At 41.1% G+C, this 72,089-nt stretch overlaps 2 protein-coding genes across 3 annotated transcripts; both read right to left on the bottom strand.

The window, feature by feature from the left end:
- Positions 1-41,470: 41,470 nt before the first annotated feature.
- s100a1 (S100 calcium binding protein A1) lies at positions 41,471-52,433 on the bottom strand. 2 transcript variants are annotated; one of them, XM_070834966.1, is made up of 3 exons: positions 52,306-52,433; positions 43,627-43,788; positions 41,471-41,828 (listed from the first exon to the last, which is right to left on the bottom strand). In XM_070834966.1, the coding sequence occupies exons 2-3, from the start codon at positions 43,765-43,767 to the stop codon at positions 41,637-41,639; spliced, it is 333 nt and encodes a 110-aa protein (XP_070691067.1). In that variant the 5' UTR covers positions 43,768-43,788; positions 52,306-52,433; the 3' UTR covers positions 41,471-41,636. The 2 variants fall into 2 exon arrangements, with proteins under 2 accessions (XP_070691067.1, XP_070691066.1); XM_070834965.1 differs by lacking the exon at positions 52,306-52,433 and having other exon boundaries at positions 43,627-43,797.
- A 3,249-nt stretch (positions 52,434-55,682) lies between these two features.
- On the bottom strand, positions 55,683-59,789 carry tlr18 (toll-like receptor 18). The gene is made up of 3 exons (XM_070834914.1): positions 58,807-59,789; positions 56,905-58,087; positions 55,683-56,156 (listed from the first exon to the last, which is right to left on the bottom strand). Exons 1-3 carry the CDS (start codon positions 59,787-59,789, stop codon positions 55,683-55,685), a joined length of 2,640 nt encoding a protein of 879 aa, XP_070691015.1.
- Between the last annotated feature and the right edge of the window lie 12,300 nt (positions 59,790-72,089).

The raw sequence follows: 72,089 nt of genomic DNA, 5'->3' as shown, positions 1-72,089 counted from the left end.
TCTCTCTCTCTCTCCGTCTCTCTCTCTCATTAAGGGAGCGCTTGTTTCAGGTTGTCTCTAATTTTGGTTAAGATTTTACTTAGCAGCTCCGATCTAACCAGCACGTTTTCTCCTGTTTCCTCAACAATTTGCGATAAATGTCTGAAGCCTTAACTACTCCTAATTAGCTAAAGAAAGGCAGTGAAAATCATGCAGAATAAACAATGTCTACACTGAGTGAACATAAAATGGTACACTGTCAGACATATTTGATAAGATTCTACTCACACTGCATAAAGCATAAAAAGAAAGTCAGCTAAATAGAAGTTGTCAGTGTCCAGCCAAAGACAAGATGAGACAACGACATGCTGGCTCTTTTATTCCAGAAGGCGGGAAGCCGACATAGCGGCAGAGCGCTTGGCGTGTTTTTGATCTGATGCGCACTGAGAAATTGATCCTCCGCTCAATCGTCAGCTGTGATACCAAACAGATATAATTAATGAGGACATGTAGAGTGACGAGGAATGCCTCTGATCCTGACGGACAGACAGCATGTTTGTGTTTATAAGAGGAGAGAGATGTACACGTCACTATCACGCGGCTCTTTGCTGTGATTACTGGAAATGAACTCGTGTTTTGTTGTGTCTTAAACCAGGGAGAACAGACTGTTTAAAGAAATAGTACTGGCATCCTGTGAGGCGCTCTAATGTGATGAACTCTTGCTCTTCTTGGGTATGTTTTCCCCCACAGCTCCTGTTGGAGTTATTGCCATACTAGGTGATGGCATCTCTTTATCTTCTTCACGGCTGAGCTTAGTCGATCCTGAGGTTCAAGTATCAGCTTTTTTAGTGCTTTGTTTACGGCTTGTCTTTTGCCTTAAGATGATCTCCACTTGATGGTTTTTATTTTGTTATGTAATGTTAACCTTTGCAAAGAATTTCAAAAAAGAAAAAAAAATCCAAAAAAGATTGAGTGCACAAGGTTTCTATGTGTAATAACTGTTCTGGAATGGGGTGTATGCTTTGCTCTACTCTTTTTCTGAGCCAGTAATCTACTTTTTACTTTGCAAAGTTTTCCATTCATACCTTTGTCCCAACTAGTTTGCACCTCTGTTGCCAAGTTTCCAGCTACCTGGGAGAAACATAAGCGACAACACCCAATTTGTCCATGATGTGACGATGGTGATGTAGCAAAACCAGAACAAGAGGCAGCTTCCAGCAACAACCCCTGGCCTTATGAGGCCGCCATTTTTGTTCCAAAATCTAACAGAGACAACAATTGTGTGCGTGCTGTGCCTTCTGAAAAGCACTCAAGTTCCGACTTTTAAAAGCTCAGCTCCTAACCTTCGAAAGGACATTGAAGTAAGTTGCACATACTGTAGCTGAAAACGTCGTTAGCTTAGCTAACGTCAGCTCCATTCACTTTTCGTGTTAATCTTTGATGTTCAGTTTGGCTTCAGAGAGCCGTTACATGTGATTAGCCTGTTCATTAAGAGAAGGAGCAAGTGGTGTATTTTCATTATTTGACCTGAGCACTCAAAATATTAAAATGAAAAGTACCATGTCCTACTTTTAGTAATCTATCAATCATGGACTTACTTCTACTTGAGCAGGTTTCTCATTCTAATTCTTTCTGTACTCTATAGAACTCTATAGAACTCTATACTCTCTGTACTCTATAGAACTCTACAGAACTCTATAGAACTCTATACTCTCTGTGCTCTATAGAACTCTACAGAACTCTATAGAACTCTATACTCTCTGTACTCTATAGAACTCTACAGAACTCTATAGAACTCTATACTCTCTGTACTCTATAGAACTCTACAGAACTCTATAGAACTCTATACTCTCTGTACTCTATAGAACTCTATAGAACTCTATACTCTCTGTACTCTATAGAACTCTACAGAACTCTATAGAACTCTATACTCTCTGTGCTCTATAGAACTCTATAGAACTCTACACTCTCTGTACTCTATAGAACTCTACAGAACTCTATAGAACACTATACTTTCTGTACTCTGTAGAACTCTATAAAACTCTATACTCTCTGTGCTCTATAGAACTCTATACTCTGTACTCTATAGAACTCTACAGAACTCTATAGAACACTATACTTTCTGTACTCTATAGAACTCTATAGAACTCTATACTCTCTGTACTCTATAGAACACTATACTCTCTGTGCTCTATAGAACTCTATAGAACACTATATTCTCTGTGCTCTATAGAACTCTATAGAACACTATACTCTCTGTGCTCTATAGAACTCTATAGAACACTATACTCTCTGTACTCTATAGAACTCTATAGAACTCTATACTCTCTGTACTCTATAGAACTCTATAGAACTCTATACTCTCTGTACTCTATAGAACTCTATAGAACTCTATACTCTCTGTGCTCTATAGAACTCTACAGAACTCTATAGAACACTATACTCTCTGTGCTCTATAGAACGCTATACTCTCTGTACTCTATAAAACTCTATAGAACTCTATACTCTCTGTACTCTATAGAACTCTATAGAACTCTATAGAACACTATACTTTCTGTACTCTATAGAACTCTATACTCTCTGTACTCTATAGAACTCTATCTACCTCTGGCTGTCATGGTCGTGTTCTCTTAATAAGTCAGCTGGGGCTTCCTCCCTGTCTGAGTTTCACAGAAAGCAGTCAGTCCCTCACTTGGCTCAGTCTGAAGCATCGGGGACTCCTACCTGCACAGTGTGTGGTATGTTTGTGTCTGCCTTTCTTTTCCTGTGTGTCCATCAGCCTGTCTGTATCTGTTTTTCTCTCCTTTCATTGCAAGACACACCCACTCAGGGTGTGTTAATGTGTGTTCTGGTGTGTGTGTGTTTATCACTAAGTGTGTGTGGAGGCTGGAGAGCAGGTTATTAGTGCCAAAATCCCTCTTGCTTTCGATTGTGTCTGTCTGAGCGTGACTCATCTTGCGGCTCTGTACGTGGTTAATCGCTGTGGCATTAACTGTGATTAGTCCAATTGTTGTTCAGGTTGGGTAACAGACATGGTTTTGATAGGGAAAGGAGAGGCAGAGAGCCAGACAGTCACTGAGGTCACAGCAAAATAAGATTTTTAACCTTGTCTGACTCGCATCTTAACGTTTCCCAATAAGACTGTAGACTGACACTAAAGCCACAACCATACCTAAGTGATGGATGTCGTCACGACAGCCACTGCAAGAGAAAAACTCGATCTAATGAACCAAATGGAGAAACCTATTAAACAGCTACAGATAGTCTTCATTGTTTTCTCAATCTTTCAAGTGTATCCTTCCTGTGCTTATGTTTGGTAGAAATATATCAGGCTTTATGTTCCACAGAGATTGGCTACTTGCCAATCAGATAAGCTAAGTTTTCTGACGCAGCCTTCCCCTGCTGTATGGTATCTATATTTCATACTTAGAAATACCCGTTTGTGTCTTTCACGTGTACGCTGCTGTACAAAGTCTGTTGTATTTTTAGCCACTCTGTTCAGGTTTGGCCTGTTTGGTAAAGAAACCATTCAGTGAACCTTTTCGGTGACTTCGTTAAGGTGATCCAAATGTGAAATTTCTCCTGGTATTCTGTTGTACATCTAACTGAACTTTGCCCTGAGAGGATGGGCAGGAATTTAACACATGGTTTTTCAGAGAAGCTAAAAAGGATTACAGGCTCTGGGATGAAGGTGAACAGCAACGCATGGATTGTTTGTGGAAGTTTGTCTGTGTTCTCGGATGGATGCTGTTTAGAATCTTAGAGCAACAGCAGGGATTTCATTTGGTTGGTGATGAGGGGGGAATCCACCTGAGCTGAAATTGTGTGGAAAACCCATAATGTAATCCAGAGGATAATCTCGACCTTAATACTCCTTCCACACCCAAACGCGGAGCAGGGTTCACCTCAACTTCGCTCAGGATTGTCTGGGGGTGTGTTTCTGTGTCTGGTCTGTCTTTTTAAAATGTTGGTTGCTAATCTTAAAAGTTATATAACTTAAGAAGTTAATTGTGAGCTATGCCCACACATCCAGTTTTGTTTACGTGTTACACCTCCAGCCAAAAGACCCTAAAATGGATTTTATTAAAAATTCATTAAAAGTCTAGGCTACATACAGCAGTAGATATATTATGCTCATTTTCAGGCTCATACTTTATTTGGGGTCCTACTAGAGTATGCATGCTTGCTGCAATGTTCCAAAAACACTATTTTCTCATACTGTGCACAGTGCATACTGCTCTTTTCTTCCTTATTTCTCTGATCTTTTTAAGCCCCAGAAAGCCCTGTCTGCTCTGATTGGTCAGGCACCGTCCAACAACTCCTGCATCAGCCTTGCCGTTTCAGAAGGGGAAACATATCAGTTGAGCAACGTGGTAATGCTGAAGAAGGTCATATGGTCAAAAGATCTCTGTGACATCACAAGACAGAGTGTTAAACACAGCATTTTCACACACTTACTGAGAGATGGAGCTGGTGGAAAAGAGAGATCATGGTCTTTTGTCATAGTTTGAAGGTTTGCAGACACACCAAGAACACATACTTATTTTGAAAATACATGAAAATGTATTGAAATGTACATGAAATGTAATGCATTTTGCACAATATGTCTCCTTTAAAGGTTCAAATAAGTTTACAATCACCGTTCTTTAAAACTGAGGTTTAAAGGCAACATGAGAAGCCTGCCGTCATACCGAAAATGACATCAGTGGATGTTCTTTAAGGGGAGTTAAAATGACTGTTTACCGAGGCAACCTCTGGTGGCCACGGCAACTATGACAGGAGCAAAGGAGGAAGTCAGGTGACGAAGTCTGAAGAGCTACAAAGGCCGCAAAGGGAGGGGCTGCAAAAACTGATTTACAACCCCACAGTGAATTTAACACAGTGACTCATAATTGCACTTGGACTTTAACCTTTTGATTTGGAATCACTTTTCTGTCACATTTTCTTCTCAAGCTCTAAGTTAAGCTATTCTATATATATAAACTCCTTTTTTCCCGAACGAAGGATACTCTGATTGTTCTCATTCCCAGGAAATCATATAAAGTCTAATCAAAGACCAAATATTATGAACATCATTACATGGATAGATTTTTATCAATTTGTCCATCCCCTGTCGTTGTCGGTAATAGTAATAGAGTAACAGAGTGTAACTGAATGAATTTGGAGGACTGTTTCTGTTTAGTTTGCTTGTTAGATTGTTTTTAACCTCCACAAAAATCTTAAAACTCTTAATTGACTGCAGTGACGCACTTTGTTGTTAAGTCTGGTTGGACATGAACACTATAAACTTCTCTTTGTGACGCTTGACAATGACAATTGAGATATCACTGTTGATTATAGTTTACTGCTTCATGGGAGAATTGAGCAACACAGGCACTATAAATAGCTACAGCCTTACCTGACACAAATATTGTGCTTCTTCTTTCTTCGCCACAAAGATTGAGATTTATATGACAGACCCATGCAGGCCAGAAAAAGATGGCGGAGGTCATTTGCATGGGTTCAGCTAAGGTCCTGTGTTCACAGGGTTCTATGTTTGACAGCTCTATAATACATAAGACACACTTTACGTCTGCCTTCCAAGGGATTACTAAGATGTATTAATATAATAAAATTGTGCGGTTGTTCTATGTATCTTATTTAAAATGTAATTCAATCTGTTTTTGTCTCCAGTGAGCGTGTGCTATTCATTCCTTTGCATTGTATCTAAAGTTACTGTTGGACCCCTCGTGATACTCAGTGCATTTAAAAGTGTATACATATTCTAGCTTGGTGGACAATTAGGCCATTTGAAGTAAACTCTTAGTTCTCTGACTGAGCTTTCATTAATATAAACAATTATAACAATGTAGAAAATAATAGAAATAAAGAAAAAGAAAAGAAATAAAGACAAATCATAGAATGAAAAGGTATGTCCAAACTTTTGACTGGTGCTGTAGATGCACCCCCCTATCTTTGAATATGTCTTATGTCATGTCCCATCATACATGACCACCTGTTATGACATCACTGACTAGCCGCACTAACCATAGCTGATGATTTGCTAATAAAAACCAGGAATCATGGTTGAAAACTCATGAAAAACTAGTTATGTGAACCATGAGTCATTTTATCACATGCAAAATTAACATTTTCACTTGTTATTCTTTCTTTTATTTGTTTGATTATTTATCATTTTATTTGTATTTCATTCATTTCTCATTGAGTTATTTCTACCCACCATCCCTTTCTCTATCCTACTGCTCCCTTCTTTTCTTTCTTAAGCCCTTACTTCATCATCTCTTCCCTCCCTGTCTTGTTGCTTTCAACCCTACTCCCCCAACCCTGATCCACTTCCCTCTCTCTCTCTGTCTGTGTTGTGTCTTCCTGGTTCGTTGCTTCCATCCGTCAGAGGATGAAGAGGAGGACGAGGATAAAGGCCTGTTTGAAGTTGGCGTCTGTCCCAAAATCAGTGGGCACACCTGGAGGCCAAATTGGTGGTGTTGTCATCTGGTGACACACACACACACACACACACACACACAGACACACACACATACACACACACACACACACACACACACACACACACACATACACACACACACATACATACACACACACACACACACACACACCCTCAGATCAAAGTGTCATAACTACAGGCCTTGGAAAGGCTAAGTACCATTTACCTTCGACTCTACTGACTGATCAGCTTCCTCTACACTCACACACCACTGAAAACACACACACACACACACACACACACACACACAAACACACATAGAGTCAATAGTCAAATAAAACTCAATGACAAAAATGTTGAACTGGATGCCCCCCTTCCAGCAATGACAAACACTGATATCTTGTGTGTAGGAGTGTGTTTATGTGTTTGCACCTGTTGATGTGTCACCTTCACAGTAAGGTGTCCAGTTCTTCGGCTGGGGTCAGAAGTCACTGTGTGGGTGTTATGTACTGCTATACCATGACACCTTAACAGCGCTCAGCTTACCTGTGTTTACATCTTTGCGTGTGTATGTGTGTGTGTGTGTGTGTGTGTGTGTGTGTGTTCCACTTTGCAAACACCAGTGGTGAGAAAAAGAAAGACAGGTGCACATCTTCAGTTGTCTCCTTATCCTGGTTTTTGTTTTTTGGTGATCAATTCACAATGGTAAAATGCAAACTCAGCAGGATAGAAGCTAAGAGTTAGCTGTCTGAAATTCTATCTCTGTTCAAAAAAATAAAAATTAAAGCAAAATGATCATCTTTGCCTATCTAATTTAAAGTTTATTCATTGGTTTGACTTCTTTGGGCTTGGGAAGGAAATGAAGTCATTCCATTTCAAAAAGTTAAAGTTCATGTGAAGTTATTAGTCAGTGTGTGAAGGTGCAAATCTCTTTCGATTTTATCAACAGGTTCTTGAATTTGATGTGTCAAGTCATGTGACTTGTGTCCACACTTCTGATGGAGAGAGTAATAACATGTGACACAAAGATGAATAAAAAACAGGTCATTTATGTTTTCACAATCATAACATGTGACATAATCTAAGTTTAGCTTGCACATGCGATGACCACAGGAAAAACAGTCAGTCTGGGCCTATTCCCTGTGTTTGTGTTTATGTCTGCTGTCATACAGTGAAGTCCTGTCTGCTCCGCTGTGCGGCAGAGATCCCATTACAGTCCATCCTGCATCTATTGTGTCAGGCCTCCTTTGTGCCAAAGTCCTGAAACGTGTCAGCATGTCAGTCAGCCAGGTCACATGACACGGACCCGACGAACCTGCAGAAAGTGATTCTGAGGAAATAAAGCAGATGGAGCTGCAAGCAGTTAATCACTCAACTGACAGCAGTCCTCAGTGGACTCTCACAGGGTTTTACCGCAACATCACAAGGTCAAATTTAGCACATGACCTCTGTCACATGGCACACATTTTTTCACACAATACAGACACTCTGCATGTGCTAAACATCTACTCAGCACCATCTGCATCCTGTGTAATTACAGTGATCACTATAACACTCACAACGTAATCAATCAGTTCATTAATCAACTATTTACAAACACGTATCACTGAACTGTATGGTGGAGTAGGGGGGCGAGAGATGGGGTACACCCTGGACCACCGGCATGGGGAGAACATGCAAACCCCACACAGAAAGGTCCCAGGCAAGTGCAAACCTGCCGGCCAGCAGATACCAACCTGGAGCCTTCTTGCTGAGGAAACAGTGCTAAGCCATGCTCTGATGTAGCTTGTTTTGATATCATGGTACGGTATTCTATAGTTCTGTGTGTGTATCCAAAGCCTGATATATTGTATCTTCCTCCTCTGTGCCACAGAGCTCCAGTGTCTTGAAAAACTAGTGACCAATTTCTTGACTGACATTCTGACATTCCCCCACAGCGCTGTAACATCCCTTGATGCCGTCCGCATGTGCTCATTAACATTAGACACAGAAAAACAAGGTGATCCTTGAATTGTTATTTGTCTCGTGTCTTTTTTGTCCTTTTCTTTCTTTTCAGTTTGCACTTCTGGACTTCTGTCCTCTCTCTTTAAATAAAGCAGTACACTGTTTTCAAGTGAATCACGTGTTGAGGTTTTGGTTCAAATGTCAGTGTGAGATCCCACCAGTGTCATGAGACAAACTTCTCTGACCTACACAGGATGTTTGTGTGTCAGGTGTTTTCACACACACACACACACACACACACACACACACACACAAAATCAGAGCAGACAGTATTGTAGGAAATGGTTGGCTGACTGCTTTTATTTTGTAAACATGTTGACGTTCCACCAGCCAATCAGAGACTCCCAGACTCCGGGGCAAGTTGTTGTCACACACACATACACACACACACACACACACACACACACACACACACACACACACATACACACACACACACACACACACACACACACACACACACACACACACATACACACATCCAACATTTAACACTGACACACCTACTATACTCTCTCTCTCTCTTCCTCTGTCTCTCTCCTTCTGTCTGCTACACACACACACACACACACACACACACACACACACACACACACACACACACACACACACACACACACACACACACACATCCAACATTTAACACTTACACACCTACAATACTCTCTCTCTCTCTCCCATCTCTCTCTCTCTCTCTCCCTCTCCCTCCCTCTCTCCCTCTCTCTCTCTCTCTCTCTCTCTGCCTCTCTCTCTCCCTCCCTCTCTCTCAGTTAGCTGCTGGTTGTTCCCAGAAATTAGACCCAATCACAAAGAGATGACAGACGAGGCCCCCAGGACACCCAACACACATCTGCTGTAACTGTACGCACACAAGAGACAAACTGCTGGTTTAATTCAGTATAATTCACTGTAAATATGTCTGCATCACAGTGTGCCCTCACATGACCTTCTCAAGCTGCTAATTATCACATTCAGTCACACTATTTTGCCCTTTTCTATTATTCAGCACTGTAACGTTCATTTGGTTTGAATGAAAAGAATAAAAACACCTATTGCTCTAATTTTTGTATTCTGGCAAAATAATTTCCTTCGGGATGAATAAAGTTGCTCTCATCTTATCTTATCTTATCTTTCGTCACCTCCAGGGATTTATTCATCTCTTTCAAAAAGGTCAAAGACCAAATCACGGCCATGCAAGCAAAACCTTTTTTCCTGTGGTGACACATGGCAGTAACTAAAATATGATGCTTTGTTAAATCACAACACACAGAAACAGATGAGGAATTAGTTTGACCTCGTGTTTCACAATAATCCATCAGCAGATGTTATCTGGTTAGTGTCCCTGTATGTGATGTATGTAATGATGAAAGAGATGCTCGGCGTAACGTAGTGTTACGTTGACCCACATGTTGTCGATGTAATGTAACTTTCCTTTTACGTTATTATTATTAAAAACACATTCATCTAACTGCTACATTAACAATATGTCCAACACCATTTCCTGTATTTTAAGCTCAGCCCACTCTATTTAGCTATGTGACGTGAGAGTGGAGTGGGCGGACTGTGTACTGCTACACATGGTTGGCAGAACAGGATGCAAAACACAGACAGATTTTTTTCTAATAAACCCTTATACAAACACAGTGATAATCAGACCAGCACTCTTTGTCACTTATCAACTTATGTGAGCATGGTTATGTGTGTGTGTGTGTGTGTGTGTGTGTGTGTGTGTGTGTGCGTGCGTATCCACCCACAACAAGACACCTACCTACATCCCACTCAACCTGTAAATTACAGGGCAGTGTGTGTCTCTTTCATAACAAATGTTTTTCATGTGATCTCATACAGTATGTTATGTAAGCGCTCCGGCCTTGCTGGCTCCTAATATCCCCTCAGATTATCTACCTTTTCTATCATACTCTAATCTATTCTGCTCCATTGCTTAGATTTCATTTAGTTATTGAACCCTGGTTCTTGTCATATATCTTTTTAAAACAATGCTGATATCTATCTGATTGTGTGTTACTCAACTCAACAGGTGTGTATAGTATGATGTGTGTGTGTGTGTGTGTGTGTGTGACAGATTGAGCTGTGTAAAAGCAGTGAGTTATGTCCGTCTCTGCTGTGTTGTGTGTCTGCGTGTGTCCTTGGTGGGAAATGAGTTGTGTGAAAAGGGGGATTTCAGCCCAATCCTGCTCATGACTGGCAACCCTTAAATCACTAAGCAATTTTGGCCCCGGGGTCATGGCAAAATCAGGGCTGCCAGATTGGATGAAAACCCACTCTCTCTATCCGTCACTCTTTATCAGTGTCTGATTGGAAATCGAGGGGTGGGTGAGGGAGAGCGGGGTGGGAAAATGAAATGACAGAAATGAAGAAAGGAAGTAAACATAAAAGAAAGAGGAAGGACAGAGAGAGCGATGGCTGCGAGAAAGGCTTCAGAGGGGTGCAGGCAAAGAGGTGAATATAAAGGAGAAGTATAGAGTGAGGGTACACACACACACAAATGCATGCATAAGTCCTGCATAAGTCTCCCCCCCCCCACCCAGCCCCCACCCCCCCGTCCCTTTCTTTCCCATTTATCCCAAAAGTCAGACTATATGATGGCTCTAGATGAAAAGTTAAGGGATCACCAAACTTACTAGGCTTTATCCTTTGGACACTGTGAATATGTGTGCTAAATCCATCCAATAGTTGTTGAGATATTTCTGTTTGGAGCAAAGTGCTGGAGCAACTGACCGACAGTGGCGTCCCTATAGAGAGAAACGCTGCCACGCGTGTAAATGTTACGCTTAATCTCAAAGATTCTGTGCTTAGCTAACAGCGGGACAAAAGAAAATAAAGAGAGCTTTACTTTCTATTTCATTTAATCAAGTGTTTTCTCTGCTTCTGCTGGTGGCCAGCTTATAGTTTTGCTCTCTTTGTTTCCAGGTGTGGCAGCCAGGGAAAGCCCTGTTAATGCCAGTAGCCTGTGGCTCACAATATCAGCTGGCAGACTGCGTGACACATCCACAGCATGTCTGGCTATTAATGACTCACACACGCGCGCACACACACACACACACACACAAGTCGACGGCATTCCCATGTGTGGATGACTCAGCGTCTGTAAGCGACAGACACAGACTGAAGAATGTAAACAGCAGCGGTTGCTGGTTGAAATCCCTGCAGAATGTGAGAGAGCATGGCGTGGCTCTGCGGCTTTCACCGTGCGTGCACACGACTGATACCAGCTGCTGTTTACTGTTTACGCCTTATTTACCATCACACGCATTTACCCATCATCCTGCACTGTGACACCACCCTACTGCACCTTCCATCAAAGCTGATTGATAAACAACGAGCAGACAATCATGTTGTGAAAAGGACACATTTTGTACAAGATGTTCCTGAGATGTCTGCTGGTGAGAACCACACTTAGCGGTGGAATGTGACAAAGTACATTTACGCAAGTCTTACATGCAAACCTGACGAAGTGTTTTGACATTTAACACATTTCATACTATTCCATTACATTCAGGGGATGTTGTTACTCCTCTACATTCATCTGACAGCTGTAGTTACTAGTTACTTTACAACAACCCAACAGTATAGAAAAATTGAGCTTGAACGATTTGCAGATTAAATCATTAGTTGCTTAGTCGATTAAAAAATCAGATTTATGTAAGAAAGCAGTATATTGAAATATACAAAAAAAATAAGGCTTCGATGGGGAGCAGCGCCAAATAAACAAATAACTGAAGTTACATTAAGTAAGTTACTGTTGTTAAACAGTCACAGTTTGGTTAAGTTTAGGAACCCAAACAGCTTGGTTAGGTTTAGGGAAAGAGAATAGTTTGGGTTGATATAAATACATAAGGTAGAGAAGGAACAGAAGTGATGGAAGCATGTGCATGTGTCACAACCTAGCCACCTCCTTACGCTGACTATGTTGCTCTTCATACTAAATCACCTGCCTAATACATGAACACTGGTCGTTGTAATCGCCTTGAAAAACAACCACTGTTGTTGACACATTTACTCATGTAACATACTATAGGTGCACAAGAATGACTGGCACAGGGGAGGCTGTGGTGCCTCTACAGATATAGGAACAAGGCCTTATACACTCAACCTTATGCACTGACTCAGCGTCAGTCACTTCCAATAACAGTGTCACCAACTGGTCTTAAAGGTCGGTGTGAGATAAAATTACCAGAGGACTGTTTTCAGCTAAGCATCCAGGTTATTTCCAGCAGAGAAGTGCATAGGTACATTTACAGTTACATTAACAGTGACTTCCCTTGGATAATGTGGTTGTGTAACCCTAACCTCCTCCGATCCCCTATTTGACTTTCTTTGGTTAAGAAACATACACGTATTTGGCATTTTCCTCATTTCATGTTTGCATATCAATGATTGATGGTGTAAGGCTCTCAGGAGTTTGGGATTGAGTCCCTTCTGATTCGCTGCTGCATCCTGTGGCTCCAGTATAAAGATGATATTGTAAGTTCAATGTCTGACAAATGTCTGACAGAAACAAAGCATTTTCAATAAAGGAAATTAAACCAATTACTTGTCAGCTTTGCTCATGTGGGGATTCTTGAATCCTTGATGTTGAATTCCTGAATCGTTGGGTCTCTCTCTAATTAAAGAGTCTGGTCTAGACCTGCTCTTTATGGAATCTTGAGACTGTTATGAACTGGTGCTATATAAATAAAGATCGATCGATTGATTGAACGATTGATCGATATGAATTGAGTTAGCTTTGATTCCTGTGGAGCTAACATTAGCAGAAAGCAGAGTAGCAGGAGTAATAGTAGAGTATCTGTAGGAGTAAGAGTGGAGGTAATGCCACTGATCATTAGTCAGAACTCTCTGTGTGAGAGTTGTGCTGATTTTCCAAGTTCCTGTGTGTGCTTGTATGCTCAGACACCTGTGTGTGTGCATGTGTGTGTTTCCACTCATTCATCCATTCATTCCTGTCCCTGCTGCTGCCCCTGCAGGTGCTTCAATCAGCTCAGTCCTTCATTCATAAATACAGGCTGTGGTAGAAAAACAAAAGGAAGGATGTTGCACTTCAGCAGAGCAAAGAATGGGCGCATTGTGTCGCCACAACACCCCATCCACAGCACATTTCTCACACTTTTCATTTTAAAGTGGACTCGGGGCTCAATCACAATGTTGGGAAACGATTGCTGAGTTCATTTCCACAGCACACACTGTTTCTGTTTTGGAAAGACACAAATCTTGACCCACATGTTGTCGTCAGTCAGCAGCTGGAAGCATGTGGCAGAGAGAGTCTGCAGGTTTTCACTCCTATTCAGTAACCTGTCATTGTTGTAGTGTTGTCACTGTTGGTCGATGTGCTTTCCACCTGGGGGGCAGAGAATAAGTCGGAGTCAATAACTCCGGATAATACATTTTAACAACTGCTGTTACGACTCGTAAAGAGATCATTGATCATGGTGTGACATTTATGCTACAGAAGTGTGATGGTATGCATTCAAAACACAAAATATGTCACAACAAAAAAGTTCAATCTAACTATTAGCTCCATGAGAGACTCACCTTCTTTGCCTGACTGCCTGACACAGCTTTCTCATGCTGCCACTGATTTTTATTTCTTTATGATATTCTCTTTTTTTCATTTCTATGTGCCATCTTTGCATGCTTATTTGACTGGTTTAACTTTCCCCTCTCTTATTATCTGTCCCCTAAATCCTGTATGGATTTTACTCTCTGCCCTTTTTATGTTTTGTCTTTAAAACATTAAAGCTCTTTTTGTGTTGTAGGTCTTGTATAGTGCCTGTATCAGCTTGCATTTCTTTTAGCCAATTATTTCAGACAAATAGAATTAAATTAGGAATTGGGCTGTGACAAGAAGAAGGCATTTCCCAGGAGCTGAACTTAAAAAGTATGAGAAATTGGTCAAAATCTCATATTGGTGTGAAATGGGGTTATTTCAAGGAGCTATAAGCTGGACAATGAAGAGATCTCATCTCCTCTGGTTAAAGCCATTTGAAAGGCTGGCGAGTAAACAGCTCCATGGATTTAAATGCTGTAATGTGTCAACAATGAGTCCACGCTGAGCCATGCAGGGGCCTGACTGACTCACAGGTTACCTAACATTACTTGGAGATATATTTATTTTTGACCCTCCATTCTTTAGAAATGACTCACTGATGTCCCAGTCAGAGCCCAGGTGAGTTCGGCTAATCCCCCGATCTCGCTTTCTCCACACCCTGAGACAGTCACGGGCACGTTGCCCGCCCTTCAACCCCAGCCTGGGTAACCTCGCCCTGCAGCACCCACAGCCCAGGCCCCTGGCTCAGTGGTCTAGACCCGCAGGACTGCCAATCCTGCAGCCGCAAGCACGCTAGGTTAAGCTACACTAAGCTAACAATAGTCTGGAAGATTAGCCTGTGATGAAACTGTGGTTTGGAGAGGTATTAGGGTATTTCTAGCGCATTTACCCCCCTTTCTTTTTGATCCACGAGGATTGTTTTCCAATGGTTTCAACTTGCTGATGTTCAGGCTGACTCGTGTGCGGTTAGACTCCATGGATAGCAATGTTAGGAATTAGCTACTGGTAACATGGGTTTTGTCGTCGCCCCATTGTTAGCTGCGGTGGGATTTCTCTTCAAATGACCAGTGAGCTGTCATGTGCACAAATACGCACACTGACTAACACTCACTCATCAAAACACACACACACAAATAGAGAAACTGATTCATAGGATTTCTAAAGAGGTAATCGTATCACACCACACCTGTCACGTTTTAAAGATGTGTGTGTTATCGATAGTGTTTTCATTAATACCATAGAACCTGAAGACTGAAGAGTCTGTTTCAGTGACCACAAGTCACATCAACTGAAGAATTTGAAGATGTGAGAAGGACAAATGCTGCTTACATCCATAGAAACTGTCTTTCTCAAATACTTCTTTGGTTTTTCTTAAAATTTGAGTACCAAAGACAATTAACTAGATGATTTTATCAGCATTCAACTACTACAGCTCCATGAGGCTGACGATGGTGACTGTGCTGCATGGAATATTATTGGTTTTGATAAAATGCAGACTTTTATTATTTTAGTGAGTCTATCAGAGGGAGTGAAGAAAAAGAATCCTAACTCAAAGGCCCACTTACTAGCTTTTCATCATATCCTATGTTCCTGGTGTTCACAGTTTAACACCTAGGACACGTGATAGCCTGAGCTGCTTGCTGATGCCTGATGAACCCTTGGATATGTGGTTGAAAGGCCCTAGAAAAAAGCTAATGAGCAAATCTTCTGAATCTGAATATTATGTTAGAATAATTTTGTTCCCGAGGTCAAGAATAAACCATCGTACTCCACGATTAGAAGTTATCTTTATGGACAAGGATAATGACGCTGGCTAGTTTGAAAGGAGGCTGGACTTTGCTCTAAGCAAGCATGTGAAGTCTTTTACCTTTCTTTTTTTTTTTGTCAATTCTGTTTATTGAATTTTACATATAAAAGTATCAATTACAGTCATACATTCAATAACGTATAGCTATTGTAATTCAGAACAAACAACAAACACCCCCTACCCCCCCCACCATGGCACATATCCCCTCCAAAATAAAAAGTTGATCAGGAGGACAAAATGAATAATCACCACAAGTGAAAAGTAAATATATAAGATGAAAAATAACATAAAATGGGAGAAAAAAAGAAGTAAAGAAAAGAAGAAAAAGAATCAAAAACTACACAGTGCTCAGTCCACAGGAATATGACATGCTGTGTCAAGTCTTTTACCTTTCTTATAGAATACTCTCACTTTAAAAACTTGATCAGCCCTGAATACCTGCATGGAAGCAAACCTTCATGCAGACAGCAGGACTGCCACGTGGCATTAGTCAGTCCCTTTATCACACACGCACATTTAAGCCACATGTGCCCTAACATGATGTATATCAAAGAGGAACATAAGCAGATGCATGGAAGGATGGTAACACATGTAAACACAATGAATACACACACACACACACACACACACACAGAAACAGGAGATCTGGGGTAATGACAGAGCAGTCGGTTGGCAGGATCCGTTCTGTCCAGCCATCCTGCTTCATCCAGAGCTTTGGCTCAGACCCACTGTGCGTGTGAGTGAATGTGTGTGTGTGTGTGTGTGTTTTGTATTGACATTTTTAGAAAGTGATGACATTTTGTCGGGTCCTCACCTCTTCAAAGCGCTGTTTGAGGGTTAAGACTTGGTTATAGGGTGTAGGTTTGGGTTTAGGTTAAGGGTTAAGGGGTGAGGAATGTATTTTGTCAATCAGAGTCCCCACAACTGTAGAAGTACAAATGTGTTCCTGTGTGTGTGGTAGGAGGTCTGAATATTCCTTTCTACTTTCTGCTTTGAAGTTTCAGAAAAATCATTCCACTTCCCTGCTGCACCAACACACACAAACACAAATACAAACACACACACGCAGATGTTGTGAACATACTCATTCATCAGGCCGATCAAAAGATACACACACACACACACACACACACGCACGGACAAAACTCATCCATCATGCAGCAGAGTGCAACAGAATGTGTGTGTGTGCGTGTGTGTGTGTGTGTCTAATACACAGGCCTATAAATAACATGAGAGGAGGAGACACACAGAGTTTCTGTTGTGGTTTGATGTTTTGTCGCTGGAGGATCCTGCAGACACACAAACATCCCAAATAGTAATTACCGTCTCCGTGGACACCGACGACTGATGAGCCCCCTCCTAGCCAATTGTGGGCCGAGAAGAGACTTTCTAACTCCTCCCCCCCAGCTGTGGATGTTCATCACGCCATCCTGAACCGTCTGTGAGCAAGCAGCAAAAACAGGTGAAAGTGGGGTTGAAACCAGCCTTTAAACAAAATGTTCACAAAGACATCACACTGAGACATTCATGACCAAGTCTGCATGCCTGCGTGACAGTACATTACGTCTGAGAAGTGTTTCCAACGTCACTCTCGAAACACTTTTATGTCACTATCACTGTACTTATCGTTTATGCATCCACCAAAGAATCTTTTTCTGCACAGATATTAACCTCTAAAGACCTGGTGTACACATGCGTGGACATCACATTTTGGGTTATATTACCATAGTAGTTAATTCTGCTTAGCTGGGGCCGTATGGACATGTATGTGGGCAAAATAGTTGATATTTCATATTGATTTTTACACCATGATTTTCAAAACATGTTCAGAATATGTTTTGTATGTGTTATGAATACATGCAAAAGCAGTCAGGAAAAAAAACTGCTGTGTTCAGGGTGGAAATAAAGAGTTTTGTACAAAGGTGACTTTATTGTGTTTTCTGGAAATTAAGACCGATTTTTCTCTAAAATTTTGCTCCAAAACTACACCATGTAAAAAGATGATGCTTAGGTTTTATACTTATCAGGGTCCAATAAGCCCAAATAGCAAGGAGAAATAAAAAAATGCATACCAAACAAGAGCTCGGGTCTTAAGAGGTTAAAACATTACACTACGAACTCTGTTAGGAAATCCAATCCAATGACAAATTCAAATTGTGCTTCAGACATCAGCTGTGTAAACCAGACGGGTTGGAAATGCATGGGTGTTCCTTCCTTTAGACTCCCGGTCTTTAGAGACCTGATAAAAGATAAAATAATATTACTTGTTAAATTTCAGTACAGAGGATTACAGAGTTTTACAACAGCTTCAAGGCAAAACACTGTGTGTGACACAAAATGGTGAATGACAACATAGTAAAATGAAAATATCCATATGTCATTAGGTAAAACATCATGCAGTACAGCTGACAGACAGCATTGTTTAGGGCTGGATTTTAATCACAATTAAAAAGAGGTCCTTTTGTTTTGATCCCTTTTTTCTCCTGTGTTTTGTTAGGCAGGTTTTAATTAGCAAATTTAGTTGATGTTTTCATAAAATGTTTTGGCTCTTTCTCAGCTAGTCAGGGTATTTAATCTATGAATTTAAGAGAATGTCATATTTAATTTTTGCTCTTGTCAACTTACACCTCATTTGTTTATCCATAGTACAGTCCATGTTTCCTTTGTATGATGATTACATCATACTGTTCCAACTAGATTTTCAGTTTAAGTTTAATTCTAATATTAGAGGCTACTTTATTTATTTCATCTATGTTGTTTATGGTTTATGTCAGATATTCAAGCTAGTATTTTTAGAAAATGAGGACTTCTTATAGTTGCTGAATCAGTAATAACACCACATCTGGATGACCTATGGTGAGAAAAATCAAACATGTTGGTTTATGTCAGAAATTTAAACTAATATTCTAGAAAATTAGTTTTTGGGAATGCGGTTCTTATAGTTTCCAAAGTAGGTTTGTAAAGAGATAAATCTAATGAGTATATCAAATATCTAGTACAGCCAAGTTAGTGGTAACACCGCATCTAGATGATCTGTAATTCAATTCAGTAATGTAAACGATATTTTAGATTAAATACAATTATCCAATATATCAAATATCTATTGCAGCCGAATTAGTAATAACGCTGCATATAGATGATCTATGTCCGCCACATCGGAAAAACAGACAAAAAAAACTTGATGTTTTTAGAATCGAGGAGGAAACAATTCAGACTGATGGTCTTAACGGTAGTCTGCTGTATTGTTGAGCTGTCAAGGACACAGTCATGTCTTAATGTTGAGAAATGTTAAACAGGAAGTGGCGACAGTGAGGGAAAGAGGAGCGTCTTCTCCCTCATAGAAACAGATGAGCCGCTTCCGCTACTAAAATCTGACACAAAACATGATTATTCAGGGTTGAAGGAGAAATAAATTCAAATTGATGGTCATAGCATAAACCAGTATTAAATGAAATGTTGAGTAATGTAGCGATTATAGTTAAAAAGCGAATATGAAATGAGAAATAACAGCACAGCTTCTGTGCTCCCAGGTCCTACACAAGTCCTACTGACTGGAAAAAGATGTATAGACACGAAAAGATAGTTCCATAGAAATACATTAGTTTGAAATTCATGCTCAGGGAAATGAAAAAATTAGAAATTTGCGACATTCGTGACATAAATTCATACATTTCGTGACTATTTCGTGAACATCTGTGAGACTGGGTTGGCTGGACAACATGGGACATCAATGTTAACAACATTTTACACCTCTGTTAAAGACAACATTTTCAAAAGGTATGAAAGGAGAATTGTTTACATTCCTTTTTCCCCCACACATCCCCCCTTTCCCATGCATTTTTAATAAATGGCAAAGGTTGTAAAGTAACTAGTAATTATGTTACCTACGGTAATGTTCGCAAACACATGTTGCACTATGAAGCAGCCATGCAATTAGACTCCGTCAGTGATGTTACAAATGAATTGACATTAATTAACAAGTTGAGTCAAGTTTCAGTCTCACATCTCTCCAATGTGTGCAAGACCAACCTTCTATCCCACTTGCCCAGATGCTCATCTCTCTCTTTTTGGGGAAGTTTAAATACCAGTCCCATTCACATTATGTCTTCCATTATATCCATTATATCTATATTAAGTAACATTACAACCATTACAACCATTCAGGCTCCTAAATGGCCACCCACTTCAAGGAACCCATTTATGAGAAATTGACCTGCATCAGACCTGCATCCAGCTCTGGTTGGGAAAAAGGGCACAAGGGAGATCAGGTTTGAATGAGGTAAGAGTAAGCTTAATGGAGGAGAGAGTGACCAGGATACAATGACCTGAGGGACAGGGAGTTCTTTGCTTATGAAAGTAAACAGGAAGCACACACATGGCATGAAAAGGATCCATCCCTTTGATTGTCAAGGCTGTGAGAAAATGTGGTCGTCAAGCCATGTTGTTGCCATGAGGCACCTGCTGCCGTTCTTTTAATGCTGTCCCCACAAGGTCTCTTTGACTTGAAATGCACACAAACACAAACAGGTCCACACGTACATTTATACACATCAAGTATTTCAAAAGCAGTTGTATAGTTTTTGTACTGTGACCCATGAATGTCCATTAATGTCATTGCTCCTGTCAGACTGAAAAGTGATCGTGCAGGAGGAAACAATTGTGGTTGACTGCATCTAAGAAAGAGTCCGATTAGAAGATGGGTGCATCTCTGCGTCCAGAGCAGAGGCGTGTACAGAGCCTACATTAATATATAGACTGAGAAAACACTCTGACAGGCTGCATTTATGCATATGAATGTATAAACATGGGCAATCAAATCCATGTGTGTGTGTGTGTGTGTGTGTCTGTGTGTGTATGCTCTGAGAATAGCTCTGAACAGGAAGTCTAAATCTAGCCTGGACCAGGAAGAAAAGTGTGTGAGAGGAACAAACAAATCAGGAAATCCTACCCTCTACTCTCTTCCACCCCCTTTGCCACACACACACACACACACGTCATCTTATGGATGCAGTGAACGTCTCTCTTTTATTGTTTCTTCTTTTGCAGATTGGACACCTACTAACATTTAATATCAATCAATCAATCAATCTTTATTCATATAGCACCAGTTCATAACAGCTTTATCTCACGACCCTTTCCATAAAGAGCAGGTCTAGACCAAACTCTTTAATTAGAGAGAGACCCAACGATTCAGGAATTCAACATTAAGGATTCAAGAATCCCCACATGAGCAGCATCAGATATTATACTAGGACACAGTGGAGGAAGAACTCCTCTTTAACAGGAAGAAACCTGGAACAGACCCAAGATACCAAGTTAGTAACAGACATTAAAGAGACATAAAGCATAAGGATGGACAGGCAAGAGGAGGAGAGAGGAGCCCAGTGCATCATGGGAGTCCCCCTGCAGTCTAAGCCTATAGCAGCATAACTAGGGGCTGCTCCAAGGCCTGAGTCAGCACTAAACTACAGGCTTCATCAAAAAGGAAGGTTTTTAGTCTACTCTTAAATGTAGAGAGGGGAGAAATGTGGTCTCTTCTCTTAGTTCTCGTCAGAACAGGAGCAGCAGCGTTCTGGACCAGCTGGAGAGTCTTTAAGGACTTATTGGAGCAGCCTGATAATAAAGAGTTGCAATAGTCCAACCTGGAAGTGACAAATGCAGAAGTGACTAATTTTTCTGCATCATTCATAGACAGAATGGGCCTGATTTTTAGCAATATTACGTAGATGGAAAAAGGCATTCTTGGAAATGTGTTTTATGTGGGAGTTAAAGGACAAATCGACGAGAACTCCCAGATTCCACCTATTACTTAATGAGGAGAAATAGGCGGCTCTGGCATTCCTATAGGTTTTAAGACTGTCCTGCCAGATTATGCGTGCTTCCTATAATTTTAAATTTTCACAAATTTTCTTTAAGTTTACAGGTCTGGCAATTATACCAAGGAGCTTGTCTCTTTTCTTTAATTATCTTCTATTTTAGGGGGGGTGATGGACCAGATAATCGGTATGGGAGGGGCTAAGATTAGCAAAAAGGTCTTCTATTGTGTTGAGACATGGCATTGACTTAAGTACTGATGGATTCATTTCCTTAAATTTGGCAACAGCACTATCAGATAGGAATCTAGTGAGGACATATTTGTCATAAGGCACATAGTCCAGTGACAAGAAATCAAACGTTATCAGGTAATGGTCCGATAAAAGTTTTGTGGAAAGACTCTTAACTGTTCAATTTCAATATATGCAATATGTATATGATATTTAACATTTTCTGAATTTGAGTTTTTCTCCAAGAAGACAATGAACATGAGCAGAAGTAACTCACTGACAAACATGTAAGCAGAACATGTGATTTTTGTCAAAACATCCACATTACATATTCTGTGACTCAATGTTGAGAAACAAAACAACATGGGAAATTCCAAGGCAGGTGAACAGTGTTTATAGCTTGAGGTTTTTAGAGTTCTTTTCCCCCTGTGGACAGCATGTTTCTCAACAATATTTTGTTGGGAGTTTTTCTTTTTTCACAGGCCTTGTATTCAGACAGACTGTGAGGTGAACTTTAGAGGCAGCGCAGTTGCATGTTTAGTCAACAGAAGGGTGCTCTGTTCAGGATTAGATGTCTAGAGTGTACAATCTTCCTATATTCACCAAATATGCCAAAAAAGTAATGTAGGCTTGGTGTGATGAATAGAAATTGTAATATATATATATATATATATATATATATATATATATATAAATATAACAAATAAAATAGCATTAATAACATAACACTGTCAGATGTAAAGTATATGCAATGTCAGTTGCAGTAAATTGGATTTAACATGCAAAAGCTTTGTTATGGTCTTTTAAGTGCTATGTAATAATAATGATTGAATAAAGTGAATCAGTGAACAATAGATATCTCTATAACTGTCATTGGAGGTTTGATATTCAGTCCAATACTAATGCGACCAATCCAATTTAAAAACTACACATATATTAGGCATAATTGAGATTACAAAGATTCATTGACTTAGATTAGTTTGTTATTGTCACTCTGTCCATCCATAAAATACCTTTTTCCACAACATGTTGTCTGATACTCGGTAAAGATTCAGGGACATCATGTAATGAGCTGAATGCAATGTGTAATGATCTTATGTGAGTGAAAAACAAAATATGCTTAACTGAACCTAACTATTAGCACACACACCTGCTAACACATACACGCACACACACACACACACACACACACACACACACACACACACAGAGGAGGAAGTGGGCTCGTTTTTTTCCCTGAGGAAGTGTGTGAGTGTTCATGTGTGTGTGTGAGAGACGGGTTCTCAGGCTGGCTGGTACTTCCTCCTCCTCCTCTTCTTCTTTTGTCGTTTGTTCCACCTCCAGCTGGACTCCAGACAGGAAACAGATGCTCTCTCCCCCTCTCTTTCCTCTTTTCCCCTTTACTCTTCCTCCTCTACTTTATAATCTCTCTTCCTCCCTTTCTCTCTCCCCCATCATCTTAAATGCCATTTCTCTTTTTCCTCTTTTTACCTGTCTCTCATCTCTCTTCCACTCACCCCCCTGTCCACACTAGGACACCTTTTTCCTTTCTGGATTTTATGTTATTACTTTCTTCCTCCCTTCCGCTCCATCTCCTTTTTACTGTACTTCTCTCTCTACTTTTGTTTTTCCTTTCTTACTCCCTCTCTTCCTCTCTGGTCTGCATTGGTTGTATTTTTCTCCTCTTTCGCCCTCCATCATCAATCATATCTTGTCAAATGTTTCCCATTTTATGCTTTTTCTTATGTTTTTAAGGTTATACTCTATACTATGTATTCAAGTCAGTGTTTTTGAATTAGAAACAACCATTATCAGAAACATTAAAATTACAACAAGATAGTTAAAATAAATAGATTGGATGAGCAAATAGTCAAGTGCAATGGACAAACTAAGAGCAGAAGACACAGAAGACCTCATGTCCTTAAGAAATCTAAACGATGCAGTGGAAGTGGGAGATCTGAGATTCCACAGTCTGGGGGCGACAACGAAAAAGAAGGAAAAAAAAGTATATAAATGGATATATGGTAAACGGTCTGTATTTGTATAGCAGCTTTTTAGTCATTTCGCAAAGAGCTTTTCCATCACATCCTCATTCACCCATTCACACATCATTCATTCAGCAGGAATCTAAGCTGGAGGAAACTACTCTTTCATACACATGAGAGAGAGAGAGATTCCTCCACTGTACGAATTCTAAGGATTTCTCCAAGGAAGAGACTTCCACTACAGGGAAAAGTAAACATCATTCTTATGGTAACCCCAGAGGAGAGACTGGCAGTTCCCCTGGGTGGAGGGACGGCAGCTCCTCTGGCACCTAAATATGTTTCTGCCTGCCACAGACTCCCAATAAGACAATAAGATCTTATTTGTATGGTATTGTAACTGAATAAAATGGTGTTGTTGTGCACTTATTATGTAATGTATTCTATTGCAGTGAAAGAATGTATTGCATCGGTACACAAGAGAGAGACAGGACATGGTTAACAGTGAGGTGAAGAGGTTAATGAACAAAAGATTTACTTTTAATTAACAGGAACACCTCATTCTTTTCTCTGTATTTTCCTATGTGTACATGAGAGAGAGAGAGAGAGAGAGAGAGGTGGGGGTGAGAGGGAGAGAGAGAGAGACTGTTTTTGGCAGTGTGTCACCACCCAGCGTTCACATTGAGACTGTTCTGGTTTCTGCTCTCCCTTTCTGTTTCTTTTAATGGCCTTTTTCATTGCAGACATATAGATTTGTCATAACGGGGAAAGCACAGGACTAATGAATAAACATGAATGATTGCAGAGGTCCATTACTGTCCCAATAAGCCAGCCAGGGAAATGAAATGTACCACGACTCATCATCTGTGATATTATTTACACCTGTGCTTTTCCTCTTGTGACATGCCAACATGTCTGATGTGAAAAGGATCTATTATCATGCCATGTGATACATTTGTGTTGCAAAGCATATAAAGCTAGAATACACTGGAGAAATATAGGAAAAACAGCAAAAATTCAAAAGTTGCAGTTATCTAGGAAAGGAACTCTGAGAAGATTGTGATAGCTTTGTGTTTTGTGCAGAGGAAAACTGACGTCTTTAGTGGTTACAGATACATGACCCTGTCCCTCTGTCTGTGCTGACAGTAGCAGGTTGTGTTAACCTTCTTGTATTTGGTTTCCTTTTGTCATGTCACGACTTAACAGCCTGCAGAGAGCATCCAAACCAATGAAAGTTCTGCTCTGAGATCAAGGACATAAGGGAGAGAGTGAAAAAGAAAACAAACTCAATTTCTATTCAACTCAAGATGAAAGCTGCACACTACTGAGTGAGCAGGACTCTGCTGCAGAGTTCTGCAAAGGAACACGAGAGGAGGCTTTCTGTGCGACACTGAAGCCCAGACTGTTTTTCAGTTGTAGGTTAGTGCACAGTAGTGATGGGCGGACTGATTCTTGTCGAGTTTTGATACTTTTTACAAAATGTGGGGTCAGTGTCTCTGACACTCTGTTATAAAATGTACACGTTTGACAACTAATACTGTCAGAACTTCTCTTCAATGCATTACGTATGCAGTATGAGTTATATAGTATATATTGTATAGTCATTTTGAATGCACTGATTCAGCATTCCACATCTGTACTGTGAGCATAATTCTGTGCATATTACAATTCACATTTGTGGATAATCACGGGCACTTCAATAATCATGGTGTCGTGACTACTGAAGTACCTGTAATGACAGTGGTTTTTGTGCAAATGTTTATGTCGTCCTTTGATACAAGCGACCTGCTGAGATGATAAAGTTTGAGAGAACTGTTCATTTGGTCCCCTTCAGTGAGTGCAGCTGCCAGGCTGTCGGGGCTCGAGTCAGATTTAGTTGCTCGTCATTCACTCGTACATCCCAGTTCCACTGCTACCACCTGAGTGGGTGCTGACCACCTCAGGGTGCTGAGGCTGAGGCATGTGAGAGGGCTACACACCTACTGATAGAGCTGGAATTACATCCAGGTCACTAATATGTTCTCCCTCTCCACTGCTGTTAGTCTGCATGTTGGAGTATTTATGTGCATGGCTTACATCTCTCTGTGTCTGCGTACATTTCCTCACACAGTCCGAATGCATGAAGTTGAGGTGAATTTGGTGTGACAGTGTGTGTGTGTGTGTGTGTGTGTGTGTATGAATGTTCGCCAGAGTTAGAGTCTAGTCAGGTCAGTATTTGGCAGTAAGTATTTTTGGATTGTGTCTGTGTTTGGTGGCTTGTCTTTGTTGATGTTGTTTAACAACAAACTGCACCTTTTTACCATCTGATAGCCTCACATCGAGCATTTGAGTCCATTTTGTTGAGTGTGCTTCTGGTCGTAACATAGAATACCTATTAAAGGCTTTGGACAAACAAAGAAATGTAAAAGTAGCCAGGTCAGGAAGTTTTTCTGCCCGAGTAGATTAGAGTGGAGTAAAAGTAAAAATGTACAAAATGACTCGTATGATCAGATGACTGAGGTCCGAGCCAGCTGTGAGAGGACTAAAGATCTCACTGGATAACAACTGGATCCATTACGTCCTTGAAGCAACTTTTCATTTCATTTCATGTTTTGTTTTTTTTTTCTTTTCCAGGGCGTTTTTATGATTTATTTGAAAGTGAGAGTAGAGAGAGAGAGAGAGAGAGAGAGGATGACATGCAGCAAAGGGCCTAAGCCACTGCGGCAGGGCCTCAAGCCTATTAATTGGCAAGCACTCAACCAGGTAAGAGACCCGTGCGCCCCACTTTTACCTCGGTAATATTATTCCCATTGTTTTTTGATGGTTATTCACCTAAAACCGGCCACAGACGTTAGCTTAAGCAAGCTAGTCAAGTTTTCGTCCTACTTTCTGACAGCCCTCTCTCCTGTTTTACTTTCACACAGTTTCAGCTGCTCCGGGGCAAGTTGGTGCCTGCTCCCATCTCAGCACTGACCTCATGACCTCATCTTACCACAGATTTACATGTTAATACCCTGGTAGAAGGACATTTTGTAATAATCACTTATTAAGTGAAATGAAATAGGGATACAGGCAAACATCGGAGCTGTGTCCAGACCTGCCGTACAAGAAGACTATGAGTGTCTGCAGTGTGTGCAGTTTTGGCACCTTCCAGATCAGCTGTGATGAGCTTTCTCTAACAGGGTAAACTGAGGTCAAGCAACCCTGTTTGTTTACAGCTGCATGTTGCCTCAAGTGACCACGGAACACAGAGTTCAGCACTGGGAGATTTGGGGGGGGGGGCGGGGCTTCTGTTTTTAATGGGACAGCGTAATCTTTCCCGTAAAACGAATCCAGCGTAACAACTCAAAAACTCAATCTGAATGAATCAGAGTTTCCAAGCATCCTGCTCAAATGACCCCCCCCTCCCCCACCCCCCCGGCAGTTCACGGCTGCAGTGAATTACCATCCTGCAGTGGCTGCTCTCTCTGCTGGATGTTTGTGCTGCTCTGCTTCTGTCTTCCTGAACGTTCCTTTGCCTTGTCTTGTCGTCTCCTCCACCTCGCCTCGTTTGCCATCTTCACTCTTTCTTTGTAAAGTCACGGTGTGAAAATGAGGACTTCATGCATACTGATGTGCCTACAGATGCAATAAAACCTCGTTACAGACAACTGCACTGAAAAATCTATCAGTTTGTCCTGTTCAGTGGCTGCGAGATCAGAAACTTAATGTGTTCACTGGTCTTTTTTTATGTCCACCTGTCTTTCAATCAAGACAGCAAACCATCTTGCATTGCCATAAGGACTATGTCCGACTGTAGCTACCTTCCCTTGACAGGCTCAGGACTGCGATTTGGTCCACAGTTCCTTAGCAATATGTTATGTCATACATGTAACCGGTGCTATTAACTTATTAATGACATTTTGTTGATAATAACGTGCTGTCATGTATGTAGCCAAGAGCACAAAACCTTGTTACAGATACAGAAACTGTCTGGATGCCACTCTCACAAGAGTTCTAATAAGGCCTGTGAAAATGTGAATGCATCCTATTGGCTTAATTTATCACAGATTTCCTTCTTCTAGGTATTTTCCTTTTATTTGATCAAGTTGGGATGAGTTGTTGTGAGAATATAAAGGTTTTCTCTCTCTCCCTCTCTCTCTCTCTCTCTCTCTCTCTCTCCCTCTCTCCCTCTCTCTCTCTCTCTCTCCCTCTCTTTCCCTCTCTCTCTCTCTGTCTCTCTCTCGGGGTTACCCACTGGTCATCTCAGAGGCCGATCACAGCACTCATACATCACATCTTTATTAGGAGGAAGTCATTAGGTTTCGGCAGCAACCCAGCCTTGACCCTGCCGAAGCTGCATTAAAAACCCAGACCCAGGGGTCAGTGTAGGGGGGTGATGCTTGAGCAAGGTTTTAGCCAACCACACGTGACCTGGAAACCCAGTCAGCACTTTGGGATGGGTTCCGAGGTGCCCTGCTGTCTTAAAGTTGAACTATTAGCAGTCTGTGCCACACAAAGCAAACCTGCTGGTCACAAAAGTCAGTCAGAGTTTTCACTCAGTGACAGGAAATGTTCCCCGAGCAGGACTCACTCCACGACATACATCTGGCCACAGTTCTGCCAGAACCACACGGTACATTTCTCTGCTTTGAAAGCTGCCTGCCTTCAGGAGGGGCTTTGTAACCCTTTGACCATTAACGGGATGTGTTGAGCTGAACAGTTCTCTGTGAAAGAAACATTTGCTGTAATTCTGATTTACAGTAGTAAATGCAAACTACTTTGTCTGATATGTGACAAAGCAAATAATGAATGTTTCATCTGATCCCCAAATGCTGTTGTAGGGGCATCTGTTTGTTATCTGTTTGTGTTTTTTCCCATGCATTCTCAGTTAGTAGCATATATTGGTGCATACTGTATGCGCCTTTGACTTGTGTTACACCCCAATCATATCAATGAGGGAAGTCAGACTACAGAATTGAAAAGTAGCTCATAAACATCTGAAGGTATACATTTTATTTGGACACACATGCCTGGACATAGTCCTGTTTATTTGCAATGTCTTATTTCATAGAAAATTCCTGTATGTTGTTAGAGAATAATGATATAAATTCACATCATGTTCTGATATAATGCTCTCTATTTCTTTTAGAAGAAAAAAAATAGCTTTTATTTGTACATTTCTTCGACTGTAAGCAAATAAATGTACAACAAACAAATGTAATTGAACCAGTCAACTTTGACATCAGTCCTGCAGCCTTCTGAAATGGTCTCAGTTCTTCATTTCACAATAAACTTCATTTTACGGCAGCTGAGCTGAGCTCTGGACCCTGACCTCTGGGCTCCTTGTAGAGGTTGTGTGTCACCTCTTAATGGTGAACCTGTTGATGCTGAATGGTACTCACTTTCAGTGGATGATCCAATGTTTCACCCATGGGTGGGGTAGCTGGGAGTGTCTGATTGACAGGAGGCATAATGTGGCGCCGGGCTTGGCCTCCATCTCCCCTCTTCACCTCTCCTCTCAACTTCCTCTGCCCGGATCCCCTCTCTGGGGGTCGAAGGTCATTCATTAGGATGCCCCTCTATTCGTGATAATACACACATACACATCCATATACGCACAGAGTGTGTAAGGGTTATGACCAACACAAGACTCTGCCAGGGGTTGCGAGGGCCGGAGAGGGTTGACAGCTACCATCAGTCTTTAAACAACCCCCAAGCCATCACACACACACACACACACACACACACACACACACTTCATCCCCAGGGGTATTAGTGTCCTCACTTTGCCCTGAAAAGGGACTTGCACTGACCAGTCACAGTGATGACAGAAAATGTGACGCTCTGTTGGTTTGGTGCCATATGTCCAAGCAGAGCAAAAACACTGATCAGGTATTTGTTCGTGTTTGCATCTCAAAGATACTGCACCCCCTTCTGAATACTGTACCAGCCCTATGGGTTTGAACGGTGGCTGTCTTTGTTCTCTAGTTGCACTTTCAGAGCACAAAGGCTGCAGTCAGTTTGGACTCATGGTGCTTACAATTGATGGACGGAGGGTAACAGCAGCAGACTGGTAAAGCTGGATGGCTCCCAGCAGGAATGCTCTGACATGTGTTAAAAAGGGAGGCGCTGCTAGGAACATGCTCACCATTTGTGTTGGTAGGCGCAAGTTTCCGTAAGTTTGGAAAATGACTATCGCTGGTAAAACTGAATGATTTGTTTGCAGTCTGATTGGCACTGAGACCTGAACAGAGATTCAGAAGGTGTTTTTCTCTTTTTTCCCTTGTGCTGAGGAAGAAACACACACACACACACACACACACACACACATACTGTATATTTACAGGTGGAGATCACTGGAATATGGGAGTGACTTAAGTTCCAGTAAAAATCCACCCACAGTCTAAGGGGAATCCTTAAATAACCACAGACCATGAAACTGTTGATAAAGAAGTATATCCAAATCAAATTGCATGGCCATTTCCTGAATTGCTGAGGTATCTCTCTGTGGAGGAAAGTGTTGGACAAACAGAATCAGTTGTAGATCCATTTTTAGTTTGACTTTCAACCAACTTTGAAGGTTTTTTAGACTAAGGACGTTAAAGTTACACAAACAATGACTCAAATGATGAGTCTGAATGTTGAAGGTAAAGACTTTTCAGAAAACGTCTTGATATATCATAGCAGGAAAAGCACAGACGGAGCTATTAGTATAATCCATGGCCAAGCTCTGAAACTGGGTTACCTAGTGGAATACAACCTTCATTAATGCTATTAATGCCATGAATTACACAAGTCTATTGGGGGTACTTTAAGCTGCAGCTCCTCAGTTTGCCACTAGATGTAGATTCCTGGTGTGAGAGTAAGACTTCTAACTCCTGTTAGGCTCTGTACAGTTCTATCAAACAAATCCCAACTTCTTTCCTGAAAAAGAATTTCAAATTTCAAATTTGTCATTTTAACCATTGAAATACATCTTTTTTCAGGACCAGTGCACAAAAGAACAAAGGCAAGGACAGATTATTTGTTTCCACATGATTCCAATGATGATTGTACTTTGTGAAAGTTCAGAAAAAGTGACTACTGCTAACTGCAGCCACGGTGATGGTTAAATAAAGACAAAAGAAAATGAGTGTATAGTGTCTAGTACAGTATCTACAGATGCTCTCTGAATGATTAACGCATCAGAAAGTCTTCATCCAGATATTTTATTAGCTTTTCATCAGGCTTTAACACACCAATCGCACCCATGAATCACTCCATCAGGACAGCGTGTACAGGTCCCACATCTGACACTGTAAGTATAGCCTTCCCCTGCATCTCTGTGTCTTCTTCTTCTTCTTCTGTGGTTGCGCAGCGCTGTGCGCATTGTCTGGGCTCAGCGTGACAGTTTGACGAGCCATTAGTCGACATAATTTATCTGTTAGTTCACTCAGCCTGTGTAGACTCTCTGTCTGCTGTGGGACGGCGTGCCTTTGTCCTGACTACTGCAGGCGGCAGGGTTTGTTACAGACACACGCACACACACACACACACCAGTCATCCACCAGTGACGTAAATATATGTTACTGTGTTTAGTAAGAGTGACACACCATTTTGTTACAAGGTCTTAGAAATTCAAAGATTATGTAAAGTGCTGCGGAGTCAAGTCGATGAAACATGCATCATCTTTAATCTAAAGTCTCACACAGTTTTACAGCTAAAGCAAACATGCAATCACAGTAACTTTTAATGCGTGTTGTTTTTGATATGGTTTGATGATAGATGATATATGACCAGGATTCAATACAGAGAGACCACCGTGGTTAAATATTATAACACAAAATAACAAATATCAGTGGACCCTGTTGATATTTGATATGCTGTCTCTAGTTAAAGACACATTTCTACTCACTAGTCTTTCTCGTCATCTTTACAATCATCTGTTTTGTTCCCTGTGGATTATCGCTGTTGTTTTGTGTCTGTCCTTATGTTTTTTACTACAGCACTTTAATCAGCTTAGGGGTGTCTAAGCTGCTGAAAGAAATAATAAGCAAGAACATTTTTTTAATTATTAACTTACTTACAAATAAATTATAAATTACTAATTCATTACTAACTTACAAACCAAAAAAAAAAAAAAAGTGTCTTTGTTTTGCTAAATTTTTCTCATTCCTGTATTGACTGTTCAAATATAAATAGAAAAAGCAAAACTACAATAAAAAAAACTTTGCAAGGCTGGAAACACAGCATAATGTCAAGCAAGCAACTGCTTTCATTTTGAGTTGTGTTTCTGGCCACCTGATGAGTCTAAGTGCACTCTCTTCTGTTACGGTTTCTCCTCTGTCTTTAGCCTCTTTGTGTTCACCAGATCATTGCTAACTTTGTTTATCCACCAGCTGGACATTCAGTTCACAATTGGTTTCAAACTAAAAGACAGCAGTGAGAGGGGGGAGAGTGGACCAAAAGAGCAAATACATAGGTCTGAAAAACCAGGATGACACAGAGCAGAGGAAGTGCAGAGCAGAGAGGAACAAAAAAGTGCCGGTACCCTCATTCAGTAGCTGCATCACATGTGCCTCGGACATATCGGTGTGTATATAGATATCTTGGAAATATATCCTACTTCAAATGTATTTCTGTATGTATTTAATGATATAGAAATATAATATTGTATATATAGAATGATATTTCAATTTATGGTATCAAACAGAAACTGGTATTTCTGGTTGAAAAATGAAAAACGATTTTTCAGTTTGTACAATTGCATGATTGTAGTTGATTATAGTCGAATGACAGAATCGACTAAATGTTTCATCTCTAATGTGGATCAGTTTACCATGTAGTTGAAGGATATGCACTCAGCAGTGAACACTGGAATGAACACACAGGTCTGTAAATTCTATCTCATCAAGCCCAAAGTGCTTCATCACATCATTCACCTCATTAGTCCACCCAAAGATTTCACATCTCTGTTCATTTGAACACAAGACCGGTCACAGAGGTCTTCAATGATCAAATAATCGGTTCACTCCTGGTGTTTTCCAGCTTCTGAAAATATTCTATGCCACCGTCTCTTTTGGCTAGTTTTCCAAGAGAAGATAAACACTAAACTTTAAATCTGAAGCCACTAAAGTGAAATGACACGTCATGTTGAAAGGATGAATGTTTTAAGGCGAGGTTTCCTTCTGAATGACCTCACCTGCTTTGGAAAGAAAAGAGAGGAGGAAAACAGGCAAACAAAGATAAGAGGAATATACTCAGTGGTGGATTTAGGATTAGCGTTAACCTTTCTGAAAGAGGTTAATAGTCGACAATACAAGCTCCGTCTTTCATGCTCATGACGTGCATTCCTCCACCTGTACTGCCCTTCAGTCCGCTCTCCACCTGCTGTGGGGTCAAATGTAGAGTCATTGGCGTCTTGTGTTTCTGCAGTTTCGGCTCTCACAGCTCTCACTCTGTCCATGTTGTAACTGGCCTGTTGCTCAACAGCTGAAGCCGCAGTGAAGAAAAGCGAGGGAACACTGAGGGGAGAGGCGAGGGGCTTTCTGTTCGGGCGGAGGGCAAACTCCCAGCTCGATAAGAAAGGTGAGAGGTAAACATTGACCTATAGTCCTATCGCTGCTTGTCCATCTTTCACTAGAGAAACTATGCAAACAGCAGGGATGCACTGATAACTCTCTTTCAGTCCGAGCAGCAAACTTTAAAGTATCGTCCGATAACCAAGAGCAGACCTCAGGCGGCACAGTTTCTACCTTCCTTTTGGGTTCTTGGTCAAAAATGATCAATGTCTGTGTGAAAAGGACCAGAAAAAGTTACCTTTTATCATCAGGCTTTTGATTTTAGCAGATCCTCTGATCTAATGTCGTGTGATTGCTGATACTACTGACAATGTAATGTAAAGTAATCCTCAAAGCATTTCACTTGACTGCTCTTTGCATCCCATCCTTTACAAACAGTCCGTGTTGATTAACGTGATCTTTCCTTAACCTTCACCAACTTTTTTCACAGGGATGGCAATAATTGAAGCAACAGTGTCCAGACTGAAATATTTATGTACACTGAAGGCTGTGAGTGTAGAAATGTGTTTGTAAGTGAGTGAATGGCAACTGGTGGAACCTGCTCTGAATGCTTTAGAAAAACACTGTATGAATACAAACCCTTTATATTTGCCTTTGGTTTCACTCTGAGTGTCAGAATGTCTTGTGACAGGACTCAGGTATTTCTAAGTGCAGGAAAAACCACATGTATTGCTGCTCTTTTCTTTCTCTATTTATCTTTTCAAGTCCACCAAGTGGACATTAATTTTTGCATGTTAGATTTGAGCTTTCCGTGGGTTTGTTTAGACCTTTACTGGAAGAATGTCTTAATTTACTTGGCAAAGCAAAAGAAACTGCTTTAACACTGTTCCAGCCTGTCTCAGCGTGGTGATGGTTTTCCCCCTGTAAGCTCTCGTGGGCAGACTGGGAATCAAAAATGGGAGGATGAAGCAGTAAAACCACAGGTTTTACTTTAGTTCAAACAAAAGAGGGAAGGTAAGACAAGATGATCCATCTGTTAATGGCTAACTGGATCAGCACACACGTAGACACACACTATGCCTGCTGACAAGAACTTGCAAACCTGTGAGCAAATATATGGATGACTATATGGATGTGCATATAAAAGGGCATGTGTACACAGATACATCACTAGAACAGTGAAATGGCCACTCCACAATGCTATCTTCTAATTAGTTCATTTTTTAACAACCACCACACATTAAGATAAACTCCCAGCTCTCCCGCTCATATAGGATACGATCAATCTGTTTTTGAAGCTCCCCTTTGTTCTCACACTTTCCAGCTCAAATTCCAGTTTTTGCACAAAAATTATGAGAAATGAGATGATGCTGCATCTCCAGGGCCAAAATGGATAGAATAAGTGTTTAAGTGTGTGTGTAGTGAGTGTTTACAACATTACAACCCATTCAGTGGGTCTCACATACTATCTGACTCTTTAAACAAAGCTTTATTACGCACATCCATGCACGCATGTGTAAACACTTTCCAACAACTGTCGCTCCGACCATGAGGTCAGGATATTGAATCTTTCTGTGACTCTCACTGTTAATAAGATCCATACAGCACGTTTCCTGTCCACCTCAGCAATAAACTCACCGCCGGCCTGCTAACATACGGCCCCGCCATGTCTGACTTGGGCTGTACATGATACTAGCCAAGTCTAATTTAATGACATGTAAAACAAACAGGGAGGGAGAGTGGGGGGGGGGGGGTCATTAAACCAGAATCCCAGTATAATCCAGAATATGAAGAAGATGCCTGTCATACATGAGAAACATGCAGGGCAATGAAAACCAGTTTATTATCAGTTACCATTTTCCAGCTAGTAAGTACATTTTGTGTACTTGTGTAAAAATGATGCATTTAAGTTCCAACAGTTATAACATGTAACCATATCCATTGTCTACTCCCCTCATCCTGCAGGGTCGTGTGTTTTCCAACTACAAAATGTTCTGATGAGTACATATAGTGGCCATGTAGTGGCTACTACAACTACTACTACTACTAATAATAATAATAATGTGTATATATATATATAATATAATAATTGTGTGCAGCTGTTGATGTATGGAGACCCCACACAACCAGCTCTAGGTATCAACTGCACGACTGCACTCACACTGAAAAAGCAATTTCTTTTCAGTGCAATTACAATTGTTATCAGTTACACATCCAATCACCATGACGACCTGATATTTAGCAAGTTCAATTCAATTCAATTTATTTTGTATAGCCCAATATCACAACAGAGTTGTCTCACAGTGCTTTACAAAGTTCACTGAGACACTGAGAAACGTAAGCGAACAAACAAGTTGTAACCTCAGAGATCTTTCCTCCTGCTGCCTTCCATCCCACCTTTGCTGAGGTACCATACATTGAAGCACAGTCCATCAGCTCTGCCACACAAACAAACACACTTAAGAAAAGCTCCGTCCATGAGGACCGCTGTCATCATCAAGTCTGTGTCTCTATCTGCTGGTCACTGGCTGTACTGCATGTTCAATTACAGCTATTGACAGTACAGTGCAGTGTTTTTCCCACGGTGCTTCAGTACATCACACATTATACTGTTTGTATACGCACACTGAATATATAAGTTTTAGAAACCTTATTTTCATTTTTCATTTTTTGTGCCTGACCACGTTTTCAGAGGTGACTCGCGTTCTTATTATTATTTCCTTACAAACAAGGAGAGCTTCACCTATTCTTCCTTTATCCTTTTATCCAAGTTCGTTTGCTCTTTATTTTCTAAATCATGTGACACCAGTATCCTCATTGTTTAAAGATTTCTTTGTCCTCAGTAACGGTTGACACCTACAATCACGTTGAGTGGCACAGTGAGACTAGAATGAATTAATAATGAAAGTGATTAATACAGATGGATAAGCGGTACAGATAATGGATGGATGGGTTGATTAATACACAGCAAAGCTGCAAAGAGAGAAGTTGGCTGACTTCATTCTCAGTTCCTTTTTCTGTTCATTTTCTCCCATAACCTTTGTGAAGCTTCAGCCAGGGGGCTTGAGTTGAACTCTGCTGTTTTTTCCTCACATGTTAGTGGTTGCTGTGTCCATGTGTGTTCGTGTAAAAGCAGTCCGTAAATAAAATTCCCCTTTCTAATATCTTACTTGTTTAAATGTGACAGTTACTGACTGGTTACATGGTGGTGTTCATACTGTTGCCTCGCAGCAAGAAGGTTCCAGGTTGCATGTTCTCCTTCTGCATTCGTGGATTTTCTCCAGGTTCTCCAGCTTCCTCCCACAGTCCAAAGACATGCAGGTTAACTGGTGACTCTAAATCGTTCGCAGGTGTGAGTGTGGGTGTGAGTGGTTGTTTGTCTCCATGTATCAGCCCTGTGATTGGCTGGCGACCAACTCTCTTTTATGATGGCGGTATGACCTCCAGACTATATGCATAGTTTTTCTCTCACTATGCAGACAGTCTGGATTCACAGCAGTTCAATGATTCATCTCGTACATGCTAAACTGCATTAAAGCTCAATGGTTATTTGTAAAAATGCGTTGACACAAATATTACTGACAGCCGTTCAGATAGTTCTCGTGACAACACACCTGTCTCATCGTGTCCTCATTACGCTGCCTTGTGTCGTGCTTTGTGTGTCCACTTTAAAAGAAGTTACAAACTCCTTAACCCCTTGAAGGTCCTCAGAAATAATCACGTTAAAGATCCTTACACACATAAATGTGTATGCATAAAAACAAGCCATAAAAATGTTAAAAATCTTTCTTTTTTTTTAATTTTTTTTAAATAGTTTTTTAGACCAGCATCAGCCCTAATCATACATATCAAATTCTAATTAGTTTTTTAAAAAATTAACCCTTAAATTGCCATGTTTTTGTCATGATGCGCATCATTTTATGGTCTAAAATACACAAAAAATACATGAAAAAAATTGAGAACTCTGAAAAATTCACCATCTTGCAAAATTATAAGCAATATGCATGAAAAACTGATAAAATATGCTAAAAATAAAAATCATAACACACTAGAAAGTGCTGAAGACCCTCAAAGGGTTAAAGGACCATAAACCAATCTAAAAATATGTGAGAAAACATTTAGTCATTGAATTTGAACTAAATGCGCAAACTGCATATTAAACTCTGCCCGCATCTGCATATCAACAATACTAATCAGTTGTTAGTGTGGAGTCATCTGCCTGCTGGTGCCACTTTCAGACGCTTGATGGCACAATCGATGCCTGGTTATGAAGCTGCTGTTCGGCTCGTGATGGCCCTTGACTTTCCACTCTGCGTGGCCTCTTCCCTCCATCTTGGTCAAACAAAACCACATTGCTGCTTTGCATTTTACAGTCTCTACTTGCGGCTGCAGCGTCAGGCCACCAGAGCTCGAATCAAATCTTCAAAGGAGTTGCAGCATAAATGGCTGTCAGACAAGCTGCTGTCACATATTGAAGCACAACTCATATTGAGTTTCTCCAGACTGCTGCGTGTGAAGGCTGTGTTTAATGCTTCTCCGCTGTATCTGTGTTGTCTGTCACACGTCTCTGCTTTATTATGAGTCAAGCTGTGCATCTCAATGAGCTGATGGCTGTGCTGCCATCAGCTTCACCTCTCTGCCTGCTGCAAATGCTTTTTTTTTTTTCCGGAAGTGAAATGTCAATATAGGAGAGCTCAGTGCTCAACAGGATGATGCTTGGAATGTGTTTATGAAGAATCTTCACTCTGCAGTTTAGGCAGACTTGCTTTACTAGACTGAGAGCGTGGGGGGGGGATACATGTTGTGTTTATCATCCTGTGCAAACAGGATGCCCTTGAGAGTGAACTGCTCTCACTGAACCACCCTGTATAAATAAAGATGGAATGTACAAATGGATAAAAACCTAAATATAGATCACACCTGACACTAGTTTTACCCCCTCCCTCATTTACACACAGGATTCATTTTAATATTGTACTCTTGACTTCTAATTATTATTATAATATCATTATTATATAGTACAGCTCCTCACTCTGAGTGTACATGTTGTTATATGTTATTATTGGTGGTAGTAGTAGTGGTAGTAGTATTATTAGTATTATATAATAAAGCGCCTCACTCTGAATGTACATGTTGTTATATGTCATTATTATTAGTAGTGGTATTATTATTATTATAATCATTGTTATTATTGTTATCATTATTGTTGTTATGGGACTCTGGTGCAGTAATTTAAAGTTTTAATACATACTTTTTATATATTTATATTTTTTACTTTTGTGTTTGAAGTTTATTCTTATTCTTTTGGAGCTGTGTGTAACAAAAAGCAATTTCCCCCTGGGGATTATTAAAGGAATTCTGATTCTGATTCTGATTCTGATTCTGATTCTGATTCTGATTCTGATAAGCCATCACATGATCAGGTCCCTGCTCTTGAAGGTGTTGTTTTGCACTCTGATGGAGTGAGTCTAAGGTCTTCAGAGGGAATTAGCCGGGCTGTAAAAGGGACAATATCTTTTATTATGTAGGTTGTGCACTTAAGTTCAGTGCAGTTTTACACTGCACTGATTTTGAGTCTGTTTCACACACTGTTGAGGCATCCCAGCAGCTCACCTGGTAGAGCGTGCACCACATAGCTGAGACTCGATGAGTCTTGATGATTGTCACAGCTGAAAATGAGATGTTCCATTCAGGAAAGGTGAACAAGAGCACGGAAAGAGCACCTCTAAAGCTCAGTAGCTCAGAGTGGGTTTAAGTTGTGGTTTTACATGGATTATGTGTAGGACTGTTTTTTGTCCAGATGCAGTGGCCTAGAAACCTTAAGGGCCAAGAAATAGCAGCTTCACATTTCCTGTACGAGGGTGGTTTCTGTCTTCTCATCTCTAACTTTGAGCACGAGACACTTGGAACAAATTCCAGTGAAATAATTGGATAAAAGAAGCGAAGCCACAGAGAGCTGATGAATCACAGGTTACTTGACCTTACAATAATTAGAATTTCACACGCCAAGATGAACCAGCAGACACAGTATGAGTGCACTATGCGTTTGTTTGGATTCATGCAACTGGCGGGCAGCTCAGACCGTCTACTTTTAGGATTAGTTAGCATCTCACCTCTATCTGTAAAAAGACAACACCGATTCAGAGAGCATTTCAGATGGTTTGCAAACACTCATAACTGCATAAAATCCTCCTGACTACCTGCTAGTCAGAGTGACTTTACAGTAGGACATTATTAATTTAAAATGAAGAGCCATTAGTGTGTCTGGTGAGTGACAGTGTGTTAGAGCCTGCAGGACTCACGTCATCTAATGTGCCCGGCCTTTTTTTCCAGAATAAAACAGGAGCTGCTGGATGAGCAGGAGGCTGTCGGGCTGATAGGGAGTGATGACGTCAGGTAACATGAGTTATCCCCATCACACAATGGGCGATGCTCAGCACTGCTAGTAGGATTATAAGGCCACCTCACCGTGTGAGAGGTCTTATATTGTTATATAACTAACTGTGTGTCTGAAAGTAAAGCTGCTGAGCGAAGTCTTTCCACACATTCACACTTCAACATGTGGACTGGACCCACTCAACCTCTGAGCCACAAACATTGTCTTTGATTTATACTTTATTCGTGGACTCCTTTTCTATTCTATTGGTCTATTTTATTCTATTTTGTATTTATTTGTTAGATTTGTTTTGAAGGCAGATATCTAAGAAGTTCACTACAGACTTCAGAGACACATCAGAGACTGGGCGGCTGCCTTGATGTCATTGGCCTCTTAAAGCCTGATCCACATGTTAAGCTGCAGACTAACGTCATGGGGCAGGTTTCTTTAATATGTATCTTTAAAACAACTTCAGAGACGTGGTGCTGTGGTGAAGTAACACTAAAATCTTAACATGAACACCTCCATCATATAAATGCAGTTAGGAAAAGGTTATGGATGGATGAAGTGCAAAATGATAGTCACTTTTTTTCTTAGAGCAGAAGGTGACCTCACATCACTTTTCAAACAGCTGTTAGAACATTTATCAGTTTAAATTAGTCACACTTATGTTTTACCATTTCAGCATGAAATGAGCCTCCATACGCTCTGCTGCTGCAGTGAGGAGTTTTAGAACACTATTTGGGACATGTATGGTGTTTTTTGTGCCACCTATTCTCATGTATGAGCAATGTGGAACGTACTGAGTAACTTTCTGCTTCATTCTCCAAAACAGCTATTTCAGGACAGAGCTTTAAAAAGAACAGAGCTTTTTTCCACTCTTGGTGTCGCTCTGCTTCCATCTGGTGGTGGTGGCAGAGTAGAATTGTTGTTAGCGCGGTAGACAAACCTGTGTTATCAACTGGCTGCAGTGTCATGGCACCAGAGCTTGTGTTTCTGAGGATTATCTGCATAAATGGCTGTCAGACAAGCTCCGGTTACATAGTTAATGAAACGTCTCGACTTTGTAAGGGCCTGTATCGAGTTTCTGCAGACTGTATTGTGTGCGGTCCTATTAAGGGCTGCATTTAACTACTTGTGTTAATAAAGACAGAGGATGTGAGGCGGTCTGTGTCAGTTTGTGAGGGAATTTGAGTCAGCAGGCCGTGACAGGATGTGACAGGATGTGACGGGCTAGAAGAGAGCTCACCTTTAGAGTCAGATTCTTAAACATTTACAGTTTCAGGGAACCTACGGATTTAACTAAAACTGGTACCTTTGACTTGATTGTGTTTGCTACTGGTCGTACTAGATTAGCAACGTGTGGTAAACGTTTGCTTTCTGACCGCCTTTAATAAGGTAATGATTTTGTATTAATCATGAAAATGATTCCCTGATTCACTTTGAATCTGTGAAATTGTTGCATTTGAATGTTCTGGGGGTATCACAGCTTTGGAGAAATTACTCAAATTAGGATTCATTCAGAATGATCGTGTGTTAGAGCCTGCAGGACTTGTCATCTAATGTGCTCAGCCTTTTCTTTCAGAATAAAACAGGAGTGGAGCTGCTGGATGTGTGCGGTTGGGCTGGCAGGGAGTGATAATGTCAGGTAACACGAGCTACCCCCTTGTCCGGAAGCAAGCCTGCTGAGTGAAGTCTTTCCACATCAAATACTGCAAAGTGATCAGAGGGGACAGGTTTCTGTAATGCGTCCGTTAAATGTTCCGACACATTAAGCAGTTCAGCTCTAGCAATAAGACATGTGAACACAGGAGAAAACCTTTATTATGATGGAAGACTTCAGTGATGCATCTTTTGCAACATTGCGAGGTGCTGTGATAAAGGAATGAGTCAAACCTTTGCATCCCTAACATGACCGATGTTAGTCTGGATTATGTAAAGAAATGATTATTGTTTTAATGGGAAATAAGACCTAGTCTTTCTTAGGACAAGGCTCCTTCCCCTTGACGTTCCTGCTGCTTTTATCGAAGTCTACGAAGAACTCATTACAGGCGATAGTCAGGACCGAAACCAGATTGACGAACTCCTGGAAGTCCACTTGATCATCTTTGTTTTCATCCAGTTCACCCAAAATTTTCTCAACCTCCATAGGGTCCTTGTTAGCCTAAAACAAAACAGAAGCATTGCGATGAAAATCATAGCCCTCAGTCATTATAGCCCTTGTGTACCATGGACCATGTTCATCTGAACAAAATAATGCAAGAACCACTGTTGAAGGAGCAGGTATGATTTGAAAATCTGTGGCATTCATTCATTTTATGGACTCTCCAGCTCTGTTCTTCCAAAAGGTTGGCTCAGTCTGGACGACTTCAGCCTGATAAATCTGCACAGTTATTTCACTCCAGCAAATTAATTCACTGAGCCTGATGATTCCATTTAAATTGATTTTAAAAGTTTTACTGCTTTGAGCACTGCTGCGACCAGGCCTCTAGGTCGACAGTTGATTTGTAAAGGCCAATCTAATATCGTTATTAGATTGGTTAGTTTGGATCAGGAAAAGGCTGATGGCCAATTAGTCAGCCATGGTCCACATCGACACAGGGTGTACACTGTCCAGGCCTGAGAATTAGCACCTGCTTATATTTATATTTACTAGAAAACATTCTAGTACCTTCAAAAAGGAGAAGCCCATGAATATTCAGTTTTTGGCTAAGCAAAAGGTTAATGGTTAGCAGGCTACGCTGTCACAGGTGGCACCCAATATGATTAATATGATTTCAGAGCACCTTCAGCCATAGACTGAGAGCACTGAGGTGCACAACAGAACACCACAGGAGGTCTTTCCTACCTTCTTCTGTAGGAGTGATACTTAAGGACTCAGGAATCTATAAAATTACAAAAATATATATACACTACTCACAAAAAGTTAGGGATATTTGGCTTTCGGGTGAAATTTCAGGATGAACCTAAAATGCATTCTAACCTTTCCAGGTGAACTTAATGTGACCTTCTCTAAACCTTTGAATGCACATGTCCAACTGTTCAGTGTCTCAGTACTGTTTGCACAAGTTGCTGTTCTCTAACAAGAAGCTTAACAGCAACATTCACAACAGGTTTGATCCATGAATCCACCAATACATTTCCTGCTTCAGTTAGAATTGGTATTTAAACAGTCCTCCTCATCCTGCTGTTCACATTCTGACATCATGAGACCAAGACGACACCTAACAGCTGATCAGCAGCACCTCAACACTGGAGGCTTCAAACAGGAAGTCCTCAGACGGAGGTGTTCACTGAGCTTAGAGGGTCACAGAGTGTCATCAGGAGGTTGGAACAGTGATACAGAGACTGGAAGAGTCACAGAAAGGAGAGGAGTGGACGTCCTTTGGCCACATCCCAATTTATTGAGGCACTGAAAATGTTTTGTTGTGGTATACCTACCACTGTTGGTAGATCTTCTTCAAATAAATTGTTTAAGATGAATAAAATTACCAGTTCATGCTTCTACTTAAATGCCCTACTTTCATGATATAATATCACTGTAGCATTCACTTTTTACATTTTCCATATATTTCACCTGAAAGTCGAATATCCCTAACTTTTTGTGAGTAGTGTATATTTAATGTGACCACTGGCAAAGTAATTTCCTTCGGGATGAATAAAGTGTTCTTATTATTCCTATGAGAGGAAAGTTCTGTCAGACCTCTACTTTAGGCATCTGTAGAGAGGAACCCTGAATGGAAAACAGCCATTAGACAAGTCTGTGATCAGCCAGGCTACACACAAGAATACAAGGGCTGGTGAATCTGAATACATTCATCCAGGTAGTATAGCAGTAGCTTATTGGTGGTGAAGTAATTGTAAGTTGTTCGTAATGTGAGGTGACAAACCTTTGACTATACTTGGGACATGAGGACTTCTACGTCTCTAAATGTCCATTTTGCTCTGGAACAGATACTCACTTCGAGGAAGCCGGGGAGCTGCTCCTGCAGCAGGTTCTTCAGCTCTGCCTTGCTCAACTTGTACTTGTCACCTTCTTTTCCAGAATAGGAGTGGAACACTTTGATGAGGTCCGCAATAGCAGTTTCCAGAAGGCAAGACATGTTTAGTCCTACAATGACTGTCTGGAAGAACAAAACAGAAGAGTCCCTATAAAAACCATTCCATTACAGAGAAAATGGCAGTTCAGACATTTTGTGTAGGAAGGAAAATACAAGACACTCTACAGGTTCAGACTTGCCCTGAGCAACCATCAATGTCCATCTGTGATGCTCCACTGCAGGCTGCACCAGGTTTCATTTTGATTGTTTCAACTTCTGTCTAACTATTGACGTCTGCTGTTAATTTTATGCTGTGCAAGAAAACAAATTGCTTAAAAATATAAAACTTGGTTTACTCCACAAAAACAAAAGCATGAAGCAAGAAAGGTCTTTTACTTTAAAATAATAAAAAGATTGGTACCACTGGCAAGTATGAAGCCAACAGCCAGTTTGCTTAGTATGTAGACTAGAGAGGGAGACGGTTATTCTAGGTCTGTCCAGAGAATAGCCTGAATAGAAGATTAAGGCTGATACAGGGATAGAGATTTGGGAGGTGGAAGAGGGAAAATAAAATCAGAATTGAAGAATAAATAAATAATCTTTATGCAGATCCATTTGATTTGTTCTCTTTTAAATTAATTGTAACCAAAATACATAACTATACATCACAAAGCCAACTTTAAATAAATGTAATCGTGATACGGTTGCCAAATTAACTCAAGTTTGCCATGTCTCTACCACAATTTCTTATTAATTCAGCCAGTACACACACACACACAGATCATCTTAATCATTTTAGGATTATATACACAGCACAGTAACACTGACCGGTGCACAGAACACACCACGTTAAACTAGCTTACAGAGCTCCTCACTTCCTTAGCCAACAGGAATAGCATGAAACATTCCTACATACATGCTTGAGGAACACCTCTACATGTAATGAACCCTGGAGTGATCCGAATACCAGCTTCTCCCTCGTTAAGGACTTTTCTGAGATCTTAATTCTGCAGAACCAAACACAGGAGTAACGTCACTCCCCTAGTTTAGATTAGATTATGGAGTTACAAATAGGTTGGTTGACATCAGTCATCGGATTGTGATGTAACTGCAGCAACATAATAGAGGGAAGAGAGTTAAAGTCTTTGTGTACATCAAAAGCTGGAACACACTTTTCTTTCCTTTAATGAGAGACAGTTCATAAACAGCTGTGAGCACATCAGCCAGTCATGAAGCAGACTGTGGGGGGGGGGGGGGGGTCAGGAATGACAGAACAGTTGAAATATCTAACCTTACACCTGCCCCTCAGTGTCAGACACCTGAGAAGCTGTTGCAGGGGGGCAGAGTCATTTCACCTCCAACCTCCATGAGCCAGTGGGGGCCAAAGGACAGACCCCCTGCAGGACAGACTGCTCATACACCAGATTTAGCTTGAGGCTTGCATTACCTTACACCTACCCAGAGTCTTCATGCTGAGGACTAACTAAACGCAGACTGGCGATGCCTCTGTGTGAGAGGAGAGAGCTGCTCTTCGAGGCTACCTGTCTGCTCTCACTTGCGTCACTTCTCTCAGTGACTCAGCGCCACATTTAACAAATGAAAAGGCTTTGACTTTGTCAAATGCAAAGCTGGTGTTAACAAACTGAGGCTGAAGCACGGACATGTGACGTTAAAAGCAGGCTACTGTTGGGCTTCACTATACAGTGAATGACACATAGTGAAACCGCATGTTTCTTTGTCTGTAAAACTATTGGGCTCCTTTCCCCAATGCCCCCAGTTTCACAGATAGGTGTGAAATCACCCCCGCGCCCAGCTCCACTGTCACCATTGGCCGGAGAGGACACATGATTTTACGACCGCAGGCCCACAAAACCAGTTCACCCCCACTGAACTCTCTCTTTCTCATCGTCTCTCCTGAAGTGGAGAGACCAGCTCTCTTTCTCATCGTCTCTCCTGAAGTGGAGAGACCAGCTCTCTTTCTCATCGTCTCTCCTGAAGTGGAGAGACCAGCTCTCTTTCTCATCGTCTCTCCTGAAGTGGAGAGACCAGCTCTCTTTCTCATCGTCTCTCCTGAAGTGGAGAGACCAGCTCTCTTTCTCATCGTCTCTCCTGAAGTGGAGAGACCAGCTCTCTTTCTCATCGTCTCTCCTGAAGTGGAGAGACCAGGTCTTCCCTGCTCCCTCTCCTCCTGCAGAGGAGAGACCAGCTCTCCTGATCTTTCCTGAAGAGGAGAGACCAGCTCAACTCAGCTAAGCTCTGCCTCAGTGTGGTCTGTCCAGAGCAGCCACCTCCTTCATGGTAGCGACACAAGGTCCTGCCTGAAGTAAGCAGATCAGCGCCAGCAGGCACGACCCAGAGTCTGCCAGCTGATAACCAGAACCAACAACAGGAGCACACCAGCAAGTTAGCACAGAGCTGCTAACTAACAGGAACAAAGGAGCGACCGGATTCCTCCAGCCTGCAACCACACAGCACGGACACGAACCACACCTTTCCTCCAGCAACAAGCTGAGAAAGCAGCACCCTCAAGGACACTTCGTCTCCCCTTTTAAGGACTGGTAACAAACTCTAACTGGGCATAATTAGCATAGCATTACTGCATACATGGTTTACCCCTGTTAATGTATTGACTTGCTTTAATGTTCATTGAGTTTGATTATTGTGATGTGTTGTAGATTACTGTGCATCCATTAAGTTTAGTCGATGTTAGCCTACAAACTAACCATCCTGTCTTAACCTGCACCTTTATCTCTCTCACACACACAGTCTGGCAACAGGCCACTGAGGGACAAGGCTAAGCTAACAGCACTTAGCTTTCCTTTGTCTGCCTCTGACCCACACCCCAGGGGGTCTGGCCATCACCATTTGGTCTCTCTCCCCCACCTTTGTGGGACCCATCTCACATTCCTCAGCCTTATCACACACACACACACACACACACACACTCTTACACTCATATTATTTTAGTTTAGTCATAGAGATTTAGTTAGATTGTTTGATTGATTTTGTTTCTGCAACAGCAGATGTCTTCAACACCTACTCTGCTTCAGCCGTACTTACAACCGAAGTACAAGTCCTTAATGCATAACAAATGATGTCCCTGAATTTTGCTCTGTTTTAATAAATGTTTTAATACTTGCTGTCTCCGTTAATGTTGTACAATTGTGGACACTGCCAACCTCTACACTGTCAAGAACTCCAAAAATCCTTCAGCTAGCTATCAATGTGGTAATTTTGGTAGTAATTATTAAATTAATTATAAAACATAATTCCAAATTGATAGTTTAGTATTTTTATGAGACTAAATCAATTAAAACGGCTGTCTTTTCCTCGTTTTTCGAGGTGGTGCCCCAATCGAGGTGGACTTTAATCAAAGTTCATTTATTTTAATAATTATTAATTATCTTTGATAATTATTAATTATTTCGGATAGCCAAATTGAACATTACCACTTGTTAAAGCACAACAAATGGTGCGTCCCGTGTGAGGCAGAGTACTGTTGGCAATTGTTCATATTTGTACAATATTAATTTTCAGCATAATTTTGGTCAAAACCAAAATTTTTGAAAAACTTTAAAACGAGCAAAATTATCATTTTTAACCACTAGCCAGTCACAGAAGTACTTCCAGCTGTACTTTCAAGTGCATTGTGGTGAAAATCAGTCTAACTAAATTAAACTAAAAGCAATTTAAAGAGTTAGTGTAGTGTACTGTGAATTAAGGCTAAAGCTAATGCTAATACTGGTGCCTATGTTTGAAAGCAAACATTGAAAGCCCCATAGTGTTACATTTAGAGCTTGCTACTGCTGCTAACCTTTCAGGTAAACCTATCCTGTAGGAAGATTTTTGGTTCTGCATCTGAATGTCACACATTCCATGCAATCTGTCCATTCGCTGTTAACTAAAGTGCTTCCTGTTTGTTAAGACACAGCGTGCCACCGGCCCTGTGAACGTAGAGCTTGAACCTGGCTGTTACTGCCGTGCATTTCAGCCTGATTAAGAAATAGAGCCTGAGAGAGAGCCACAGTGTGCTATCAGCCCTGTGAAGTTAATACCTAGCTGCAACTGCCACGTGTTCCAGCTTGAGTAACTTAAAGAGACATTCCTGACTGTTACTGCCGTGCATTTCAGCTAGAGAGTCAAAATTTTGGTGAGCAAACTTATTTTGTGTAAATCTGCATTTACCTTAATTGGCCGTAGTTTGCTATCCCCACCAGTTCCACTAGATAGTGTATAGCTACCTTCTAGTGCAGGCCACCACAGTGTTAGGCTAGTGTATTCCCCAAGCTACACTTCAAGGTGTCTGCTACCGCAACACCACAGCCAACCACTTGAAATTTTATATTTTAACTTGTTTTACCTCACCCCTTTTCAGGCAACAATGGAGAACCCCTGTGTAGAGCAGTTTATTTCTTCCCTAGCACAGAGCCTAAAGCCTGGCTACCCCGAATTCATTAACAAATTGAATTTCAGTGAGTGTACAGAAGAGATAGACTCCCTACTAAACGACAGGTGTGATGCACAGACTGCATCCAAGGGCTCCTTGTTAAAATGCTTGCTCTTAACTTTTCACAGGCAAACCAGCCTCGCCCTTCAGAGCAGAGCAGCCGTAGAAAAGGAGGTAGAAATCCTGAGAGCGCAAAATGCTAGCCTCTTCCATGAGGTTCAGATGGCTAATAAGAAAGCCCTGCGCTACTTAGAAGACCTGCACACAGCAGAGTTAGATCTCTGTTCGCAGAAGGAAGAAATGTATAGACTGAAGTCAGAACATTTGGCCCGACCAGAGTCGATCAGCCAGTGTGATTCCGGTTACTCCGATTCACACTCTTCTACCAGTGACAGGTTCAGTTTTTCCCCAAACAGAGGACATGAACTATTCCCACCTGAACACAAGTTCTTGGGAATGAAGTCAGCTCCTCAGCCTCCGCTGAGAGACCGAGCTCAAAGCCGCCTGACTTCCCATTCCTCTGAAACAGACATAGAGGAGTTGTCTAGCATATCTTCTAGAAGATATTCTGTCCCAGGTCCCTCATTCACATCATTGCACGACACATTTCTCCATGCTTGTCCCTCCAAAGATGGGACTAGAACAGTCCAGGACTGCTCAGCCTCCTCTCTGCATCACCGTCAGAGTGGCCGCTGTTCAGCCCCTGTTCTTCCACCACAGAGAAGTGTAGGGCATGATCTACATATCAATGACACTAGCTTAGTCTCGCCTTCACAGAGTCCCCGCCTTGAAGAGCTTGAGCTCCTAGCTAGAAGCATTGACAGGTTTGATCCAGATAACTGTGATCACCAAGTTGAGGACTATTTCAGGGAACTAGACTACAACTTAATTGACTTACCCCATGCAACTGAAAGGGAGAAAGTTAGACTTGTGTGGAAAACCAGCTCTAAAGCGGTCCACAAGTTTATACAGTCACGACCTCCCAGTGTCAGAAATGACTATAAATTGCTACGTCAAGCACTGACAGAAGAATTTTCCCGTGCCACTGACGACGCCACAGCAATAGTTGCAGCCCTACAAATTAAACATGCCCGTCGTGAGCATCCAAAAGAATACTACCAACGTTTGAGACACGCATATTTCCAGGGAAAGAATGCACCAGGCTTAGAAGAAAGCTCCACCTTCAAGGCCTTATTCTTGAGGAACCTCCACCCATGTGTGCGCACTCACGTTGTACTCAGGACACAGGAAGGTGACCCCTCATTGCAGGAGATCCGGAAGATGACACAGGTCGTCTGGGAAACTATTGTCTCTTCCAAGGCAAGGGGGGGGACAAGTGAGCCACCCAGCTCACACACCAAGGTGTTAAACAGGTCAACTGCCCCAAAAGTTCACCCTCACAACCAACGAAAGGGGGGTGACAAAAGACCACATAGGGACACTGAGTGTAACCACCAGGTCCATCCACTGCCCAGGGATAGACACTCCCAGCATAGGAGCAGGAGACTGCCATATGCAGAAATCCAGGCAAGGAACAGTGACCAGGTAGCGTACGGGTCAGATGATGACTACAGCATCTCTGACTGCAGCTCAGAACATGGTAATAACCTTCCAGACACTGACAGTGACTCTGAATGTCTCTCTCCCTCTGGCTACCAGGAGCGTTACAGCCCTGGGCCAAGAAAGAATAAGAGCTCTAGAGCTCACTCCTTTTGGTCATGGCAGCACTGACCGGATGACAGACACCCAATCTACCCCACCTTCACTACAGTTATTTAGGCAAATTTGAATTTGTTAGCAACAGCAACAAACTCATTTGAGCACTCAGTAATAAACAAACATTACTGAAAGCCTAAATTCTGATTGGATTCAACACCACTGCTCAACTTCCAAGTACACTTGGACCAACTTCATATTTTGTCAGTAAGATCATGCAAAACACACGTAGGACACACTGTTATGACTTTGTCATTTTAGGTGCCTCTATCTCTGCCACATAACACATTGACATCTCTTGTTCCCACTAACCCTCACTAACAACTGAGAAACACAGGTTATTAGGATGCAGTATGTCATTGTTGTGTATAAAGAACTGTTTTGTAACGTATGTCTGTTCTAGCTTAGCCAAGATAGATTCAGCATATGCCCAGTTGGATAACAAACTGCCCAGTAGTTACCAACTTGTTTCACCTGGACTGACAAAAATGAACAATGGCCGAAACATGCACAATTATCCCATCAGCATCCCACATCAGGTGACATCCTGATGGCAGGGGGGATGTTGGGCTTCACTATACAGTGAATGACACATAGTGAAACCGCATGTTTCTTTGTCTGTAAAACTATTGGGCTCCTTTCCCCAATGCCCCCAGTTTCACAGATAGGTGTGAAATCACCCCCGCGCCCAGCTCCACTGTCACCATTGGCCGGAGAGGACACATGATTTTACGACCGCAGGCCCACAAAACCAGTTCACCCCCACTGAACTCTCTCTTTCTCATCGTCTCTCCTGAAGTGGAGAGACCAGCTCTCTTTCTCATCGTCTCTCCTGAAGTGGAGAGACCAGCTCTCTTTCTCATCGTCTCTCCTGAAGTGGAGAGACCAGCTCTCTTTCTCATCGTCTCTCCTGAAGTGGAGAGACCAGCTCTCTTTCTCATCGTCTCTCCTGAAGTGGAGAGACCAGCTCTCTTTCTCATCGTCTCTCCTGAAGTGGAGAGACCAGGTCTTCCCTGCTCCCTCTCCTCCTGCAGAGGAGAGACCAGCTCTCCTGATCTTTCCTGAAGAGGAGAGACCAGCTCAACTCAGCTAAGCTCTGCCTCAGTGTGGTCTGTCCAGAGCAGCCACCTCCTTCATGGTAGCGACACAAGGTCCTGCCTGAAGTAAGCAGATCAGCGCCAGCAGGCACGACCCAGAGTCTGCCAGCTGATAACCAGAACCAACAACAGGAGCACACCAGCAAGTTAGCACAGAGCTGCTAACTAACAGGAACAAAGGAGCGACCGGATTCCTCCAGCCTGCAACCACACAGCACGGACACGAACCACACCTTTCCTCCAGCAACAAGCTGAGAAAGCAGCACCCTCAAGGACACTTCGTCTCCCCTTTTAAGGACTGGTAACAAACTCTAACTGGGCATAATTAGCATAGCATTACTGCATACATGGTTTACCCCTGTTAATGTATTGACTTGCTTTAATGTTCATTGAGTTTGATTATTGTGATGTGTTGTAGATTACTGTGCATCCATTAAGTTTAGTCGATGTTAGCCTACAAACTAACCATCCTGTCTTAACCTGCACCTTTATCTCTCTCACACACACAGTCTGGCAACAGGCCACTGAGGGACAAGGCTAAGCTAACAGCACTTAGCTTTCCTTTGTCTGCCTCTGACCCACACCCCAGGGGGTCTGGCCATCACCATTTGGTCTCTCTCCCCCACCTTTGTGGGACCCATCTCACATTCCTCAGCCTTATCACACACACACACACACACACACACACTCTTACACTCATATTATTTTAGTTTAGTCATAGAGATTTAGTTAGATTGTTTGATTGATTTTGTTTCTGCAACAGCAGATGTCTTCAACACCTACTCTGCTTCAGCCGTACTTACAACCGAAGTACAAGTCCTTAATGCATAACAAATGATGTCCCTGAATTTTGCTCTGTTTTAATAAATGTTTTAATACTTGCTGTCTCCGTTAATGTTGTACAATTGTGGACACTGCCAACCTCTACACTGTCAAGAACTCCAAAAATCCTTCAGCTAGCTATCAATGTGGTAATTTTGGTAGTAATTATTAAATTAATTATAAAACATAATTCCAAATTGATAGTTTAGTATTTTTATGAGACTAAATCAATTAAAACGGCTGTCTTTTCCTCGTTTTTCGAGGTGGTGCCCCAATCGAGGTGGACTTTAATCAAAGTTCATTTATTTTAATAATTATTAATTATCTTTGATAATTATTAATTATTTCGGATAGCCAAATTGAACATTACCACTTGTTAAAGCACAACACTACAGATGCCGCTCCGCATGGGAATACAATCAGATAAACTAACACACATTTAACCACAGCTTCCTCTCACTCCGCAGGTGTGTTCTTAACCTTCTGTTAGTGAGAAGCAAACTGCAGGAGCTTACTCACCTGAACGCTGCTGGAAGGTGCTGCTGGAAGTGGCTCTGCCTCTCATCTCATCACTTATATGGACTCCTCTCACCTGCGAGCAAATCATCACCTGAGCGCATCAGCTGGCGCACAGCAGAGCTGCCCGGCCATGTAGGGCAGCCGCAGGCGGTTTATGGCAACTGCAGTACAATGGTTCCTTTTTTCACTGCTGATAAATGTAGCTTATCAGTGCAGGAAAAGGAATAGCTGTAACGAATAACACGAAGTATGACCATTTATGTGGTTAAGGGCAGTAGCTATTACCAAGGTTATTGGTTGCATTTCACAGAAAAGATAACAGTCCTGTGAAGTCAGTAACCAATGAATACTAATTCAGCTCCTTATTTTGCCATAGTTCAAAAGGGAACTGCCTAAATGACTGATTATTATTATTATTATTATGATAAATGATTATAATGACTAGAAAGCAGCAGTCCTACAAATGATCAGTTGTTACCACTGAGTGGCTCAGTGTGACACTTTCTGGTTGCAGATGAAAGGCACTGCTGAAAGGAATCAGAAAAAGCACTCTTTTGCTTTTGTTTTTTGGAATACAACAACTTAGAGTCATTTTAGTTCAAAACATTGATGATTTGAAATCTTTCCTCAAGGAAACTAACATTACATACACATTAGCTTTCAGCACGAATTTCATTCTGACCTGAACTCTGAACCCCCTGTGCTATATTTACTCACAGGGTTATCTTCAGGAGCTTAACAAAACCCCTGTGTGCAATATGCCTAATGTAGCAGCCTCACATTTCCTTGTTACTATTAGTGACATTTGCCTTCAATACTGTTAATTGTCTACTGACAAATAAAACAAGAAACAGGCTGAAACAGTTCCTTCCTATTTTCCGCCTTAGCTTTCAGCTGTGTGCTGCCTGTGTTCATTTTATTAGCTCTGTTTATTAGGTGCAACTTGAGTAGCAATACAAATTATGTGCAGGCCACTCAACTGAAATCCTCTTTCACTGAATGCAAACCATTGCAGATAATTTGCATCAGTAGCTTCTGCTCAACAGCATAAAGGCTGTGTGGACATTTGCATGTTTCTAGTTAAAACTGCATTTCTCAAAACCAAAGTGCATTTGATGCAGTACTGCTAAGATAAAAAAGGTCACAGTAGTTTTGAGCTAATTTGGAGAGGCTCCAGTTGCACTTTAACTTTCCCTGAGGGACGCATAAGCATAAATGTGCTGTATGTACACAGCAGCAACAGTGCAAACCAAGTTTAAAAAATGTCCTGTGGTTGGCATCATGTAAAAACAGAGTGCTGTTTCAGAATTCAACATTTGGCCACAATATTAAAGAAAAGGTTCTCAGATCAGACAGATTTTCTATTCTTGGTTTTTGTGAAGGAACCCAAAGCACCATCTCTGGTTACTGACCACAGTTGGTCTAAAATCAGCTGCAGTCATGACAAATAAAGTTATGTTTTTATTCGATTACACAATAATACATCTACACTACATCAAAGAATCATGAATGTCCAGCATTTTACAAGTAAAAAAACGAGGCCTATACTGTGGGCTATTTTGAATATGACAACTAGAGCAGAAATATATATAGTCTTGCGTTCTGCACACACTTTTCTCAACACGTTATAGAAGCCTGTCATTTTATGTGTTCCATGCCAGCATTCCTTATGTCCAGAAAATGAATTATTACATAGTACATTTCACATATTTAGGACTTGTGCTGTCTGTTAACTCACAATTAATGCAAATACCGAACCACCAGAGAAGAATAAGTTCATGGGTGTTATCTGTTGGCCGTCTGCAAACTTTGCAAATGGCCTCATGTGTTAACTCAGGCTTACCAAACAGTGAAAGAGACTTTCACAAAGGGAAATATTATGGTACATAATACTGACTCAACACTGAATGTGAAAATGAAAGAAAAGAAGTGCGAGGTCATCACCACTCAAATTCATCAGTAAAGAAAACAAAACAAATTTGCTGTTGTCCAAAATGTAACAAATGTAAATAATAAAAGTCTATATTTGTCTACATGCTTCACTCATTAACGTAAAATAACAATGTGTTTTTTCCACGGCAGCCAGCATTGCTTCCTTCAAATCCTAAACCTATAAGGTGTCCACAAGTGTACAGTCTTCCTTTATCGCACTTTGTTTTAATATATATATATATATATATATATATATATATATTTTTATAAAGTGTGTAAAGACAAGGAATAGTTCAAATTTATAGATGCGAATCAAACAATAGTTTGATTTAAGAATTGTTTACACTACCTGCCCCTTATCTTGCACTTAAAGCAAAACATGAGGCATTGAATTATGAGATGTGTGCGTAGATATTTTTTGGGCTGCAGCATTTCTAAGCTTGTGAAAGGGATGTCTGTTCACTAGTGAGTGACCAGCACACATTTAGCTTTACTTCTGCTTTATCGTTTTAGCTCGTTTGCAGTAATGCTTGGTGAATGTATTTAAAGTTTCCATTTGGCACTTTACAGCTACATTTCCAGCTCTACTTGGTGTAAAGACTTAACTGCATTTGTCAAAATACTTTTCATTATTAACATTGCATGGAAGGACTATGTCTAATGTGAAAGGAGGCACCAATAGTGACAAACATAATGACAATGACTGCTCCATTCTGCTTTTTTAGCTCATAGTTTTGGCTTTATAGCAACTATTTTGGTTCTGCACCAAACTGCACCAAATGGCAAGCAGTCAGTGAGTAGCTGGTGAAGGTTAGTTATGATCCATCTATCACTAAGCATTGCCTAAACTCAAGAACTGGCCTTAGGTGTTAAATCCAATAATCTACCAAGACTCACTGGTGATTTAGATGTTTAGGTTACCTGGTGGGTTTGAAATTGGGCCAGTCTACCCAAAACACATTGTGTTCAGGTGAAGTATTGGTACTACACTGTATGGCCTGTGTGGCCTTTGACTTGTCCTTGGAACATCAGAGTTGGAAGGCTGATGATCCCATACCTCTGAGGGCCAAGAATGTAATGAGCACGGCCCTTTCACAATGTGGCCTCTGTCACCACATCTTCCTGATGCCTTGTTTGTTATCCAGAGTGCAACATGGGAGATCTCATTTGAGCCATTGAGTTTGTGGCCTTTCAGCACCTGTCAGCAGGGCACCCGGCCTGAGATGCTCAGAGGGAGAGCAGAGCAGAGGGCATCAGCTCAGCCCACTGGGATAACATGACAGAATGGCACGGGCAGGAACGGATCGTGTTATTATCTGTCATCATAATGAGACATTGGCTTTTGCTCTCAGCTTGACATAACCTATACACAAGAGGTTACCTGAGTCCAGGCCTTTTCGGAGACAATACTGAAGGGATGTAAGCAGTCATACAATGTTTAGTTTTTAACCATTTAGTGAAATCGCCACCACAGGGATTTGTCTCTGATTTGACAGCTCATCATTATTCCTCTTAATAATCTTGGATACTGCTTGTTTGTCGGCATTAGGTTTTGCTTCCTCTGACTGTCTTTCCTCTATGAGAGGCCCAATCACAGAAACGCCTCCCACAGATGAAGTTCTGCTCTTAACACTGCGCATACTCCCTCTGGTCATTGTCGGCTTGCCAAGAACACTCCTCAGCTGCGCCCAGAAAAATGCCTGTTGGTTGACCTGCTGGGGCCACTCCAGGTATGTCTTGGTACGGAGCATCTTCTTAAGCTTGCAGTATTTGCTGGGTAAGGAGCTGGGATCAATGGGTTCCTTCACCACAAGTATGACGTCACTGAAGGTCTTTCCCATCGCTCTCTGTTGAGCAAAGTACAGCTCATAGTTGCACCACTCGCTGTTAACAAAGTGCCGGGAGAGGACAAATATTACCTGAGTATGGAAACAAAAAAGGAAAAGAAAACATGGATTATAATCACACTGTAATGTTTTCTTCTACACAGAATACGGTGAGCTATGGGTTGTGCTAGTGACAGGTGACACTGTGTAAAGCATGTCTTAGATGTGAGGAAATTGTATTTTATGGAAACTGATGAAAACTATTATGTTTGGCATGATAATCACTTCTAAAAATGCCAGAAACACTCAAAACACTCTAAATCCCACAGTGCTCACTACACAAATCAATGAAATCACTAACTCACCAAGCTGAGCAGCTGATGATAGAGTTCTCTCTCACTGTGTCTCTCAAACACTGATTTAACATACTGACTGACAAAAAATGACCACCATTAAGGCTGACCACTACCATCAACTCAACTCTATGGGCAAAGGTCAGCTCAGATGTTCATGACCCCAACCTTGGGCCAACCCCAAAACATTAGTAACTTAAAGCACTTGGTTGGTAGATATTTTGCATTTAGGCACATATGCAGCCTAGCAGGAAGCACTGCCTGAGAGAAGTGTGAGAATGACTGGTTGGTGATTTCACCTGATCAAAAACACACTTCCTCAAAAGTTGTCTGCCCAAACTAGCTGGTAGGCTACACTAGTATTAGTACTAGCACTAGTATTAGTGCAAAACCAATTATGGTTGTGTGAGTCTTTATATACTGTAACTGTTGTGTGTATCAGTAATGCTGTATCCATGTATTTCTATCTCAAAACTATATTTTGGTACCTTATGACTGTTTTCAATGTTGTCAATGATGTTATCGATGATCCACCTTCCTGGCATGAAGTCCCTCTCATGAACACACAGACGGTAGGGATTCCTGTGGTTTTCCAAACTGGGCAAGAGCTGGTCTCTCACCCAGTCTGCATCTGAGTGGCTGTAGGATATGAAGGCATGATAAGTAAAAGTCCCTGATTCTTCTGCCACTTTTTCCTTGTGAGCTCTGTATTTGGCCTTGATGATCTGATAAGTGGCTTTAGTGTACCATGGGAGGTCAAAAATATAGCAAATCAGCATCAATATCAAGATGACGGCTGCAGTGGTTGCAACACAGATAATGATAACTAGTCTGATATCACAAGCCACTTTACCAGGGAAGTATTTGGATATGACTGTGTTTAGCAAGGCCTCTGGGTAGTAACACCTGTAGTTCCATGGCCAGTCTGTGAGGTTAACTTTTCCTTTTGACATTGTGTCCTGGATGAAAGCATGGAGCTCACAAGTGCAATGGTAAGGATTGTTCCCTGCCTTTAGGTGAGACAGTTGAGGCATGTCCTGAAAGGATGCCTTGCTGATTACACCAAACGAATTCCCATCTAAAGCTAGTGACTGCAGTGATGGACTTTCCCACTTAGATGGGATGAACTTTATTTTATTCCCACTTAGCAGGAGTTCTTTAAGGTTGGTGGCTTTCTCAAAGTATGTCATGTCCAGTTGGTCCAATTGACAGTAGGACAGGTCCAAGTAGTGCACTGTGGTGGGCAGACAATGGAGGGCTGCACTTACAAATTGATTGTGGTGAGCAATCACTCGAGTGATGTTCTTTTGCCAAATGCAATCCTGACTGTTTTCAGCAGATCCCAATTTGTTGTTACTGAAATCCAACACCTGGAGCTGTTGGAACTCCCTTGTTAGCAATGACAAGTCTTTTAAGCTGGTCAGTTCATTGGTGTTCATGTTGAAAGTGTGAAGATTTGGCATGGTGCCTCTGTAATCACACCGCTCGTTAAAGATGAACTCATTCTTTAGTCGATTATTGGAGACATCCAGAAACTCCACACCTTCCATCTCGACCCAGGCATCGCAAGGCACGGAGTTGAAATAAACATACTGAATAGAGAGGTTTTTAATGTTGTTGAACCAGGTGAAGCGCCAGTCAAATCGCAGCACATCAGGATTGCTGATATACCTACAAGAAATAGAGATTTTTAGTACTCTGTTTGTGTAAATACAAAACAAATACTCTGTCCTCAGATGATCTTTATTAGATTTTTGGGATTATTGAAAATCAAAAAATGCATTGCCTTTGTGAACCAAATGTGGCACAACACAGATGCAACTAAAGATTCTATTTTTAATTGTGGTTATATTTCAAGTCAGCTTCAAACCATGCTGTGTAGCTGCCAGTATGCTACATAAACCAAATGGTAAGTTTGAGGAATTACATTATAAATGGTTCAGATATGGAACCTTTTAATAGTCAATGGGAACAGCTGGGTCAGAGTGACATATAGCCCGGGGGCAAAGGCTGTGTGAGAGGTCTAGTTTAAGGGGAAAAAGTCTTTTGCAATATAATTAAGGACATTTGTTACATAGCATGACATGCAGCATATATGCAGTATGAAACTTGATGCTAGAACTTATTTTATGCTCTTGGTTAAATTAGAAAGCATTCATCCAGTTGTACTATTTCTTTGTGGAATAACTGCAGGGATTTGAGAAATTGTGAGATATCGAACATATTGTGGGTTTTAGTTGAATTTGCATCAATTTGTGTGACTGCAAGATCAAGATTGTACTCTTAAGTCTAGCAACATATAACATAACGACAAACAAATGCAAAATTTCACATCAAATGAAACATATTTCACACTGGCACGTGATGCCTCAAAATGATAAGATACTCACCAAAGATCCAACTTATCCAGTACCAGGTCTGTGATGCTGGAACCTGCTCCACTATCAACAAATGTGGGCGAACGGGCAAAGTCGATGTACTGAAGTCTCAACCTTTTGATAGGAGCAACTTGTAAGTTCATTAGAGCCATCCTCAGAAGATTCTCATTAAATTTACCCCTGTGAAAGATGAGCTGATGGGCTACGATGTCTTTCAAACCCTGGAAAATGTCCTCCTCTCCCATGTAGTACATGAATTCAAAGAGATTACGGAACTGGATGACGGTGAAGGTCTTGTTGGAAAGGTCACGTAGCATATGAAGGAGAGTGCCTGGCCGTTGATCTATGGCCATGTCAAAGCCCATCTGCTTTGTCTGGATGACCTCTAAACTTCCAGGCTCATAGTAACTTATATTGGAGGAACATTTGATAGCAAAACCTTGTAACCTGATGTTCTTCAGGGCCTGAAAATCCGCTTTCTTTAGACCCATCACCAGAGGGCCACCCATAGACAGAATCTGAAGTTTGACAAATTTAGAGAAGCTATCAGCTAAAGTGGCATGTTTGTAAAGGTTGTTGGACATGAAGAGCTTTTTTAGATTCAAGAGAGGAGTCAGAGCTGAGGCAGGAATTTCCAGCAAGGAGTTATTAAAGATGTCAAGATACTCCAGTAGCGTGTTGTTTTTAAAGGCGTCATTGTCAATGTGTGAAATGTTATTGTACTGCAGCTGAAGGATGCGAAGCTGAGGTAGGCGGAGGAAGTCATCAGCATGGACAGCATGAAGTTTATTGTAGGAGAGATCTATGTCTTCCAGTGTGGATGGAAATTGTTTCCATGGGACTCTGTCTAGCTGTCCTCCCCGACAGTCGGCGGAGTGGCCAGAGTTGTAGATCCGACAGGGTCCTTCATCAGTGTTAGTGGTGCGGGGTTGAGTTGGTGATGTGAGTGCGCCAAGAAGGACGGCACTAAAATATGCCAGTTTCCAAATCATCATGACAGACTAGTAAAGAAAAAGAAGAGCAGTGATTAAAGTATGGCAGGAGCAAAACTAGCAGGACTTTACATTCTTTTTAACACGCGCTACATTAAACTGTTAGTGCCTCTCTTCAAAGATGCAGACAGTACATTTGCTCTAGTACAATACTGGTACATTGTACCTACATCTTTTAGTCAAAGACTATAAAATACTATATTTCTTTCTTTCTTTCTTTCTGTACTTTAAAAAAATCTTTTTCTTCCTCTTTCTTATGTTTAATTCAACTCATCTCTGAGCATGAGAATGCAAAAATAGATACAACAGATTATCACCTGACAGTGAAGCTGAACACCTCTCTTTTTCACAATGAGTACTTTTACTCTGGACATTTGTTTACTTTTTACTATCAAGCTGAAACTGTTGCTATTTTACAACTGTAAAACCCAAAAAGGAAAATATGGCATTGAGAGACAAAAGAAAAATCAAGATGATAGTGGCATGATGTGACAGAGGAAAGAAGCAAATCTTAATCTCTACTTCTACAAGATTTGTAATCAAGTTTCTATCATTTCCCATTAAATTGTAAATGTGTCTTTGCAGAAAAAAGCTGATATTTATTTTCTTCTCAAGGGTAAGTGAACCTTGCAAGATACACAACAGGCAACTGGCTGCACACATCGCTTTACAGTCATTATGTGCTCTCAGGCAGCAAATCTGCAGTGAAAAAGACATCAGACTTATCCATATCAAAAAGACATTTTCATTGGTTCCCACTTATACAACTGCACTTAGAGCATTACACACTGCATAGTACTTACCCTCTTACCACTAGTTTCTGCTTAATGCTGTCAATGCAGGCTCAAATCCCCTCTCCTAAACCTTTATCTATTTTGCTGCTTCAAGGCTACACACAGTGTTGGCCCTCACGTGAAGCTATATAACCCCTGTTAAACAGTGTTTATTTGATCTCTTCCAGAAGTGGTGTGACGTGAATAAACATTTATGTCTCGGCGGATATTGGTAGTGTAGACATTGTTTCCTTATTTATTTTAGGTCATGTGCTGTCGCCCAGACTAGTACCACAGTAAACCAGTGTAGGTTAAGATTACTTTAAAGCAGCATTGATATTGAGGTGAAGATGGTGAATGTTGTTTGTAGTTTTTCCAGAGTTTGTAAATCAAGACATAATTAAGATTTAAACCGATGTCTGTAGTATTGCTATTGCAATGGCTAACATTTATCACACAATCAAAACCAGATTTATATTTATAACATATTATATTTTCAGCCCCATGATCAATAAGGAATGAATAGATATTGATGTTAAATACCACATCTATTCCTGTCCCAACAGGTGTTCAGTTAATACTCACTGACATCACTCCTCATGCCTTTCAGGTCAACAATTTTCAGTCAAAATTCTGTTCTTCGACTGAATGAATATTATCTTGTGTTTACTGTGTGCCTGTCGTCTTACTTGACATATAAATAGCGAGAAAGCAGCTGCTTCCCTTAGGAAATCAAAAACACTCCTCAGCTATCTAATCTGGTCAACAGTGGGCAGCTGTTCCTGGAAATTTACAGTAGATTAGATTAAAATCCATAATATTGATTTAGTGAAACTGGTGGGGTGAAAAGGGCTGTTGTAAAATGATGTAGTAGTATCACCTGACAATAGCTTTGGTTAAATTTTTATCTCAGACTACTTAAAATGCATTCAGTTGATATTTCAAACTAGAGTTCATGGTCTTCTGTACATCGCATACATAAGGGAAGGTTTTTAGCGCGTTAATGCCAATTTTTAAATTTTTGGGAGGGAAGTCCAAGTATAGTGACAGAGACTAATGGCAACCCATGCCTACACTGACAGACTACACATTTCTCATCAACAAACATTAAAGCCAGAAAAATGCTATACATTGTTTGTGGTCTTTTCTCTGGTCAAGTGAAAACACATAAACAAGGAAAATTCCTCCCTGTCTCAATGAGGTCAACCATACCTGTGTGTTCCTAACCTACATACATATTGTGTGCATTTTGAGTTCATGACCTCCAGCTGGTTTGACATTAATCTGCCAGGCAGATCTGATGTGATGCAGCCCTACCTCTGTAAGGAATGTGCCCAGATAGGCTGGTAATTATGCTGGTTGTTCTCTATTTCAGCTTTGAGTATTGAGAAGTGTTACTATCACTTTTGTTTCAACACACATTTCACTTTAAAGGTTTTAAGATTCATAGGTCATCTAAAACTACCGTGGCCCTGAGATCTCAACACCACACAGCTTAGGAAAACACAAATACACAAACACTGAGCTCTGAAGGACACCATACCAAACACTTATGTACCATATGTGGTTCATCGTGTGTACATATAGAACATATGGCTCTTTTCCAGGTCAATATTTTTCACATGTAAGTCGGTCCACTGTCAGGTTCATATAGAGCTGGACAAACAACTGGGAAACTACCTACACCATACAGGATGTGAAAAGGGAAAATATTTGTTTTCTCTGGACCTGAGAGATAGCTTTTACAAATCCTGTCATATTTAAAACCCAAGGCTGACACTGCCTGGCAACACTGTTCATCTTTGGTGCCGGACAGGTGTTGCTACAAATTGATGCAAACTGACATTTAATCTTCCAGAGTGAGTCATGTGTTGAGAAAAAGTAAACAACACAAGTGGAAATGTTTCTGTTTGACAGCTAGTATCATTGTTTGAAAGGTAAACCCCCTGTCAGTGACATAAACACTTAAAATCCTTTCTGACCTATCAAAGATGTTCTGTTGATCTCTCAACCAAAATCACAAGCAAGTAAACTCAAGATGGACAGTTTCAGTGGGCAGGATCAAAATTGGTGCAGCAGAATCAGAGATATTGCCTTTTTATTCCATCTATTCTGATTTTTTGTCAAAACCTGGTGCCTACATTGCCCACAACGCAAAACAGCCACTATAAGTTCAGTCAGAGACTCGGGTGTGTTATACTGGTAGCAACCTTGAGCCGCTAGCCTGAAGCAGAGTTGAGAAGTCAGCACAGAACTCCACACCCCTAGATTTGTTCCATTTTCAAACTTGAAGTAAACTGCCTCAAGTGACATCCCTTGAGGCAGATGTAACGCATCTCCCTTTGGATTTGTGCAGTCACACTTCTCAAGATGTGTAAACAGACTTTGATGCGTAAAACTGATTCCCCTTTAAGAACAACTTGAAATGATAAACGTTGAGCAAAATATTCCAATGTAGATGTCCTAAAATCGCCACAATAGGATTTTGGTGTGCGCAAATATTTCACATTGACTCGAAGTGTTGAAAATTTCTCAGCAGAACATTAGTATAATCCTTGTAACGGTTCTGTATGTAAAATTCATCCACAGTCCACATATTTTTTTGCAGAATCTGCCCAGGCCTAATTGTGATGTTTGGCTAATGTGTGAATGGGTGAATGAAGATGGAATATAAAATTTAAAAAAAAGGCAACGTACCAGTCTATAGATGATGTATAAAAATTAGTCCATGCATTTGTCACTTCTAGGTTGGACTATTGCAACTCGTTATTATCAGGCTGCCCCAATAAGTCCTTAAAGACTCTCCAGCTGGTCCAGAACGCTGCTGCTCGTGTTCTGATGAGAACTAAGAGAAGAGACCACATTTCTCCTGTACTGGCTTCTCTTCATTTTACTCACAGTAAAATCTAGAAAAGAATTTAAAATCCTTCTCCTCATATACAAGGCTCTTAAGGGTCAGGCTCCATCTTAAGACTTTTCTTTATTGATCCCCCATAGGGGGAAATTCAACAAAGAGCTCATAGTACCGTACTACCCCACTAGAGCACTGCGCTCCCAGAATGCAGGCCTACTGGTAGTTCCCAAAGTCTCCAAAAGTAGTGCAGGAGGCAGAGCCTCTTTATGTAAAGCGCTCTATAAATAAAGATTGATTGATTGATTGATTGACCAGTATTGTACTATAAAAAAGCATATAAAATCAATAATTTGACATAAAATATTGGTTAAAAACTTTACTATCAGAATCGCGTCCATAGCAACGGCCCGTTCTAAACAGCAACAGTCTGCTATACAGAAATAATGGACTGAAGAATGCAATAATTTAATCCAGTATTCAACAAAGCCGTGTCATCGGGAGTAATTGGTCCCACAGTGGGGAAAGTTCGCTGTTACTGCAGCTCAAAGGACAGGAACATAATACATACAGAAAAACCTTATATACACAAAAAGGAACATTATGTGATACAATAATTATAAAGAAACAACAACAGGGTGGGATGGGATGGAAACATTATATGGATGGATTGGTTGAGTAATAAAGTGTATTTAGTAGTGATTGTATTTGATGCGGCAGGTTAGTGCAGCATTGTACAGTCTGACTGCAGTCGGAATGAAAGACCTGCGGAAGCGCCACTTCTTACACCTAGGGTGTATGAGTCTGTCACTGAAGGAGCTGCTTAAGGCCCCCACAGTCTGATGCAGACGGGAGAATATACAGAGAATATATTCCCTGTCTAAACCTCTGTTCTATATTCAGAGTCACAGGAGGATAAAGGTGTTTGAACAGACAGAGTCCTACTCTAATGCTGTTACTGTGTGGTCCATAGCATTTCAATGCAATGTAACTGCTGCACTCTAGGCTCCATGGTGTGAGGTGGTAGTCCTGCACTAAAATACCAACCAGGCAATGAAAGAAACAATACATAGCTCTATCATTGATTAACTATGATATCTCCCTGATGTGGCATGAATGGCGTCATCCAGTGAGCACAAAGCTATATTACGGTGTCTGATATTTACCCAACTGTCAATCATTGGTGGCAAACAGCTCTCTCTTTGACATGCGTTGGCAGCACTGTGCCCACTGTTTCTATACGACATCATAATCTGGCAGCAGAAAGATTTGTTTTACTGATGAATGTTTCTGTAATCTGGTTGTATGATGGCCTGTGTCTACATGCTGCACACATACACAGCAGCAGTTGAGCTGTGAACATTCTGCTCCCAGGTCATCATGTTCACCTTCCGACGACAGATGTGTTTATATGCTGGGGTTGTACATTAAGTGATCTTTGTGCTTTCAAAAATATAAAATTTGTTTATCTTCATCAATTTATTAAATGATAAGTGAGTGACCAGAAGAAAAATCTAAATCAATCAATATTTGGTGTGACCATCCTTTGCCTTCAAAACAGCATCAATTCTTCTAGATACACTTGCACACAGTTTTTGGAGGAGCTCAGCAGGTAGCTTGTTCCAAACATCTTGGAGAACTAACCACAGATCTTCTGTGGATGTATGCTGCCTCAGATCCTTCTGTCTCTTCACGTTATCACAGACAGACTGGATGATGGTGAGATCAGGGCTCTGTGGGGGCCACACTATCACTTCCAGGACTCCTTGTTCCTCTTTATGCTAAAGATAGTTCATGTGAACAAACGGTCATCTGCTACAGCCACATATTTTACATTTTAACTCATCAGTCCAGAGCACCTGCTGCCATTTCACGACAGTTCCTGCATTTTTGAGTCTCTTGGCCATGTTTCTATGTCAGAGCTATGTCTTTTGGGCTGCAATTCTTCCATGAAGACAACTTCTGGCCAGACTTCTCCAGACAGTAGATGGTGTACGTGGCCCCCACTGCTTTCTGCTAGTTCTGAGCTACTGGCACAGCTAGACATCTTGCGATTTTGAAGGGAAGTAAACATTTCATCTGCTGCACTAAGTTTCCTTGGCTGACCATATTGCCAATTTCTTTGTGCTTCATCAAAAGAGCTTGAACAGCACATCCTGAAACCCCAGTCTGCTTTGAAATCTTTGCCTGGGAGAGACCTTGCTGATGCAGTGTTGTCCTGTTCTGAAGGCAAACAGTGGTCACACCAAGTATTGATTTGATCTAGATATTTCTTCTGTTCATTCACTTTGCATTTTGTAAATTGATACAAAATGAATAATTAAATCTCATATTTTTGAAAGCATTCTTACTTTACAGCATTTCCTCACACATTTTGATTTGTCATAGCAGAGAAAGTTATGTAAGTAATACCATTCATGTTATTAGTCATACCTCTTGCTCAAAACGTTTAAAGTTGACTGCCTCATGTAGGTGATACAGGGAAAATGTGTCTAATGCTTTCATATTAGGCAAGAGATTTTTTTTTTTTATGTCAATCAGGAGTAACTAATAACGTCACTAACTTTAAATTCTGGTTAGGTGTTTCAGTGCCATTGCTCTCATGTTGCACACGCTGCCTCACAGTTATAGCTCACTGCTACACCTAAATGCGACAAAGCCATTCATCTGGGCTTCTCCTGCTATAACGAAGCATAATATCCATTTGTATATTCTTCTGAGGCGTTCTTTTAAAGTAATTTGTAAAAATGTACTTACAAATGCAGCTTCAGATATAAAAACAAAAACAAGATTAAAGGGGGTCTTGAGGAGTAGTTCCAAGGCTCTAAAATAAAAAGAACGTTAAGATGTTCTGTCTCATTGCAAGTCACAGAAAAATCTGTGCTGTGTCGGTGTGATTTGACTCCACCTATGCACGATTGTCATGTGCTCCGTGCTGTGTGACATGTCTAGTGAGTGAGTAATCAATGAATGAGTAACACCAGGACAAGTAGAGCCAAGGGTCTAATACCAAGGGTCTAATACCAAACTAATGACCAAGCCAAAACCAGATAGTCCTTTGGTTTAATGTATTGGAGCAAACCCACATCAATGAGTTGAGTTTGGACACTTAGGCAGACAAGGCTTTTGTTCATGATCCTTGTCAGTGAGTGGAAAATCACCTCAGCGTGAGTGATCGTGTTACATTGTTGCTGAAGTACCAGCCCTGCACGTGCATCTGCTTCCTGTGTGTCTGCGTTGTTGTTCTGTGTCATATTTCAAACTTGAAAAACTTTTACCCATTTTTTTATATTTTTAAATGATATTTGATAATACACTTTTAGATTGTTTATGTATAGGTTCTTCACAAAGTAAAGGAATTTAGTCATCAGGTGCACGCATTTTAAGTTATGAGCATCTTGATCTGCATAACGTGCTGCAGCTAGTGGACGCGTTGCTAGCTGTGGTTTGACCACTTCTGGGGCCCGTGTTGGTAAGTTTTGCTGAATGATGCCCTCTCTGTGAGTCACCTTTGCTAAACCCAGATCAATGCTGTGGCCTCTAGGTTGGAGCCCCTGTGTGTAAGTGCCTGAGCCATATCATTCCCAGCCAGCAGCAATGGCTACCCTCCACAACTGGTCGCTAACCGATGTTTTTAACGTTACACAATTTTAGCCCTCATACTGGTCTCCTTTCTATTTTTGATCCCCAGCCACTCCAGTCACAATCCATGGCGCCACTCACCTCTCCATTCAGCTGTGTCAGCTGCGCCTGTCTTGATGAATCTCCATGCTCTATGGAATCCAAACTTCCTACCATCATCTTCGGTCCAGCACAAACTGATTCATACAGCTGCCAAGAGACTGCTGCCAATCACCTCTGTCCTGTGGCGGAGTCTGCTCCTCCTCCGGTCAATGTCCCTGACGAGTCTTGGGTTCAGTTTAGGAATAGACCCAAAATCCCTGTCAACTCCACTCAATCTCACGGCGAGCTTTCTGCTTTCCTGGTGCTTAAATTGCTGATATCATGGGAAAGATTCCCACTATATTGGCTAAGGGCCGCGAAGGCCGCAATGCTGTCCTTCACATAGGATGTAATGACATCCCAAGTCAGACCTCTGAACTTCTAAAATTCCAAAAACCTCCACTCAATTGCGGCATGGGTCATTTTAGTAGCACTGTTAGCCTCCATACATGACTGCAGTCCAGTTGTATTGTACAACCTCTTCTGGAAACCTTTTCCCATCAGGATGGCATCCACCCAAATGGCCTTGGCTCACACATTCTAACCTACAACTTATTTTACTCCATCTCTCCCACTACCAGTCATCACCAGCAAAACTCTCCCTGTCCCATAAACCACCCTAGCTCCCCCTCCTCTTCCTCTCCATCATTATGCCTCATGTCCGCTTAATGTCTGTTACTAACTTGCTATCTTCCCCGGAGCCTTTCTGTGCTTCTCTCATCTCTCAGGTTCCTGTGGATCCTGGTCCTGGTCCTGCTGTGGTTCTCAGGTTCCTGTGGATCCTGGTCCTGGTTCTCCTGCTGTGGTTCTCTGGTTCCTGTGGATCCTGGTCCTGGTCCTGCTGATGTGGTTCTCTGCTTCATGAATCACTGCTGCAGATCGTCGTCCACCCGTCATGTTTTTCAATGTTACTATACTGTTTTATTAGTCACACTCCTATTGTTAGTGCTATAGTCACTGTTAGTATGTTGGTTGCTGCTTGTGTTGTCTCTCTCTCTGTCTCTCTCTCTCTGTCCAAACCTCCACCCAACACCAACCCCGACAGACAGCCGCCCACATTGAGCCTGGGTCTGTTCCAGGTTTCTTCCTGTTAAAGAGGAGTTCTTCCTCCACTGTTGCTCAATATAATATCTGATGCTGCTCATGTGGGGATTCTTGAATCCTTAATGTTGAATTCCTGAATCGTTGGGTCTCTCTCTAATTAAAGAGTTTGGTCTAGACCTGCTCTTTATGGAAAGAGTCTTGAGATAACGCTGTTGTGAATTGGCGCTATATAAGTAAAGATTGATTGATTGATTGATTGATTGATTACAAAGCATTAAATAGTCTTGGACCCAAATACATAACTGACTTACTTGTACATTATGAGGCATCCAGAACTCTCAGGTCATCTGGTGCAGGTCTACTCAGCGTTCCCAGAATCAGAACCAAGCAGGGGGAAGCAGGTTTTAGTTTCTACTGTTTATCAACTGTATGCAGTTATTGACTTTGAATTTGACTTTATTTCACTTTGAATTTACTTTAACCTGAATTCTAACAGCATAATGTTAGTTCTGTGGTTAATAGCTGAGCCAAAAGGTTCTATGAGATAAGTAACTAGAAATATCTCCTGTGTCGAAGCTGTATCTAAGGTTTGTATTATTTACTGGAATAAGGTTAGTGAACAAAATTTTCAGTGACCATGGCATAATGTACCAACATCATGATAATTTAGCTTTAACAACACAACTAATACCTTTATGTAACATTTCTAGTTTCAGGGCTAGCAAACTAACTGCAACTTACTCTCTCTACCATGCCATGGAAGCCTATACAACCTATATGACCTATAGGACAGTACATACATAAGCCTCCTGGTTTGTGAGGATTCGCTTTATATAATGTTGTGATGATAGTTATAGTTACAATTAATAGAGAAAGTGAAAAAGAGACTCTTAGGATTAACACACTTTCTCATAACATAGAGAATAATTTAAAACTTAAATTCTTCTTAAAACACTAAAATAACAAAACAAAAAAGTTGCTTGAGAACTGAGAACAGCAGCAACTACGTGTGTGTCTGTGTGTGTGTGTGTGTGTGTGTGCATGTCTGTGTGTGTGTATGTGTGTAACTGACTATATGAAGTCCCACTCAAAATCCATCAGTCTCTTCAGGAGACTTGAGACCAGAGGGCTGACGGAGGGAGAAGCTCTCTTCTTGCCTTTTCCTTTGCCCCCTGCAGCCTTTGTGCCCCGCTCAGGGTTGAAAAACACATACTGTAATTATATACATGTGTTTAATGTTCTTGATATTCCATATTGTAGTTGATTTACCTACATTCCACCATATCATCAGTACATTAAGAACAAAAGCAACAAGTATTGCCTGTCTAGCAAAAGCGCTTATGCCTCTTTGTCATCCAAAAACTATGGGCCACATTCATCGTAATAAAGAAATCTGCTACCCAAAGTTCTGTCTGTTTTGTGACTTAAATGCAATAGAGACATGATCTTTTCAGGGAATTGCAAGATGCTGCAGAGATTTACAGCTATGAGAGCAGCCTGTACTTAGGCACAGCAGAGCTTTGGGCTACTAACACCTGTATGCAAACATGCTCACAATGACAGTTAACTCGCTGGACCAATTGAAATTTTGATAACAGGTTGTCACTAGTTATTATTGAAATTTGTTTTGTGGGGAACATTGCTCCAAATTTCCTGGCAATCTATCCAATATTTGCCCAAATGTTTCAGTCTAGAGCAAAGTCCTGAACTGACAACTAACCAGGCAACAAACCACCCACAACCCTGCCATCCTCAGAGCCAGAGCACTAATATGGCTTGACAGATAAAATGGCACCAGCCTAAACCTGCCTTAGCCTATTTGCTAACTAATATTTACCAAAATAACCTCTGAAAGTGGTTCTTTGGCTCGTAATCAATAGGAGAACAACTTTGGTGCTATATACTATCTATCTTTGAAGGTGCTACGTAGCATCTTTGTCAAATGAAAACCTTTACCCAGCTACACTAAAATGAAGAACTAGTAGAGAGCTTGTTAAGAGCCATATCTGGGCTTAACAGGTTGTTGGCTATATAGCACATCAACCAACCCAAAGAATCACTGAAAAACCACCATTCCAGATGTGTCTCCTCCTCAGATCTATTTGTTTAGTAGAGACAAACAACAAAATTGAAACAGACATGAGAGAAAGAAGTCTTTCAACTTACAACAATATGGGCAGTTGGTTGCCTCAGTCTGAGTTTTCACAACACATTTTAACCTGAGCTCTGTGTTAGACGCTTAGTGAGAAGTGACTCAACACAGCACGAGATAGCCTGTGGCAACAGTGTGTGATGAGTGAGTGTGTGGGTGTGTGTGTTGCTCAGGAATGCAGAAAGATCTCTGCTTCAAAACATTGCCCTTTTTTTTTTTTTTTTAAAGTCAGGCTGCTGCTGTGTGCAGCTGTCTCGACTGGAAAACAACAATACCAAAAAAAATCAGTACACTTACATTCAGAGGTTTGTTTTCTGACATGCAGATGGATTTGGCTTTTATTTGCCCAGGTCTTGAGATAAGGATTTCTGACTCCAACAAAATGAACTGGGATGCGAGGGATTTGAGCAGAAAATAATTTGCATTTATACAATATAAACAAGTGATGTTTAAAAAATCAACCGGCATGTGTCTGTCAGGTAACATGAGTTATAGATGATGGAAAACAGTTGTGGGTGAAAAAAATGGGATAAAGAAAACAGAAAAAAAAGATTTGATAATAAGATTCAGTCACTTTTATGTTCAGTTTTTTTAATCACTACTAAGACTCAACCCCAATCACCTGAATGGGGTTTGAAGATGTTGCTGAATGTAGAAAAGTGGGCAGCTATTTCTTGGATGAATTTTCTAGACACTAGAAATATTTCGAAACAGCTCACCAGTGCACAGAGGATCAGTTACTCTTTAAATCTTGTGTTGCCAGACCTAAAAAATGAATGAAGGTATCCACGTTGCTCCAAGTGTGCATGAAATATGCAGGATTTTGTCGAGGCCTGACTGTGCACTGCTGCCTGTGAGTTGGTCTGAGCTGGCAGAGAATAACAATAACACTAATCTGCTGAGAACATGGAGACTTCTCTTCTCTCTGCAATCTGCGTATATCACTGTGTTGATTTGAATGAGTCTATCATGTATGAACAGTGGCCAGTTCTGAGTGTGGTTTGGTAAGCATGGCTCAGGTCACTGTTCTTACATTAATGGGTTGGGTCAGGTCCTATGTTTAGTCAAAGTTTGTGTCCCTGTCAGTTTATCACCACTTAAACCCCAAGCAGTGTTTAAAGGGTAACACTAGCTGAGGGGGGAAGAGGATTAGACACAAGGGGAACTGATTCAGAGACAATTACAGGTAGAAAGTGACAGGATAAGGTAGTGCTATTCAAAACTCCACGAGGAAGTGACAAATGCATGAACTCATTTTTCTGCATCAGTCATAGACAAGATGGGCCTGATCTTAGCAATATTGTAAACTAACCCCTTAAGATAATACAGTTTTCCTTGTCACGCTCAGATTACCATTCACCATTTTTGAATCTTTACCCCCCATTCTTACATGAAATGAAAGAATATAAATTTGATTTGATTCATTTTGTAAGCATGGGTTTAAAACCTTTTTGTGTGTCTGTGTTTTTGCCAGTGCAGCCACTGAGAAGACTTGACATGTGAAAGTCTTCACTGGATGAATGTTTGTGTTTGTATAAAAGAGTCTTTGTTTGTGTGTGTGTGTGTGTTCCTGATAACTGCGGAAGAATGGATGAGCCAAGCCAGTTTAAAAGAATTTGTTTTTATTGTGCATGCTAACGTGTTCCTCATTTCAGCTTCATTCTGGGTAATGCAAATAGAGTTGACTGACAGGGAACTGTGGGGAAACAGTCAGCTTGCAGAGTAAGACTGAGTCACATACCATGCTCTTGATAAAAGCA

Source organism: Pempheris klunzingeri, chromosome 8, assembly GCF_042242105.1.
Source record: "Pempheris klunzingeri isolate RE-2024b chromosome 8, fPemKlu1.hap1, whole genome shotgun sequence".
Classification (NCBI taxonomy): Eukaryota; Metazoa; Chordata; class Actinopteri; order Acropomatiformes; family Pempheridae; genus Pempheris; species Pempheris klunzingeri.
Note: the sequence above shows the minus strand (reverse complement) of the source record. Positions and strands in the feature narration are given on the sequence as shown.

Bases quoted from the DNA above. Each gene is read 5' to 3' on its own strand.
- s100a1 (XM_070834966.1), bottom strand. From the start codon at position 43,767: ATGTCTTGCCTTCTGGAAACTGCTATTGCGGACCTCATCAAAGTGTTC. The intron at 41,829-43,626 runs GTGAGTATCTGT...GTTTTGTTTTAG, and splicing joins AGCTCCCCGGCTTCCTCGAA to GCTAACAAGGACCCTATGGA.
- tlr18 (XM_070834914.1), bottom strand. From the start codon at position 59,789: ATGATGATTTGGAAACTGGCATATTTTAGTGCCGTCCTTCTTGGCGCA. The intron at 58,088-58,806 runs GTGAGTATCTTA...TATTTCTTGTAG, and splicing joins CTGGATAAGTTGGATCTTTG to GTATATCAGCAATCCTGATG. The intron at 56,157-56,904 runs GTACCAAAATAT...TTCCATACTCAG, and splicing joins ACATTGAAAACAGTCATAAG to GTAATATTTGTCCTCTCCCG.